The 72089-nt window shown below is 42.2% G+C and overlaps 2 protein-coding genes across 3 annotated transcripts; both read right to left on the bottom strand.

Moving 5' to 3' along the window:
• Positions 1–2348: 2348 nt before the first annotated feature.
• gja3 (gap junction protein alpha 3) lies at positions 2349–26356 on the bottom strand. The gene is given in 3 exon segments (NM_001114249.1): positions 2349–3687; positions 25223–25312; positions 26248–26356. A coding segment is annotated over 1 exon segment (1245 nt). The 5' UTR covers positions 3671–3687; positions 25223–25312; positions 26248–26356; the 3' UTR covers positions 2349–2425.
• A 6671-nt stretch (positions 26357–33027) lies between these two features.
• Positions 33028–46336, bottom strand: gjb2 (gap junction protein beta 2). Of its 2 annotated transcripts, XM_012957013.3 has the most exons (3): positions 46214–46336; positions 44491–44645; positions 33028–35518 (listed from the first exon to the last, which is right to left on the bottom strand). In XM_012957013.3, the coding sequence occupies exon 3, from the start codon at positions 35498–35500 to the stop codon at positions 34754–34756; it is 747 nt and encodes a 248-aa protein (XP_012812467.1). In that variant the 5' UTR covers positions 35501–35518; positions 44491–44645; positions 46214–46336; the 3' UTR covers positions 33028–34753.
• Positions 46337–72089: the final 25753 nt, after the last annotated feature.

Here is a 72089-nt window from a genome sequence, read left to right on the forward strand (position 1 = left end):
ACAGTACCTGTACTTGATCCCAACTAAGATATAATTACCCCTTATTGGGGGCAGAACAGCCCTATTGGGTTTATTTAATGGTTAAATGATTCCCTTTTCTCTGTAATAATAAAACAGTACCTGTACTTGATCCCAACTAAGATATAATTACCCCTTATTGGGGGCAGAACAGCCCTATTGGGTTTATTTAATGGTTAAATGATTCCCTTTTCTCTGTAATAATAAAACAGTACCTGTACTTGATCCCAACTAAGATATAATTACCCCTTATTGGGGGCAGAACAGCCCTATTGGGTTTATTTAATGGTTAAATGATTCCCTTTTCTCTGTAATAATAAAACAGTACCTGTACTTGATCCCAACTAAGATATAATTAATGCTTATTAGAGGCAAAGTCATCCTATTGGGTTTATTAATTATTTGAGTTTATCAATGTTTAAATGATTTTTTTTTAGACAAAGTATGAAGATCCAAATTACAGAAAGATCCCTTATCCTCAAAACCCTTGGTCCTGAGCATTCTGGATAATAGGTCCCATACCTGTAGTTATGGATTGCACTGCTTCTCTCAGACAGCTCTCACTGTACTGTAATTGCATATTTGATTTGGGTGTTTCTACCAACCAATACACATTACACATTATGTAATCCCTTGAGACATTTATATAACACCATTTTGCAGATATGTAACATTATACCTGCACAACTAACATATCTAAATACATGATACAAACCAATTTCTATCTAACAAAACAATGTTTTTTTAATTATTGTTTTTATGATCAACTATTTAAAACAAAACTTGCTCAACATGCAGGTTAGTTACAAACAAATAGCTTATCCGAAGCATTTCAGTATCAAGTAGTGTTCCTATATATCAGGGGTCCCCAACCTTTTTATTTTTTTTTTTACCTGCAAGCCATATTTAAATGTAAAAAGATTTGGGGAGAAACACAAGCATAAAAAAGTTCCTAGGGGTGACACATATGGGCTGTGATTTGCATTCTGATAGCCCCTATGTAGACTGACAGCCTACAGGAGACTCTGTTTGGCAGTACACCTGGTTTTTATGCAACCAAAACTTGCCCCCAAGCCAGAAATTCAAAAATGAGCACCTGCTTTGGGGCCACTGAGCGCAACATCCAAGGGGTTGGGGAGCAACATGTTACTCCTGAACCAATGGTTGAGGATCACTGCTTTATATATGGAGTGCTTGGGAATTCCAGACACATGGTCTGCCTGTTACAGTATAACGTGGGTATTGTCTATAGAGAATTCCAAAAAATGTGTTCAGAAATGAAGAATACTCAAGTTTCTAAAGCTACATGATTAAAACATCTGAAACTTTGAATGCTTTACAAAAGAACTATTTTTGAGAAGCTAAGGGCTTAATGCACACAATGCACCCCAGGCATTATTTCTTTAGTTTCACAGAAACACTGCACTGAGTCCTCTATCAAAAGAAACACAGGATTTCTTGTCTCCTTTTTTGTAAACATGTTCTTGGGTATCTGACTTCCTCTCTCAGAAAAATCCTTCATTACTGGGCCCAGAGTCTGAGCAGCTCTCTCCTCTCCCTTCTCCTGCTCCCCCCTCCCATAAGAATTCATAAAACTCACTCATCCCACCCTGAGGAATGTGTAATCTGAGCTACCAAGGCTAGCGCTGCAGCAGGAAGCTACTGAGACCAAGCTAAAATGGCAGCTGCTATCTTAAACAAACAGAGGGAGCTTTTAGGGCTCTTTACTCAAGTATGGTAATGCTTTCTGCAGAATAAATATAGTGTTCTAGGTGGCACTAATCTGGCAAATCTATTCGCAGTAAAATGCCAAAATGACTTTCCTTCTCCTTTAACGGGTGGTCTAGTTACCCTATTACACTGAGTAAATATTTCTTTTATAACTTGTGTTTTCTGTTTAAGGCCCTGGGTAAGTGGTGAAGAACTGACTTTAGGCTATCAACATTATAGCCCGTGCATACTTGGTGGTGTCCAAAGATGGCTGCCTAAAGACCTGTAAAGTGCTTTGAATCCACTTAGAGAAAAATAACCTGTAGCATATATCAGATACTATGATGATTGTTATTTTAGTATAGCATTTGAAATGCCCAGACATGAAGTTTACACCTGGGAACCCTAAATGACACAACACCCATTACAACTCACAGTATGCATTTAGCAACATGCTTCAATTCTTGTGGGGAAAGAAAACCTTTCCCCTCGGTTTCACTAGTCTGTCTTTCCTAGTCTGCTTTAAATAATACAAACCCCTGACTCATTCTGACCCTTTTAGTGCAAAACATACTTATCGTATGCTCAGTAGCACTTAACGGATGAATCAAGTACACTTGTTTCTCATTTTGCTCTTTATTGTCTAACCAGCAATGTAGGCACTGATAGATTTCCTTGCTGGCTTCACTTTCCTCTGTTAGACAGCTAAGTCATCTGACCTTGCTCTGCTACTGCTGGACCTGCTAGACCTGCTGAGTCTTCTTGCGTCTATCATGACAGGCGGCTGGTGCATTTCCACCCTGGTGGTCACAGGTCTGTCTTCTGCCCTTGCACTGCTTCCACTGGCTTCTGTTGTTAGCATCTCCTCACATCCTCCATCATTTCTCAGACTGTCTAAGGCAGAGGTAGTAGCACTGCAAGAACTGCCACTGCTTGACCTAGACATTCTCTCACGTTCCACTGCTAGATTGGTCCAGTTTTGCTCAGATGCAGCTATGAGATGTTCATGATGGCTCATCAGAGAAGGAGACTCTAGAGCTTCCTCCGGCACAGATGTTATTTTGAAGTCTGGAGCAGAGAACCTGGCATATGCATGATGCAAGACTGGAAGTGCAGCTGCCACATCAGTATAGTATGGTGGAAAGGACATGCTAGATGGGGCAGTTTGAGGGCTTGGAGGTTCTGATTTGTTGCAAGAAGGATCAGGGATGTATCTGTTTGTCATGCCTTGCTTGAGTTTTTTCCACCCCAGATGATATATCTCTAACATATTCAGCAAAAGAGACACACAAGCCACTACAAGCATAAATATGATAAAAATGGTCTTTTCCGTTGGCCGTGAAATAAAACAGTCCACGGTGTTAGGACAAGGCCAACGGCTGCACCTGTATAGGGGTTTTAGCTGAAAACCATATAAGAAATACTGTCCTACAATAAAGCCAATCTCAAACAAAGTCTTGAAGATGATATTAAAGACATAGGTGCGAAGAAGGGCACCTCCTATCCTGATTTTTCCCCTCTCGTCTCTAATAGGTGGCTTTTCCTTCTTTTCACCACCCTTTATTAAATGTTCCTTTTCACTGGCACCTTTAATGCACTTCTTTAGCTCCTCCTCTTTCTCTTTCCTCTTTTCTTCCATTCGCACAATGTGCAGGACATGGCCCAGGTAGATAAGGGTAGGAGTAGACACAAAAATAATCTGGAGGACCCAGAACCTAATGTGAGAAATAGGAAATGCTTTGTCATAGCAGACGTTCTCACAACCTGGTTGCTGCGTATTGCAAGTGAAGTCAGACTGTTCATCCCCCCAAACCTCCTCTGCTGCAGCTCCCAGTACCAGGATCCGGAAGATAAAGAGCACTGTCAACCAAACCTTGCCAATGACTGTTGAGTGTTCTTGAGCATTTTCCAATAGTCTCCCCAGAAAACTCCAGTCGCCCATTGTTTCGGATTCCTAACCTACAAAGCAATCAAAAAGCCATTATTTAAACATGGATTTATTACTTTTATTATCTTCAGTTCTATAATTTATGTACAAACATGTTATACTAAGTAGCTCCACTAATATTAAAAACATTTTCACTTAAAAAAATATTTTTGACGGTGAAGTAAATTAAACGAGAAGGAAAGGTAAAAACTAAGTAAGCTTTATCAGAAAGGTCTATGTAAATACAGCCATAAGCACTCACAGAAACGCTGCACTGACTTCTCTGTCAAAAGATTAGTTGTGTCTGTAATTCCTGTGCCAGAGACACACAGCTTTCTGCTCTCTGCTCTCTCCTGCTCCCCCCACCCTCAAGAATGCTAAGAACTTACTCCCTCCCCCTTAGGAATGTGGATCTGAGCCAATCAGCAGGAAGCTGACTTATAGTCTAACTAACTGAGCATGTTCACTTGGTCTGGGTGTCTGTGCAGGAGCGAGGCATTATGGGAACTTTCTTTACACAGCTCAGCGTTTTTTCTTTCTGTTTGGCTTCAGATCTTCTAAACAGGTGAAATATGGGGAGACTTAAGGGCACTATTGAGACAACTGAAGGTATGCCTGCAGCTTGAGATTAACTCTTTATTAGCCTTTCCTTCTCCTTTAAAGGTATAAATGTACATACTACAATACCCATAATATAAGGTCACATTTTAAAAGTCTTTAATGCTCAAAACTGTATCCCTGCAGGTGGCATCGCCCAGGGCATATGTATACTTTTCTACACGTATAGGATCTGCTATCCAGAAACCAGTTTCCAGTTAACCGGAAAGTCCATTTTCTATAGACTCCATTATAAGCAATATAGCAGCTCCCAGTAGGTATCAGAATAGCACTCAATAGTAAGAAATCCAAGTCCGGCTTGGGACTCCTCCAGTTACATGGGAGTAAGAGAAACAATAGGTTACCTGAAAGCAGTTCTAATGTGTAGCGCTGGCTCCTTCTGAAAGCTCAGACTCAGGCACAATGCACTGAGATGGCGCCTACATACCAATATTACAGCTAAAAATACATTTGTTGGTTCAAGAATAACATTTTAAATGGCAGAGTGAAATATTTGCTATGTAAACAGTGTAATTTAGGAATAAAAAGTACCCCATAAAAACCATGACAGTATCCCTTTTGACCCTTCACGTTCCTAAATTAATTCCCAGATTTAATTTGACATCTAACATTTTTCACCACCACTTTATTCTCTTGTTTATGTGCAATCAATTTTAAAAGTTAATTTACAGTTAATGTAACCTTAAACTTATATATAAAAAAACCCCCAGTTAATAAATATCTGCAGCTATACCATAAATAATCTTCCAAAGAAATACAATTTGTCCTGTATTATAGCTCTATTGCCCAATATTTTAAATGTATTTGATTCTTGCAGTATATAACAGGAGCTGCACTGTTACCTGAACACAACCCTGGAAGCCTGACATTTACACAGGCCTATTAAAAATAATACAAAAATATAAAAAATAAACAAGGTTCCCTGATGGATCTGAACTGAGCTACAAGCTAACACATAGGGATGTGCGGTTTCTATGAGATTTGCAATTTGTCAGAAACATCTCAAAGAAAGGCATATTCTTGAGCAGAAATTTATTCACATAGAGAGCTATTTGTCAAAAAGGTGGTCATTTATTTGTCATAAAGAGGCAAATAAACTTAGCATAAATAATTAACTATTGGAACAACAAAACATCAATAAAGAAAAACTTCCAACGCTATCTTACTGAGGCTTATACAGGTATAGGATCTGTTATCCAGAATGCTCGGGACCAAGGGTTTCCCGGATAAGTGGTCTTTCCATAATTTGGATCTCCATAGCTTAAGTCTAAACATTAATTAAACCCAATAGGACTGTTCTGCCCCCAATAAGGGGTAATTATATCTTAGTTGGGATCCAGTACAGGTACTGTTTTATTATTACAGAGAAAAGGGAATCATTTAACCATTAAATAAACCCAATAGGACTGTTCTGCCCCCAATAACGGGTAATTATATGTTAGTTGGGATCAAGTACAGGTACTGTTTTATTATTACAGAGAAAAGGGAATCATTTAACCATTAAATAAACCCAATAGGGCTGTTCTGCCCCCAATAAGGGGTAATTATATCTTAGTTGGGATCAAGTACAGGTACTGTTTTATTATTACAGAGAAAAGGGAATCATTTAACCATTAAATAAACCCAATAGGGCTGTTCTGCCCCCAATAAGGGGTAATTATATCGTAGTTGGGATCCAGTACAGGTACTGTTTTATTATTACAGAGAAAAGGGAATCATTTAACCATTAAATAAACCCAATAGGATTGTTCTGCCCCCAATAAGGGGTAATTATATCTTAGTTGGGATCAAGTACAGGCACTGTTTTATTATTACAGAGAAAAGGGAATCATTTAACCATTAAATAAACCCAATAGGGCTTTTCTGCCCCCAATAAGGGGTAATTATATCTTAGTGGGGATCAAGTACAGGTACTGTTTTATTATTACAGAGAAAAGGGAATCATTTAACCATGAAATAAACCCAATAGGGCTGTTCTGCCCCCAATAAGGGGTAATTATATCTTAGTTGGGATCAAGTACAGGTACTGTTTTATTATTACAAAGAAAAAGGAAATCAGTTTTAAAATTCTAAATTATTTGGTTAAAATGGAGTCTATGGGAGACGGGCTTTCTATAATTCAGAGGTTTCTGGATAACGGGTTTCCGGATAAGGGATCCCATACCTGTATTTGTAACCCCATGACATATGTACTTATATCAAGAAATAAGACTGTGGATTCGCAGGACATCAGTATATAGAATATAATTAATATAATGATATAAAAAAAATATTAATTATAAAATATACTTTAATTTTAGGACAGGAATTTAATTCTTTTAAAGGGGAACTTCAGCTTCCAAACCAAACCCCACATAACACAGAAGCCCCTAATATAGGTATCACTGCAATCTTCAAAAAGTATAAATAAATAAATACCATTTTTATATGCTGAAATCCAGCTACAAAACAGTTCTTCTCTTTCTGCATCATTTGAAATCCTGGCAGGGGAGGAGGGACTAAAACACTGATGTTACAAATTGTAACAACTTCTCCCCAGCTTACAGACAGCATGCAGGAACTACATAACCCACAATGCATTGTTATTCTTTGCATATAAGAAATTCCATCAGAAACTGCAACCCCAGCAGCCCTACACTGTAGGGATCTTCATGGCAAGGAGAGCCCACTTATGTCTTCTGGTTTCCTGTGGCTCTCTAGGGCTGTGACAGACGGGGAGATTAGTCGCCGCGCGACAAGTCTCCCTTGTCGCAGGCGACTAATCTCCCCGAAATTCCATCCCACCAGCGAGAATGTAAATCGCCGGTGGGATGGCATACGCGGTGCCCTTAATGTTCACTATATTTTGGCAAATGCTATACTAAGAAACTGACTTTTAAATTGATCTCCTGTAGCTGCAAAGTTGTGTTGTTGTTTGGGAAATACCTTATCTCTTGCTACGTTTAGGGCTCTGGCACACGGGGGAGATTAGTCGCCCGCGATAAAACTCCCTGTTCGCGGGCGACTAATCTCCCCGAGTTGCCTACCCCTGCCATCCCACCGGCGAACATGTAAGTCGCCGGCGGGATGGCAGACGCGGCGGGGCGATTTCCGGAAATCGCCGAAAAAGACTCGCAAGTCTTTTTCGGCGATTTGCGCTAAATCGCGCCGCCGCGTCTGCCATCCCGCCGGCGACTTACATGTTCGCCGGTGGGATGGCAGGGGTAGGCAACTCGGGGAGATTAGTTGCCCGCGAACAGGGAGTTAATCGCGGGCGACTAATCTCCCCCGTGTGCCAGAGCCCTTAGTGCAAGTACTGGGACAATTACCTCTCTATCTTCATCTACCTACTGTGTATCGCAGATAGATATTGTAACCTTAGATAGATTACATCTAAAAGAAGATGCCAAAATCAGTTCATTACGTATTGGGATCTGTGTTACAGAGCCGGAATAGCGTAGTTATACAGACTGGTGGTAAGTACATCAGGAGAGCATACAACCAAGTATTACTTATGACTGTGTAAAAAATGAACTGTTGTTGTGTATATAGTATATATATTGCATTGCACCTACTACTAGGTATGTACTTATACTGTAATGTCACCCACTGTGACCTACAGCACTTACATTTGCCCATTTGTGTCTGTTAGTTACCCCTCCCATATAGATTGTAAGCTCTACGGGGCAGGGACCTCCTTTATCTTGTGTTTCTGACTCTTATTGCAACTGTAACTTGTATTTATTTGTATTGGTGTACTTTGTATTTATCCATTATCTTTAACCCCCTGTCTGTATTAATGTATTCTACTGTACAGCGCTGCGTACATAAGTAGCGCTTTATAAATAAAGATATACATACATACATACATTTACTAATCCACGAACGTCCGAAAGCGTCCGAATGCGTTTTTTCCGCAATGATCGGTATTTTAGCGATTTTTTCGTCACTGTCATGATTGTTTCGGATTTTGCGTGACTTTTTCGTCGTCGTTACGACTTTATCGTATATTTTCCGTGACTTTTTTTGTCCCCGTTGCGAAAAATTCAGATTGGTTTTTCCCGCTGTTTACTATAGCACAATACTGAAAAAATCACGACGGCGATGGAATAATCACGCAAAATACGATAAAGTCACGACGTCGCCGGAAAAGTCGCGACACATAAAAAACAATTGTGATGGCGACGAAAAAAAATCGCCAAATTTTCCATTTCCAATCCGTTTTTTCCCCATTCGAGATTTGGATTCGAGGATTAGTAAATGTGCCCCCTAGTGTATCAAGCACAAGGCAAAATATGCATGGCCGTAAGGGTGCCCTTTGATCGCTATACCTGCGTATAACATCGTGTACATTGGAGGAATGATAATGGAACACGCCGGCTCTGCCTGTAGGACTCCCATAATGACACAGATATAATAACACATGACACAGATCCAAAAACTTGGAGCTCCACCTTGGACTATAGCATTGTGACTTTTAAACAGATATTTATGTTCTATATACACTGTATGTGTATCCTTGTTATGAGCTACAGAAGCATTTGGGGTGCAAGCTTTTTTAATACCCTGGGTACCGCTGGCACTATAGCAGGGTGACTGGCACATCAGTGATCAAGCCCCCATTTGTAATAAAAGACACTAAGGGGACGATTTACTAACAGTCAGATTTTTTTTTCTTCTCATTCAGATTTTTTAGCACTAAAAGTTGCAGAAAACAGTCACTACTTTTCCAAAACTTACTATGCGACAAAACTGCCTTAATTCCGAATCTGAAAATACTAAAACTGGTTGAGATCATGTAGTCAATGGGCCCCCTTACAACTGGAGACAAGTTGAAAAAGTTGGTGACTTTTTCCCGCATGTGCCCTAGGGTTTTTGATAATTGTCAGACATTTGTGTAAATGAGTTTATTAGAATTTTTTAAAAAATTAGAAAAATTTGAGTTTTATTAAATCTGCCTCCACGTTTGCCGAGGTGCAATAATCCATAGCAACAATAAGATGTTTGCTTTTAAACAACTGACCTGTATATGCTCCCAGCTGATTGGTTGTACAGGTATCAGACCCCTTATCCGGAAACCCATTATCCAGAAAGCTCCGAATTACGGAAAGCCTGTCTCCCATAGACTCCATTATAATCAAGTAATTCAAAATTGTAAAACTGATTTCCTTTTTCTATGTAGAAATAAAACGGTACCTTGTAATTGATCCCAACTAAGACAATCATATTGGGTTTAATTAATGTTTTATTGATTTTTTAGTAGACTTAAGGTGTTGAGATCCAAATTACGGAAAGACCCCTTATTCGGAATACCCTTGGTCCCGAGCATTCTGGATAATGGGTCCTATACCTGTATAGGTAACAAGACCAGTTTGTTACTGCTCTATTTACTAGGGATGCACCGAACCCAGTTTTTTGGGTTCAGGCGAACCCCTGAATCTATGGTAAGGGATTCGGCCAAATACCAAAGTGAATCCTAATTAGGATATGCTAATTAGGATACAGAAGGGTTAAATGTCGCCGTGCACAACGATAAATTTAACCCTTCCAAATCCTAATTAGCAAATGCTAATTAGGATTTGGATTCGGTTTGACCAGGATTGTGGTTTCGGCCAAATCCAAACCCTGCCGAAAAAGGCCGAATCCTGGCCGAATACCAAACCAAATCCTGGATTCGGTGCATCCCTACTATTTACCTATACAACCAATCAAGCTTTGCTCCTTTTTATTACATTTTCCCTATAACTTATGTTACTTATGTTCAAGCTATGAGCTAAGGGGGCCCAGACTGAAGGCCAATCAGGGTGAGGTTTGTGATGAGTGATGATTTACTGCTCGGGATATTCCTGGAACTACATCTGGGGAATCCAAACATTCTATATATCTGTAACCTTGTTATGAGTTATGTGGCCCAGTATGAGGAGTGCCGGATACCTCTAGAACTATAACGCATTACATGGGGTGTATCAGTATTTGTATGTATTTATCATGAGCTGAGATGGACTGAAAAGGGGCACTTTAGCCCAAACTTTCTGAAAATGCTCTTCTTCCAGTTGTTAAGACATGGCCCAAGGATAGAGAAGTGAAGAATTCACGCAGCCCACACTGGAGGCACCAACTACTACTAAACCAGTTTGTCTCCCGTTCCAAGAAGTTTACCTCACGCCAGCAGCTTCTTGTTTAATTCACCTTGAACATTCTGGGTACTATGCCAAAAAGCTTTGGATTTCACATTAAAACTTAAATTTCTATTTTTTATTAATTGGTGCCCATCATACAGACTGTGAGAACTAAAATCTTAGGAACTATGTGAGCTGCACTGTCAGCCCAAAGCACCGTAACTCCCAAGGACACGCGTTGCCACCTTCTCTGTCGTATCTGACCCACATTGTCAGCGCCTACTATAGCAACCAACAAGTTTTATTTCATGTAGGAGAGCGACAGAAAGGCAAATAACTAAAAACAACTTGCTTATGGGTGCAATTTAAACAATGAAGTTAGGTTGAATAGTAACTTACTAGGGGTCAGAAATGTGAGTAGACTGTGGGCTAAAAGAGTCTCTGCCCTAATTGTTCCAAGAAACACTCGTCAGCAACGCTCTCATGAAGTATAGCTTTGCTTAGTATGTATAAGTTGTAAAGTAACATTCAGTAGAAACAAACAGCCTACACATCTCAAGACCTTCCTGCTCAAGGGCCCTGGACCTTGCAGCCATGCTGCTCTTTACATACCTTTAGCCAGATAATATCTTTAAATCTGACAAACTAAGAGTTACAGGAAGAAAAACAAGTCTAGAGAAAAATTCTCAGCCTTAGAATGTGCCCCTTCTGTCCTTTGTAAAGGATATTTTGCAAGTAGGCAGTTTCCAAACAACAAGGCCATCAGTCACAGAGATGGCAAAATTACTGTGTCATGAAAAAATCTTGAAAAACCATGATGGCATTTATTCACAAGAAACCACTTCTTCTTCCTCCAATCTTAACATAACTTTAACTTCATTAAATGGATATGTATCATAGCAGGTTGTAAACAAGGTCAGTGGAAAATATATAGTAAATAATGTACCCCCTATTGTAGAATATAAGGACAAGCAACAAGGAGTTCTCTGACCGTATAAAGGTACAAGGCCGAGTGCTTTCATGCAAGTCATGGAACTCTGAGGTGACTTCTAATATCTTTATATCTTACATCAGGGGGGATATTTATTATTAGTGATTAGCAAATCTGTTCTGTTATGCTTTGACAAGAAATTCTCTATGGAAAAATTTGCAAAATGCGGGTGCTGCGTGTCTTTTTTTGACATGCAAGATTTTTTTGATGCGACCGCACCTATTTTGACACGACCAAAACAAATTCGCCAGTGGCAAAATACAAACATTGCTGCAAATCCATGCCTGGTGAAACAATCATCATTAATTATTATATATACAAGTTTCAGTGAGTCATGTGACAGAAATGACATCACTAAGCGTCATTTATAAGATTATAATGTACAAGATATTCATGGCTCTTGTGTAATATATATTTATCTAAAACATGAACATTTGAAAAAACGCCCTGGTGTACGGGGACCAGCAACCAAGATGCTTAAATAAAATGAATTTTGTATTAAGTGAACATGTATGCACAGCTGATGTGTCTGTCCCTGCTTGAGACCTTTTTTCAAAAATTAATTTTATAGTTATATTTTTACCAACACTATTTTGTGCTTATTTGTTTTAATACCATGTGACTAAAGACAAAACCAACAAAAGCTAACGGACAAACAACAATACAGTCAGGGTGTGATGTCTGAACTCAGGAAGCCACATGTCTAGATAATGAAGTCACTGGCAGTTGTGCTGAGCACACATCACTATACAACGTCTATGTCAGCCATGAGTAATGTGTGCTACATTAGGCTCAGTTTGAGAGGAATGCTCTTATGGACAAAGTCCAAGTTACACTTTATTAGTGGAAGTTATAGTCAGTGCCATCTCCAGTAAGAAAGCTAAGACAGACCAGGACTAGGGGAAGGCAGGAGAGGTACCTTACTAGCTCCCCCCCCCCACACACACTGTCACGCCCTAGGCAGGTACCTCTTCTGCCTACCCCTGGGAAAACTACACCCCCAGAATGAATACTTAACCAACAGACAGTTTATATCATATTAAGTGACCTATTAAAGAATCTCACCAAACTGGAATATATATATCAGTAAATATTGTCCTTTTACATCCTTTCCCTTGAGCTGCCATTTAGTGATGGGCTGGGTGCTCCCTCAGAGATCAGCTGACAGGAAATAATGCAGCTCTGACTGTAACAGGAAGTAGTGTGGGAGCAAAGGCAGAACTTTGCTTTAATTGGCTGATGGGGCCTAGCATGTATTTCTATTTAGGATTACCCAATAGCACACACACTACTAAAAAAAGTATATGTTTAGGAATGGTTTATTTAGATGAAGCAGGTTTTACGTATGAGCTTGTTTATGCAATCTATTTTTATAGAGACCTACATTGTTTGGGGGTATAGTTTTCCCTTAAATTTTCTAACTTCCAGTTGTTGGTATGTTGGAGAATGTGTGTGCCATATACACACTATAACACAGCCATGCCGTTCCTTTAAATGCATGTTCTGTATGTGGCCACACAATTACCTATAAGCCAGGAGCACCAAGTCACGCACAATTCAAGGGGCCCATTACATAAACACATTGGGCCTGATTCACTAAAGGGCGATAAAACGTGCGCTATTCTTATTGTGCGCTAAAATTTTTACCGCCGCTTAATTTTGGCGATTTTTCGCACGATTCACTATAAGCATACTCGCGCTTTTTTACGCGCGATATTGCAAGCGTTATTTAACTCGCGAAAGACTATTTCAATGCGGTATTTGCCTGTACATGCGCTAAATTACACGAATAATCGCTGAATATGAATGGTAGCATAGAAATAGTGTATAAAAATTGTCGAAGCATATAAATGGTGTATATAAATATTAGCCACATATAAATAGTAGATGCTTATAAATAGTAGCCACTAGTGATGAGCGAATGTGTTCTGGTTTCTTTAGTGAAAAATTAGCAAATCTTTCGAAAGATCCCCGAAACGGCAAAAATGTTGTGCGGGCAAAAAAATTGTTGCCCGTGACTATTATTTTTTGACACTTGTATCAATTTGTGGATGTGCGGTGAATTTTTGCGTGGCGAATTTTTTCATGCGTTTTGCCATTGGCGGATTGTTTTGCGAAACGCATGAAAAAATCCGCAGCGAAAAAATTCAACGCACGTCCAAAAATTCGCTGCGAATCCATGCCTGGCGAAACATTTCATCACTTGTAGCCAAATAGAAATAGTCGCGCAAATGAACGCACGCCATGTTAGCCATACACGCCAATACTTGCGGAAAATTACTGTATTAAAAATGACCATTTCGCTGCAAACTGGCGGCTGCGTCACTCTAGGGGAAACACAAACTTGAATAAATAACACTGTAAGTCCATATTTTATTGCAAAAAATCATTTACTGTACTTTTGTATAATTTTTCGCCTGCCTGTAGTAGGTGTTAATTTTCGTATAGCCGAATGCGATATTTAGCGTGCAAAAGTTATAGTGAATCATGCGATCGTATTCTTTTCAGCGCGGAAATTAACGCAAAACGGTAAAACTAGTGCGAGAAATACCCCATGCGAAAATGGCGATTTTTCACACGCGATAATACTATGGTGAATCGCGCGCAAGTTATTTTGCGTTTTTTAACTCGAAAAAGCGTGCGATAATTTTTATCGCCCTTTAGTGAATCAGGCCCATTGTACTTAACCTGAACCCTTGAGACACCACCAGTTCACACTGGTCCTATTACAAATCAACATCATTTTTCTTATTTTTATAAAAAAAAGGGTCAACATAGGCAGGAAATATTTTCCAACTTCTCTCCACTAATAAACATTACAAAAATGTATAATAATGATAGTGGCCTGGGCATAGGAACACATTTATTTATGTAATAGTTCCATTAAGAGCACTCTAAGCATGTTTATATAGAAGATGTGATAAGTAAAAAGGCTGACATCACGCAGTATTATCAATACATGAAGGGAACCTCTAACTGTAATTGGCCATGTAAAGCTACGCACAATGTTTATGGAGGGCATACGCCTAATCAGTAATTTCACCTCTAAGCCCTAAGGAGAAAAGCTGAGATGATAATATATTTCAGGAAGCTTGTATTTGGCCACAAATGCCAGTTCCTCACATTCAGCACTATGAGGAAAGAATAAAGCTTTTCACAGCTGTTTTCACATCTGATCTCACACTAGGTCAGAGCTGAAGGAGATGTCTGTAGGCTCCTGCTGTAGGAAGGAATATTGTTTGTGGGTTTTGATGCAAATTATTGGGAGAGGTTAGAATGACCACACAGATACCCAGAGAGAGACCATTCAACATCATTTTTATATTTACATGTCTTGCAACCAGGGGCTGGCCAAGCTGACCGGGCGCCCTAGGCAACCCGGTCGGCCACTCCCCCCCCCCAAACGGTGCATGCGCGCCAAAGCACAAGCTAATGAAAAGCGGCGGGGGCAATGACAGAGGAAGAGGACTAGGGGTAGGCAGGAGAGGCAGCCTGGCACCCCCCAATCGTTGTGCCCTAGGCAGCTGCCTTTTCTGCCTACCCCTAGTTCCGGCCCTGCTTGCAACTGACCCTGACTTCCATGCATGGCAGGCGTTACATTGAGTCCCTCAGATCTATACACTCCCTTACATAAACTATAAATACCAACATCAAAACTAACTGAGCCCCTCTTATAGGCATTAACAGAATCTGCCATTACCCCATCACTAGGAAGGGCATTCCCCAACCTCACTGCCCTCACCGTGAGGAACCCCCTACACTGCTTCAAATGGAAGCTCCGTTCCTCTAATCTAAAGGGGGGCCTCTGGTGCGCTGATTGTTTTATGGGTAAAAAAAGAACATCCCCCATCTGCCTATAACCCCCTCTAATGTACAAAGTACTTGTACAGGTAAGGGATCCCTTATCCGGAAACCTGATATCCAGAAAGCTCCAAATTATGGAAAGCCTGTCTCTTGTAGACTCCATTTAAATCAAATAATCCAGATTTTTAAAATTGATTTCCTTTTTCTCTGTAAAAATAAAACAGTACTTTGTATTTGATCCCAACTAAGATATAATTACCCCTTATTGGCGGCAGAACAGCCCTATTGGGGTTATTTAATGGTTAAATGATTCCCTTTTCTCTGTAATAATAAAACAGTACCTGTACTTGATCCCAACTAAGATATAATTACCCCTTATTGGGGCAGAACAGCCCTATTGGGTTTATTTAATGGTTAAATGATTCCCTTTTCTCTGTAATAATAAAACAGTACCTGTATTTGATCCCAACTAAGATATAATTACCCCTTATTGGGGGCAGAACAATCCTATTGGGTTTATTTAATGGTTAAATGATTCCCTTTTCTCTGTAATAATAAAACAGTACCTGTACTTGATCCCAACTAAGATATAATTACCCCTTACTGGATGCAAAACAATCCTATTTGGGTTTAATTAATGTTTTATTGATTTTTTAGTAGACTTAGGGGCCCATTTACTTACTCACGAACGGGCCGAATGCGTCCGATTGCGTTTTTTTCATAATGATCGGTATTTTGCGATTTTTTCGGAAAATGATCGCGACTTTTTCGTTATCAATACGATTTTTGCGGAAAAACGCGAGTTTTTCGTAGCCATTCCGAAAGTTGCGATTTTTTCGTAGCGTTAAAACTTGCGCAAAAAGTTGCGATTTTTTTCGTAGTGTTAAAACTTGCGCAAAACGTCGCGCCTTTTAAGTTTTAACGCTACGAAAAAAACGCAACTTTTCTCGCAAGTCTTAACGCTACGAAAAAATTGCAACTTTCGGAATGGCTACGAAAAACTAGCGTTTTTTCGCGCAAATCGTATTGGTAACGAAAAAGTCACGATAATTTCCGAAAAGTCGTAAAGGTGCCGAAAAAATCGCAAAAAATACGAAAAAGTCGCAAAATGTTTGTTTTCCAATCGGAATTTTTCCAATTCGGATTCGAATTCGTGGGTTAGTAAATCAGCCCCCAAATGTATGAAGATCCAAATTACGGAAAGACCCCTTATCCGGAATACCCTTGGTCCCGAGCATTCTGGATAACAGGTCCTATACCTGTACAGACTAATCATGTCCCCTCGCAAGCACCTTTTTTCACACTACCATTTAGTGCATAACTTGCATTTATATTAATTCTACCAAATTCCATCACTTTGCACTTGTCCACATTGAACCTCATTTTCCAGTTTGCTGCCCAGTTTCTCAGTTTTGTCAAATCGCTCTGCAAAGCGGCAGCATCCTGCATGGAATCCTTTACAAGATAAATATCCTTCTGTTTTTAGCATATCTGTGCAATCTTTTTCTTTTTTCATATTTCATTTTTGGCCATTTATTTAATTTTTACTTTTGCTCCTAAATACACTCCTGACAGCAACCATTATTTTCCATGTCATTATCACCTCCAATCTCTCTCAATATATCCCAATCATCTCATATATCTCTCAGCTTTACATAGTAACATAGGTTCAAAAAAGACACATGTCCTTTGAGTTTTAGCTATTAGTTAATCACGAGGAAGGCAAAAGCACCATCAGCAGCCTCATCAATTAGCCTCAACATGACAATTAGATAAGTCCCTGGATCTATTATTTTCATTAACCCTGTATTTCCTCACTTGCATGATCCAAACCATGATCCAAACCCCAGTTCAACCACTTCAGGTAGAGAATTCAGCAAAACAGATTTTTCCTCTTGGAGGAAACATCACCAACTTAAACATAAATGAACTAATTATTTCTGACCAAAACCTGACACTACTCTCATGATTATTGTTTTGATTGCATATTCATTAACCCATTTTGCCCCAGGGTGGTCTTTGGCTCTTACTTTTGCGGGTGACATCAACGTCACTCTCAAAACCCATCAATGGTTCTGTCAGACAGACTGTTAAAACACTTGAATCCTATCCTCTTTTGAATACTGTAACTTTCTGCTAATTTTAGTAAAAATCCAACTGACAGATTGCTAGAATGTGCTTAATATAAAACCAACCCTAAAAATGTCAATAACCAGCTAAGCGCTTGACTCTGCGGTACCCCACTACGCAACAACTTGAATCCTACCACTTGAAACACCAAGCCTCATAATAAGAAATGTATAGCGCTGTGTACACTTTTAGCATTTATACATTACAAGCAAAAGGCTTATTTAGATTGTAAGCTCTACGGGGCAGGGACCTCCTTCCTACTGTGTCTCATACCACATGGCACTTACTCCATGTGTATTTATACATATTTATTGTATTTATTATAACACTTGTCCTCCCTGTGTGTAATTCTGTATACTGTAAGATTGTACTCTTGCGTACCCTTGTGTCGCTTTATAAATAAAGTTATACATATGTAGGGACCCATAGGGTTAAGCTCCCTATGGTGTTATCCCTTATCTTTATCTAATCTGTATTGTTATAGGGCAGAGCCCTCTGATATCAGGTTACTGTTATTAGGCTACCCCCTATAGGTTTAGCCCAGGTTGACCACTCCCCTTGGCAGACTATATAGTGTCTTGCACAAGGAAGTGGCTTCCTCTTTTGGCTGCATGCTGTGTTCTGGACAGATCCCAACTGAGCCTGGACCAGAACATAGGCCCAGAAGCCATTTGTACCCTAGGGGACCACCTACCCTAGTGATAAGTCGGGGACAGGGCCCCGTGAACGAGGTAAAGCCAGCACAGTCAGTTTTGTTATTAGCACCCTCTAGGAGTGGTGAGTGTAGTCAGTCTATTTAGTAAGGGCAGTAAATAGCCCCATCCAGGAGTTGTAACTAAAGGGTTTAGTCTACCCAGGCTTTGTGTGCCATTTCTGCAGGACTGCGGTTAAGACATAGTATTCAGGCAGTTTCTCACCCTGATCAATAGTCGGCCGGAGGGATCCATTCCAGATAAGGGGCATCCATTCCTGAAATCAGCTAATCCTCTGTGCATTCTCCAAAGGGGTTATTCTGTGCCTAAAGTGTCACATCTGCTGTACTATCTGTGACATCATACACTGCTGTGTCTGTGAGTATAACCCTGCTGCACTATTTAGTTGTGCCTTTCAATAAACTTGTACCATAGTTATTAAGCAAGAATCCTCTGGCGTCCATCTTTTACCACTTGCACACCACACCTCAGCTAGTTGTAGTTCCACTACACCCTCGCTCCATCCTGATTCTCCCATATAGCGGAGGCTCACCCCTTTGTATTAAGTGTCGCAAATGTAACCCATGCTCTCTATTCACTACTAGCCTGGGTTTATACCAAATTGGGTCAGAAAAGCGTTACATTTATGGCGCCCAACGTGGGGCCCGAAGGGTTAAATTCATTTTGAAATTATCGGAGCCATTACCTGAGGGGCTGAGTAAAAGTGTGTGTGCTACTTTAAAAATTTCTGACAGGCACTGCCGGACGCGTTAGGCAAAAGGCGCCGCAGTCCTGATCGTAATTTCTGAGTACTAATTGGCCGTGGGTTCGGGCTTGAGGATTCCCCCCCCGTGTAATCCCATTGGCTGGCGGAGCTATCCATCACCGCCCTTGTAACTTTGGCGCCCTTTCGACGAAATCCCGCGAGAGGCGGGTTGTTTGTGAGATTTGGGCGGCCATTTCCCCGAGATAGTGACATCACGGCGGCCATTTTGGGTTGTACTTTCCCAGAGAGAGGACGCGTGTGCCACTACTCGAGTCTGATCCAGAACTGAAAGTGTTGTGCGGCTGCCGGCACTACAGTATTCTCACCTGCGCTATCAACGTCCAAATACCAACCTTACTCAGCGGCTGCAGAGAAGGATTGATCGGGTATATCACTCCGGGACCAGCGGCTGCGGCCCGGGTGACGACGCAATAGAGCGCTTACCATACAGTGAGTACCCCACGGCTGTGGGCTACCTTCTAAAGCGATATCACTGATCGGATCACGGCTGTGACCGATTGTACAACAGCACCTTTGTACTTTGCCATATATCATCTGTCCGGGAAATCGCGGCTGCGACCGGGCATTTGGGCTGAGACTTGCTGCTAAGTCAGCTGAATCATTGACCCGCAGGCACGCCTGAAGGCTGCCATTAAAGTCTGGGACAGTTTGTGCAAAGGATTAGAACTATATTGCCACCATTGCAGAGTGACCTTTGTGTTACCAGACATGGCGGAAGCTAATGAGCCGCGCCTAACTCCCCCAGAAAGTGTGGAGAAAGACATCCCCATTCATGAGCGCCTAGTGTGGCTAGGAACCTATGGGGAGAGAATGACTGAAGATGGCACTGTAGTGGTGGAACCACAATGTGCGATGTGCCGCCAAGCTATAGTACAAGCTTGGAAGGAGCTGGAGGACTGTTGTCCTTTTTGTCAGACCCGTTGCTGGGCGAGGCCCATGGGAGCCCGGAAAGGAACCATTTCTACCCCAGGTACCTCCAGATCCGCAACACCCTCGTTGACGGCTCTATACCCGTTGCAGCCACCCTCACCACAAAAGGTGGAGGGAGGAGGGGTATCCATCAGGTCAGTTAGCCCAGAGATTGACGCGGATGCCATTTCTGTGGCGGCCTCAGAAGCTATATGGCCCAGTGATAGGGAAGCAGAGTTCCCACCATCCTCCAAAATTTCCTCGGCTGCATCAGAGGTGCAGTCCCAGCTGGCACTGCTGAAATTAGCAGTGGGAAGGGGAAGATCACGCTCTCCCACTCCAGAAGGAGCCAGTGCTGTGTCAACCCCATCCACCGGGAGTGACCTTTTCATAAGCGGTTCATTGGCCAGACAACGCCAAGTTCCCAACTGGATGGCTATGGATTTTGGGCCCCTTCCAAAGAGCGCTTCTGATGAGGAGCATCGCCCATTTGAGCCACCCAGACCAAACGAGAGACCTTCTAGTGACCCGCCAGGCTGGCCTAACATTCCACCTCCTCCACATGCGGTCAGTAAGGAAACATCCTGCTGGGTTGCCCAAGGGAGGGCTGATGCTAGCAAATTTCGGTCTGTGTCACGGGTCCAGAGGCTCATAAATGAGAAGGTGTACCAGCTTTGGGGCTTCTATATGCCCTATGCCCCTGAGTGGGTATACGATGAAGTGGAGAGGCTCCTAGACGAGTGGCTCTACGGAGTTCTCATCCGGCGAGAAGGTCTGACACCTGGAGGCCTCCTGCATCAAAACGCCACAAAGAGGAACCAGGACGCGGAATACCTGGCAAACCTGGCGAGAGAATGGTGGTTCGGACGAACCATTCTGAAACATGGAGTCCGGTCATGCGGTAAATTCCAAAAGGACCGTACTTTTGCCCTGCTGTCTAATCTACCATCAGGGGCAAAGATCGACAAGCCCCATCCGGCCTACTATGTCGCTTTCAAGGTGACCAAGGATAAGTATGACCGCAATCTCCACTGAGAATCCCATGCCGGTCTGGATCTTCATCCCAGATGGGATTTTCCCCCGGGTGGGAGGTGGGTGTATACTTCCTTAAGGTTAAGGGAAAACCATCCACCATTTTGGGCACACCTCTAAAGAGACTGCCGTGTTTTTGCCGCCATAGGGTGTGACCCCTTCTTTCAGTTTGTCCACAGTGATGGACGTGTGTTTTGTTCTTTAAAGTTTGGGACTCTCCAAATCCTATAGTGAGAGACTGTAAAGTTTGTAAAAAGTTGGGTGAACAATCCAAAGACTGCTGCGCCCCATCCCACTACAACTTCTATTTTCATCTACCTCATCTAGGGATAGAAACCATTGCCTAATCCACACCACGAAGTGCATGTCGAGTGATCCATGAACACTGGGTTAGGGTGGAAGGCCTGGACTTAATAAAGTTGATGGGTGGGAGTGTGTCACAGTTTAAATTGTGCCCAATAACAATTTCTTTACAGCCAAGCATTGTGCCTGGGGACCCCTGAGTGAAGGCAGGATCATCCTCATGTGTAAGTGTATCTGTCATGCCCCTGTTGCAGGTTACAGGTGGTATATCTAGGATACCTAAGTGCGTGCCTGAGCACCCCTGTTTAGTGGTCAGGAAGGTGACTCAAGATTTATAAGTATTGTGCCTGTTATACCTCTGTTGCAGAGCCAGAAGGTATCTCAAGGATCTTTATAAGTAAGTGCCTGAGTGATACATAGTGACACTCATGTATTGTATATGGTTTACAGAAACGAAACTAGTAACGAAACAGTTAAAATTTTCTGTGCCTTAAAATTTTTCATTTTCAGCTATCCAATGTACCGGATACTCCTCAGGAGAGGGTATCAGAAACGGATGTATGAATACTGTATTTTTGCACTAAATCAATGCACTACTGTTATTGCTTGAAATGTGTACTTATTTTTATTTACCATTGCCGGGTCGGAATGGATTTTTCCCCCGGGTGAATGTAGGGACCCATAGGGTTAAGCTCCCTATGGTGTTATCCCTTATCTTTATCTAATCTGTATTGTTATAGGGCAGAGCCCTCTGATATCAGGTTACTGTTATTAGGCTGCCCCCTATAGGTTTAGCCCAGGTTGACCACTCCCCTTGGCAGACTATATAGTGTCTTGCACAAGGGAGTGTCTTCCTCTTTTGGCTGCATGCTGTGTTCTGGACAGATCCCAACTGAGCCTGGACCAGAACATAGGCCCAGAAGCCATTTGTACCCTAGGGGACCACCTACCCTAGTGATAAGTCGGGGACAGGGCCCCGTGAACGAGGTAAAGCCAGCACAGTCAGTTTTGTTATTAGCACCCTCTAGGAGTGGTGAGTGTAGTCAGTCTATTTAGTAAGGGCAGTAAATAGCCCCATCCAGGAGTTGTAACTAAAGGGTTTAGTCTACCCAGGCTTTGTGTGCCATTTCTGCAGGACTGCGGTTAAGACATAGTATTCAGGCAGTTTCTCACCCTGATCAATAGTCGGCCGGAGGGATCCATTCCAGATAAGGGGCATCCATTCCTGAAATCAGCTAATCCTCTGTGCATTCTCCAAAGGGGTTATTCTGTGCCTAAAGTGTCACATCTGCTGTACTATCTGTGACATCATACACTGCTGTGTCTGTGAGTATAACCCTGCTGCACTATTTAGTTGTGCCTTTCAATAAACTTGTACCATAGTTATTAAGCAAGAATCCTCTGGCGTCCATCTTTTACCACTTGCACACCACACCTCAGCTAGTTGTAGTTCCACTACACCCTCGCTCCATCCTGATTCTCCCATATAGCGGAGGCTCACCCCTTTGTATTAAGTGTCGCAAATGTAACCCATGCTCTCTATTCACTACTAGCCTGGGTTTATACTAAATTGGGTCAGAAAAGCGTTACACATACATATACATACATTTAAACACAAGCTGGAGGCAAGTACAAACTGCTAAAATGGTAGCAAAATTGTCTGTGCTAAAATGCTTTGCTCCTATACAAACTCCTTACTTGTCGCAATAAAGAAGTAGGGTTCCTTTATCAGGATGCAATAACACATGCAACTAGTGAAGGGAATGCTTTTGCCATTATTGATAATAAGCAGGTCCAGAGTGGCATTTAAAATGGGTCCTGGCCTTAGAGATACACAGAGGCTCAAACAGAGGCAATAAATAGTGACTGTCTATGGCAGGGTCCCCCAATTTTGAATTCACATTCAAATGGAAAAAACATTGGAGAGTAACACAGGCATTCAGAGTTCCTGGGGTACCAATTATAGACTATGAGATAAGAAGACTCTGTTTGGCAGGACTAATGGTTTTTACGCAACTCAAGCTTTACTTGAAGCCAGGAATTCAAAAATAGGCTCCTGCACTGAGGCCCCTGCGAGCAACATCCATGGGGTTGGTGAGTAACATGTTGCTTGCGAGCCACTGATTGGGGATGACTGGTCTATAGCATCTAACAGCAGCCCCCCTGTCATTTTCCAGAATCTGCAAGTTATAAGTTGGGGGCCTGATGTAAAGCGCCAAATACACACACAAAAAATCAACAAAGAAATGTGCCACAATTTTCATGCAATATAAAAGGTAGACACTGGAATTCTGGGGGAAATACAGCATTGTGGGTAAAAAAACAGTTGCATTTACACTCATAAATAAGCCTTGGACTGAAATCTGAGGGGTTTGAAGTACACACAAAATAGAAAAGATGGATAATCAACCTTCCACCAAGGCTATAAAACAACTAAAAACGTTACTAGAATAAAACATAGGGATACAGGAATCTGAAAAATTACTGTTATATACTGTTTTTATTCATGTTTATATAGGTGTTTATTCATCAGAAATGTGAATGTGCTCTAGGTAAAAGTAGCATTAGCATTTGCCATGTTACCGTGTTTCCCTGAAAATAAAACACTGTCTTATATTTTTTTAAGCTCCAAAATTTCCACTAGGTCTTATTTTCAGGGGATGTCTTATTTTTCCATGAAGAAGAATACAGTACACATTTATTCCATCGTTTGGGCGAGATTTATCCTCCAGCCCTAGTTGGGTGTCTTATTTTCGGGGGGTGCCTTATTTTCCGAGGGGGGTGAAAAATCGTGGAGGTGCCTTACTTTCGGAGGATGTCCTATTTTCGGGGAAACAGGGTAGGGGGCACAGTAGCCCTTGGGCCTCACAAGATTTGCAACTGAACATGACAAGTGAGACTGGCTTTGCCTTTTAGCAAATACATGTTCTTACTTGGCCATTCTACTACTGACTGTCATTGCTTGCTAACACTAACAGCCACACATTTGTTAAGAACGCCCTGCAAGAGTGACACACCCTTTATTTATGTTTTTTTTTTTAACAGGTTATACAAATAATTGCAATTCTGTAGATTGCTTAGTTATGAAACAAGGAAAGGAGAGGGTTCAGAGGGTAAGAAAAGATAGGGGAGAGAGGAAAAAGAGGGGGAACAGTAAAAGTAAAAATAACATCCACGTTGCCAAAACATGAGATACCAGGTATCAGATATTTAGGTTTACAAGTAGGTCCGGGGGTCCTTTTCTACTTTGCCTATGGGTGGTCTTTTGGAGAAAGTGTTGGTTGTGAGTGGGTCACTCTCCTTCATTTGTGTCTTTGTGGTCATTTCTCCATTCAGGCTGAGGGGTCTGAGGTACCAGTTTGCCCAGCTAGTGGATACAATAGGTCCCATGGTTGATTGTCATATTTTAAGTCTTAAATTAAGTATATCATCCCTGCTAGGTAGATTTTAATAATTTCTTTGACATCTGACTCAAACCACAAAGGTTATTCCTTAATGGTTGTATAAATATATATATTGTGAGATAAGCTCAGGATTATACCAAAAGTGGAGGTGTAGGGTTGGGGATAGTAGCTTGGTAGATACCAATCAGTTGTACTGTAGCTTTAAGGAGAGCTGCGTCTAGTCATGATTACACGATGTTCCTAATTTTCAGACATTTTTTGACTGACTGACCCTAGAAATATCCATAGTTTTAAATACTAAACCTTTAAATCTTTCATGCCATAACAAGAATAACTACAGATTGTGTAAATATACTATTTATGGAAGGTGTGGTCAGAGCCAGCATTATGGAGGGACAGGCAGTAATCCTGTCAGGGCTTGTTCAAAGAAGGGGTGGGGCTTCCTGCAAAATGGGGTTTGGGAAGATTAAATGTGGGTATTGGGTGGGCTGGGCAGGGTTGGGCAGGGTTGGGCAGGCCAGTATGTGGCCAAGCAGGCATGCCAGGTCTCATGGATCATTACAGCAGCCTTTGGCCTTGTGCTATATACCCACTTTGGTACAATTCACATATGAGCCAATGTGCTTTTAAACAGCCCTTTGAGCCAATCTCCACCTCACTAGGTAGCCAGCCTGATTTCACACGTCTCAATGCTGTTATTGAAACCTTCAATATGTAAACTCCCAGCACTAGTATGATTGCAAATCCCTTGTGCATATAAGTAATGGGATGAGATGAAGGTAGGAGACATGATACTTACTGAGGATGAAGGCTTACAATCTATCAGGGATGTCAGGCCAGCAACCCTCCAGTTACAATTTCCTGCATCCCTTGAAGACTGCTGAGAATGCTGGGAATAGTAGTACAATAACAGATAGTTAGACGGTTATATCCACGATATTGATACGATTGCTTCTATTGCTCTTTATAAAATGTCATGATTTTTATTTCTTCTTTTTTTGCTGTTCTAAGTCACTGTTCCCAAAAGCTGCATTAATGAACCCCAAGCCTTTTTTGAAAATACATAGAAACTGTGCAGTCAGGACCTCTGTAGGGCCAATCTATACTCCTGGGGCCCAAACAGCCACTAGGCCTTGCACACTGGCTGCTGCACAGGCTTACAGAAAAAGTATGAAAAATGATATACACCTCATGGCAATTTCTGAGTTTTTCATACAGATATTGGATCTTCATTCAATTATTAATATTATTAATATCAAAAGTAATTCATTATTTTTCATATGGAAAAAGTAAGTACATTCCTAATTTATTACTAGCCCTAAAATCAGGAGCAAATGATTAGAACTTTGTTAGTGAGGTTCTTGTAGGAACTTGCCTTGTGTACCTCTGAAATTTAGTTTGGTTTGTTCTTTGTTCTTGAAGTGTGTGGTATGACCATGCCTAGACTGAAGGGGTTTCCTGAGGCTTTCAGAAGGCTATCGATGACCATGAGTCTGCAAAGGGCATTATATAGACTGCCAAACAATTGGAAATCAATCATTTTACTTTCCTGGAAAAGGAACTACAAGCAAAGAAGACTTCGATCAGCTGCCAACTTGCCAAGGCTGCCCTAACAAGTTCATGCTGCGAGCAGATGCTGGAAGAAGATCTAGTAATGGGGCGACAGGTAGCTCTTCCCACTAAACATGTCAAAGTGCATGAACCTACCATTAGACTTTACAAATGAGATCTACATAACTAAAGTTTGGCCATTAGCACCTAGGCCTGGAGTTGTTTGGCCACAGTACCAAAGACAACATTTCTAGAGAAGAAACTGATACCAACCATAAAGCATGGTGTAGAAAGTGATATGGTTTTGGGCTACCTTGCTGCATTAGGCACTGGGCAGTTAACTATCACAGAACTCAATTAATTGTACCAGAAGTTGTTGGAGGATAATATGAAGCCATCTGTTAGAAGACTGAAGCTAAACTGAAAGTTGACCTTGCAACATGACAAGGACCCTAAACACTACAGTTAATCTGCCGGCTGAAAATAATAAAAGAATGGTTCTATGTAGTCAAAGCCTGGATATAAATCGAGACACTGTGTGCGAAGGGGTAGTTGAAAAATACAATAAACCCCACAAACATTGTACAACTCAAACAGGGTCAGACTGGGTAGACAGGTCTCCCTAACCCCCTAAGAATGCAACAAGGTGTGACTTGTGCGCGCAGCTCACCTTTATCTTTATATACTGATAGAGTGGAGATCTAATACTCATGTGTCTACATATATTAAGAAAGGAAACTTTAGAAAACAGTTTTACATGAGTAGTACTTACTTGTTCACATGACTAATATTTAACAGAACCAATAACAACCCAACCCAAGACTGGCAGTATGGCTTCTTTCTGTGCCTCTGATTACTTGTCTTATTTTATCTACTCTGAACACTTAGGAAACACAGTGACTGCAAAACCCAAAAGTTTAATATCCCTGTTGGTTTGTAGCTCGATATATAAAATAACAATAAGCCAATAAGTGGTTTTATATGCTGCCCAAGATAAATATATAATTTGCTCTTATTGTAGTGTGACTGGTTTTATTTGTTTTCTTTCATATAAAATACATTTGTTTTGAGAAGATACAGTACTGTATTTATAAAGGACCCATGTATTACACAGAGGTATATACTAGAAGGCAGATACCCACTGGGTAATAGAATGTACATCATACTAATATGGTATATGGGGCCTGAACACAAGTGCTTGCAATCTAGAGAGGAACGCATATTAGTATATTTTACTATAACAAAGTAGGTAATTATTTATTAGGTATATTTCCCTTTGACTCCTTGTGGCCTAGAGTAACTTTATATCCCTGTGTCTAGGGCAGCTTGGGTAGTGGCCTTCCCAGCACCCCACTTGGCAATTTAAGCATTTTTTGAGTGATATCTTATGCATTCTACCTTAGCTCTCAGCAGCAGCATCTCACATCAACAAAAAATGGCGGCAATTTTGAAGTTCTACATCACTTGAATAGCCTCAAAGGATGATTATCTAATGCTAAGTGAATAAAATTCCAATATGCTTTGGCAGATCTATACATATATATATCATTACTATAAAATCTAATGTAACATTCATACAGTCCAGTCTCCAGTTCAGCTCAGTTCAAGCTTTTCACTAATTTCATGAAAGCTCTTCCCATGCCATGTGATGGAATAAACTGGCACCAGTAGCCTGTAGTGTGTTTATAGATTATGTTGCCAGTGTGAGCCATAGACAGCTTAAATATCCATTGCTTTACATTTAAAAGGAATAGACACTAGCATTCATTTTGCCCTAAATTTGTGAATTTGGCTTCAGCCTTTCCTCATATGGAGGGCAAGGGAATTGTGGATGGAGGATTAATGCTGTATAAACACAGCTCATAAAAAAAGCTTCATAGACACATTCCAGGGCATGAAGAAATGCAAGAGGGGAGAATGTGAGAATAGGGTAATATCAGGATTGGTTATATGCTTATAGAAACCAGGGAAAAGCACAGTTACACAGTGCAATAGGCACCAAGTCATTTCCATCCAGTTTCTCTGTGTGTTTAACATTTAAGCTGCATTTATGCCACCATGCCTTCTGTTATACATAGACAACCCATAAATTCAGCCATATGTTCTGGGGGATAATAGTAATAATAATAATAATATAATAGTTGGAATTTGCACTGTATATAATTTATGATGTGCTCTGGGGTATTATACATGGGCTTGGAACTACATTTATCCTTCCATGTGTTCTGGGGTTAAACACATGGAATTGGCACTGGATTTATCCTGCCATGTGTTCTGAGGTATTATACATAAAAAATAGCACTTTATTTATTCTGCCACGTGTTCTGGGGATATTATACATGGAATTAGCACTGGATTTATTCTGCCATGTGTTCTGGGGTATTATACATGGAATTGGCACTGTATTTATTCTGCCATGTGTTCTGGGGTATTATACATGGAATTGGCACTGTATTTATTCTGCCATGTGTTCTGGGGATATTATACATGGAATTAGCACTGGATTTATTCTGCCATGTGTTCTGGGGTATTGTACATAATATTTGCACTGTATTTATTCTGCCATGTGTTCTGGGGATATTATACATGGAATTAGCACTGTATTTATTCTGCCATGTGTTCTGGGGATATTATACATGGAATTAGCACTGTATTTATTCTGCCATGTGTTCTGGGGATATTATACATGGAATTAGCACAGGATTTATTCTGCCATGTGTTCTGGGGTATTGTACATAATATTGGCACTGTATTTATTCTGCCATGTGTTCTGGGGATATTATACATGGAATTAGCACTGGGTTTATTCTGCCATGTGTTCTGGGGTATTGTACATAATATTTGCACTGTATTTATTCTGCCATGTGTTCTGGGGTATTGTACATAATATTTGCACTGTATTTATTCTGCCATGTGTTCTGGGGTATTGTACATAATATTTGCACTGTATTTATTCTGCCATGTGTTCTGGGGATATTATACATGGAATTAGCACTGTATTTATTCTGCCGTGTGTTCTGGGGATATTATACATGGAATTAGCACTGGGTTTATTCTGCCATGTGTTATGGGGTATTATAGATAAAACATAGCACTTTATTTATTCTGCCATGTGTTCTGGGGTATTATACATGGAATTAGCACTGTATTTATTCTGCCATGTGTTCTGGGGATATTATACATGGAATTAGCACTGGGTTTATTCTGCCATGTGTTATGGGGTATTATAGATAAAACATAGCACTTTATTTATTCTGCCATGTGTTCTGGGGTATTATACATAATATTGGCACTGTATTTATTCTGCCACATGTTCTGGGGATATTATACATGGAATTGGTGCTGGATTTATCCTGCCATGTATTCTGGATTTAATCATGAAACTGGAATTTATTTATCCTGCCATGTTTTCTGGGGATATTATGCATGGAATGTATACTGTATTTATTCTGGGGTTTTGTAGAAAAAAAATTGCCACTTTACTTATCCTGCCATGTGTTCTGGAGTATTATAGATTAAATTGGTACTGTATTTATCCTGCTTTATGTCCTGTGACATTGTAAAGAGCATAAAGCTGATATTGCATTTATTTGTACAGAGATATACTTGTTTGGCATTTGTCTAGACACAAATTCACACTAGCCACCCTGCGCCTATGTAAACAGTTCAAATAGCAAATATTCCCCAAAAGGTTCCTTCTACAGAGTAAAATAAAACTAGAATTAGGAACAGGACTTAGGGCTCTGGCACATGGGGAGATTAGTCGCCCGCGACAAATCTCCCTGTTTGCGGACGACTAATCTCCCCGAGTTGCCATCACCTGCCATCCCACCGGCGAAAATGTAAGTCGTCGGTGGGATGGCACACACGGTGGCGCGATTTCGGCAAATCGCCGAAAAAGCCTCACGAACAGGGAGATTTGTCGCAGGCGACTAATCTCCCCGTGTGCCAGAGCCCTTAGGTATACTGAGGCCCACATCAAGACACATGGAGCTACTAAATAGCAGCTACTTGTCATGGCTACTGAATGCCAGAAAATCCCCTGCCATAGACAATACTAAGAATTGCCTCTGCTAAAACACATGTAGAGAGTTATCAGTAAATGATCAGCATTGTCTATTTTAGCAGCCATGACAAGTAGCTGCTACTAGTAGCTCAGTGTGTCCTCACCCTTAGGATAGAGGGAATTATATAAGGCCATGATATCCCTTGTGCAGCCCCCCTGTGGTCGTTAACCTACAATGTCTAGAATACCCTTGCAAGTCTTTGGCTGTTTGTATCCTGGGGGCTGCAGTTTAACAGTGGCCGGCCCATGTATATAATAAAAATATTTAATAAATTTAAGGGGCCATTTTGGGTTCTGTCCAAACCCTCTCTACTCTAATACCATCCTTTCCCACCCCACTTGAACAGGCCATGTACACATATGCAGCTGCATTTACATTAAAGGTATGTTTAAATCTCCTTCCATGTCTGCCAGCTGCCAGCTGCCCCTGCCCGTGCTTATCTCAGCAAGTCTGGAAGTGCTGAAGCAGGGAAAATACCGCCAGATTAACGGATGCAGCAAATTACACATTACTGCACAATTACTCATTAGTACGCTCTTGCTTCTGCCTCACTGCTGGCCAATAGGGGGTACAAATAGGCAAATTAAATATACTAAATGATATGAAACCCTATTAATCTACAAACATGTCTCTATCTACTAGTGCCTATCTTCAAGTAGGTTTCTGTCTATTGGGGTCTATTTGCAAGTATGTCTCTATCTACTAGAGCAGGGGTCCCCAACCTCTTTTTAACCTGTGAGCCACATTCTAATGTAAAAAGAATTGGAGAGCAACACAAGCATGGATGTTTCTGGGGTTACAAGTAGCGGCTCTGATTGGCTATTAGGTAGCCTCTATATGGACGGGCAGCCCACAGGAGGCTCTGTTTGGCAATACACCTGGTTTTATGCAACCATCAGTAAGCATGTCATTTTCAACTAGTGTCTACCTGTGAGCATGTTTCTGTCAGCCAGTATCTATATGCTAGCACATCTCTATGTGTCTCTATGCTAGGGTCTATGAGCAAGCATGTCTCTATTCTCTTATATAATATTGTATGTTTGCTATTGTATCGACCATCCATCTGTAGGCATGCCTTTCAGTTATTTCTTAGCGTATCTATCATTAACTCTATTACTTTGTGTCTGCTATGTACCTGTACCTGTTTGTATTTCCTATTGCTTATTGTATATGTTATAAAATATTGTCCAGTGTACAGTAATCTACTGTATCTACTGTATTCACCCATTAAGTATCATTAAGGATGCCGCTATTAACTGTTGCCCACTTTGCCCTGTATATCTATTGCAAACAGCTATCCTATATTCCCTACAGTATCTGTCATGTATCTGTCAGCTATTGACTATTACTTTTGCATGCCTATTACCCGTGTAAGTTACCAGTAGAGCCACCCTTGCTGACTGGCCCATCATGCACACTCTGGCTGAATCGTTTTGCTATAAGCCTTCTCTTGACCTATCTCCTGCCCCCAGTTGTCTCTCTCTGTTCTGCACATAGAGGTATATGTCGGCTGGCTGAATACACTGAACCAAAGCCAGAAAAGTGTTCACACTCCAGTTTCAATGTGGAACCAACTAGAAATGTACAAACCGTGTTTCAACCTGAACGCGCCGGTGCTGCCTACATCACATGTCTGCAACAACAATAGAAGCACAAATCCTGCAGACATAACACCGGCCCCCTGTGTGTCTCTCTGGAACACCACACACTGTGAGAACAGGGGCTGGCATTGTGACATTATTGCACATTGTGAGATCAGGGTCCATAACACAAATTTCCCATTCCTGGGATAAAACCCCCTAGCAACCAATACAAATCACATGTACAAGGCTTAGAGGACAGGTAGTGCTGGGTGTGCTGAGATGACACATTAGTACCCAACCTATGACTCCCTACCTGTGGCTAAATATCAGCTAGCTGTGATACCCTTAAGGAAGACTTGAGTGCACATAATAACCCCCCACTGTTACCCCAAATCCCAAACTCCCAGGGGCTTACCAAACACGTGTGAGTGGAGCCAGCCTCTATTCATAGGTCTCCTCCTCTGGGCATTTGGGGGGCAGTCACGATGAAGTTAAAAGACCCCGGAAAGTAGCTTATTGTTCAGATTGGGTTTCCATAGTGTCCAGGGTCCCCTCTCCCTCCATCTACACTGTCACATTCTGTGACCATGCATGGCTGAACCCATCAAGTTAGCAGTTGGCTGGGCATTGCCACGCCCTACATGCCCCTTTCACACCAGTGAGGGGGGGGGGGAGAATGAATTCCTGTCCCATGCACTCCCATTGCATCACTTTCAGCAGGTCAGGGTGGGATTTAACCTGTCATCCCTAGGCTGGGCTCATACGGTCTTCTTACTCTGATTAAGCCTGGGATGGCACCTTTGCTCTACTGCACATAATACAAAAGCTTCCATTTTTGGGTTATTTATAGTTGTGGTAAATTTACTAATTTTAATTCTTTTTTAATTTATTTTTGTTTAATATATATATCTATACATTTATATGTGTATAGATATATACTGTATATGTATACCGTATGCAGCTGCCATGGATCTATTCAGCAATGGATGATGGGTATAGTAATTTAAGAACCAGTTTGTTTTAAATAGTTAAGATATCTGATTTGATTGAATTGTCCGCTTATATTGCCCAGCTATTCCTCCTTTCCATTGCCGCTGGGATTTGTAATCCTGTAGCAGCTTAAAATGGCAGTAATTGCTTGTTTACTAACGGCTCATATGAAATGTGAGCCATCTATCTGCTGTTGATCTATAAATCCCAGCATCCCTGACAGCCAAAAGAATCCATAGAAGCTTTTAAAAACGCCTTGCTCTATGTTTAACTTGTAGCCTGCTATCAAAGAACAACCCTTAATAATATAATTATATCCATCTTCCCATCAATGGCTTCTGTGTATATCTTAAAAACAAGTCTTTGCACCTTTGCAATAAAATGTTAGTGAAATAAGTGTAAAGAAACAGATGTATCATAAGGCAATTCTTTATTTAATCTATAAAAGCTAAAATACAAAAAAAAAATTACATTTTATAATTCAAATATCTTGTGCATAGAGATCTCCACCTAGTGGCCTATCCATGTAAGTACAGCTGCCTCAGGTTGCTGCACCTTTGGACTCAATATAGGAGAATAAAGTAACAGAAAGTAAAAAGTGACAGAAGGATACAGATGTTAGTCATGGATCATTTGTTCTTCTAGGGCTCATACACAGAACAGAGAGTGATTTGTATACATTCTTTACAAAAAGACCATATTGCCCTTGAATGTGTATAAAAAATTAGAAAATTCAATGAAGTGTCTAAGGCAGCATATTACAAACTATTCCTGGTGCTACATTCATGTCAGAGTTTCTAGTCTATCAAATAAAAGAATTCCATGAATTATTATGTCATCAATGTAACCTTCTGGGACAAAGGCCCAGAGCAATACATATTATAAAACAAAGAAATGATCTATTTACACATATTAAAGTAAACTCTTATGCAGTGCATGACAACCGAAATGACGGAAAAGATGTTTGGCAGTGTTGGAACTGTCTATGTTGAACAATAATTTCCAACCTGATGCTTTCCAGCGGCTTTGGAATCTTGGGATAATGCCTATTGCTGTTGATAAGCGGCCGGAGAGCCACAGGTTTAGGAGCACTGGCCTAGAAAATACCTGTAATTAGTCTACACAGTTGGGTAACATTAGGGATAATGTAAAAATAGTGAAAAGATTTTGCCCCAGCCCATAGCAACCAATCACTAGGTAGCATTTATCTATATGGTGTTTGAAACAAGACATCTGATTGGTTGCAGTGAGTTGCTACACCTGAAGCAAATGTCTCAACTTTGAATCTATAACCCCCTAATCTTGCCACTGAAAATGAAATGGTTTTATGAAAATTGAGATTTAAGGGAAGCAACCATGACTAATTAATAAGAAGCCTATGGATCATACCACTCATTTGAAGAAATTCCAGTTCCGTCTAATAGCACCGCTGTGCCACATCTGCCAATTTACCATTACAAGCCCATTAAAATGGCAGTGTCTGCAATCGGTTAGAAATCACTGGGGCTACGAGACAGTAGCAATTCCTCCGTAACATAAATAGCAAAAAAATTACATTACAATACTATCGATTGTCAAGTCATGTCCTACAGCATTTTGTCTTCATTATAAGAATCCCTAAGGTGACCATTTTAGAAGTTTTGAAAAGTTCTCCCAATACACACTGGCAGCCCAAAATAATCTCGTGGCTAAGGAATCGGTCTTTCCATCCTTGTAATAAGTCTCCACCTCTCACACGGACTTCCCCAGTCACCACGCTCTATTTCCTACTTCCTGGTGAAAGGACTACATGTTAGTAGGTTGGGCAGGAAGTGATTAGAATGCAGAAAATGGCTTCTCTCTGAGCAAGGAAGCAGATTGCTACGGTTCTACTGCATTCTGTGAATATTCTTTGGCTTAATAGCTAGTTGTAGACAATAGTTGTTTGCCCAGGGGACTAATGGTGCAATACCATGGTTTTATTTCCAACCCACAGTCCAACCCATTGCCACTGGGAAAACCTTAGCATGGATTTGTTATCATCTGTGCTGGTTTGGGATTCATTCTCATGTAGTTAATACTGCAATATGAATCATTGGTGGCTACTCCCATCTAATGGGCAGCTGACCTGCCAAAGTACAATCCAGCCAAAGCACCAGGCTATTGCTCTTTTTGCTCATTCATGATGTTCTGCTTCTCCTCCTTGCCAGACATGTGGTTAGAATGCCTGAGTGAATGTTTTTTTGACCTCCTTAGGGAAGCCTGCACGATTAGGTAACAAAGCTCCATCACATTCAGGACCATGCAGATACCAGACACGATAATCATGAATATAGTGAACACAGTCTTTTCTGTAGGCCTGGAAATGAAACAGTCGACAACGTTGGGGCACGGCCAGTTGCTACACTGGACGAGCCTCTGCATTTGGAAGCCAGAATACAGAAAGTAGAATAGGTACATGAAGGCAGCTTCAAAGAGGACTCTGAATAAGATGCTTGTTGTGTAGGTCCACCATAGGGTTCCCCTGATTCTGACCTTCTTTAGCTTCAACTCTTCCAAGTCCTTTCCCCCAAAGGTTCCCTTCTTCTGCAACTGCCTCTTCTCTTCATGTTTTAGATAGGCCACGTGCATGGCTACCAAAAGGGCAGGGGTGGCAACGAATATAAGCTGCAGGCACCACAACCTGATGTGAGAAACTGGAAAATGATGGTCATAGCAGACATTCTTGCATCCGGGCTGTAAGGTGTTGCAGGTGAAATCCGACTGCTCATCCCCCCACACGCTCTCGGCAGCCACAACAAGGATCATGATGCGGAAGATGAAGAGAACCGAAAGCCAGATCTTGCCAATGCTGGTAGAATGTCTGTTCACTCCGCCAATAACCTCATAGAGCGTTCCCCAATCCATCGTAACAAATGGAGGTCTCTGCAAAACACAATGGAAACAATTTATATGTTTTAAGACGCTTCCACATTAGAACACAAGCTATACATGCCAAGTACCATTGGTAAAAACAAAGAATAATAAAGGGAAAGGATGTATATATATACTGTATTACAAACACATAGTATGTGACAAATAAAATGGACACATCAGTTATTGGGTAAAGCAGCTAGATTGTGATGAGACATAATAACCAATAAAGGGTCATCAAAGTACATCACCTTTGTCAATTATTAATCATTCAGTAACAGGGTGTATGTTATTAACTCTACACTTGTACTTTGCACCCTAGTTATTTTAATGCTTGTAAACACCAGAAGGGAAAGTCGGCGCTGTAATGCTGTGGGCCTTAACAAATTGAATTTGCAGGCTTGGCATGCTCTCCCTACTATACCTGCTACCCCATAGCTACAGTCCCTTCCCAGAGGCTATTATCCCACTGCTACTATAGGCACCATCTCTCCCTACTATACCTGCTATCCCACAGCCACAGTCCCTTCCCAGAGGCTATTATCCCCCCACTGCTACTATAGGCACCATCTCTCCCTACTATACCTGCTATCCCACAGCCCCAGTCCCTTCCCAGAGGCTATTATCCCCCCACTGCTACTATAGGCACCATCTCTCCCTACTATACCTGCTATCCCACAGCCCCAGTCCCTTCCCAGAGGCTATTATCCCCCCACTGCTACTATAGGCACCATCTCTCCCTACTATACCTGCTATCCCACAGCCCCAGTCCCTTCCCAGAGGCTATTATCCCCCCACTGCTACTATAGGCACCATCTCTCCCTACTATACCTGCTATCCCACAGCCACAGTCCCTTCCCAGAGGCTATTATCCCCCCACTGCTACTATAGGCACCATCTCTCCCTACTATACCTGCTATCCCACAGCCCCAGTCCCTTCCCAGAGGCTATTATCCCCCCACTGCTACTATAGGCACCATCTCTCCCTACTATACCTGCTATCCCACAGCCCCAGTCCCTTCCCAGAGGCTATTATCCCCCCCACTGCTACTATAGGCACCATCTCTCCCTACTATACCTGCTATCCCACAGCCCCAGTCCCTTCCCAGAGGCTATTATCCCCCCACTGCTACTATAGGCACCATCTCTCCCTACTATACCTGCTATCCCACAGCCACAGTCCCTTCCCAGAGGCTATTATCCCACTGCTACTATAGGCACCATCTCTCCCTACTATACCTGCTATCCCACAGCCACAGTCCCTTCCCAGAGGCTATTATCCCCCCACTGCTACTATAGGCACCATCTCTCCCTACTATACCTGCTATCCCACAGCCCCAGTCCCTTCCCAGAGGCTATTATCCCCCACTGCTACTATAGGCACCATCTCTCCCTACTATACCTGCTATCCCACAGCCCCAGTCCCTTCCCAGAGGCTATTATCCCCCCACTGCTACTATAGGCACCATCTCTCCCTACTATACCTGCTACCCCATAGCTACAGTCCCTTCCCAGAGGCTATTATCCCACTGCTACTATAGGCACCATCTCTCCCTACTATACCTGCTATCCCACAGCCCCAGTCCCTTCCCAGAGGCTATTATCACCCCACTGCTACTATAGGCACCATCTCTCCCTACTATACCTGCTATCCCACAGCCACAGTCCCTTCCCAGAGGCTATTATCCCCCCACTGTTACTATAGGCACCATCTCTCCCTACTATACCTGCTATCCCACAGCCACAGTCCCTTCCCATGGGCTATTATCTCCCCACTGTTACTATAGGCACCATCTCTCCCTACTATACCTGCTATCCCACAGCCACAGTCCCTTCCCAGGGGCTATTATCCCCCCACTGCTACTATAGGCACCATCTCTCCCTACTATACCTGCTATTCCACAGCCCCAGTCCCTTCCCAGAGGCTATTATCCCCCCACTGTTACTATAGGCACCATCTCTCCCTACTATACCTGCTATCCCACAGCCACAGTCCCTTCACAGAGGCTATTATCCCACTGCTACTATAGGCACCATCTCTCCCTACTATACCTGCTATTCCACAGCCCCAGTCCCTTCCCAGAGGCTATTATCCCCCCACTGCTACTATAGGCACCATCTCTCCCTACTATACCTGCTATCCCACAGCCACAGTCCCTTCACAGAGGCTATTATCCCACTGCTACTATAGGCACCATCTTTCCCTACTATACCTGCTATCCCACAGCCACAGTCCCTTCCCAGAGGCTATTATCCCCCCACTGCTACTATAGGCCCCATCTCTCCCTACTATACCTGCTATCCCACAGCCCCAGTCCCTTCCCAGAGGCTATTATCCCACTGCTACTATAGGCACCATCTCTCCCTACTATACCTGCTATCCCACAGCCCCAGTCCCTTCCCAGAGGCTATTATCCCCCCACTGCTACTATAGGCCCCATCTCTCCCTACTATACCTGCTATCCCACAGCCCCAGTCCCTTCCCAGAGGCTATTATCCCACTGCTACTATAGGCACCATCTCTCCCTACTATACCTGCTATCCCACAGCCACAGTCCCTTCCCAGAGGCTATTATCCCCCCACTGCTACTATAGGCACCATCTCTCCCTACTATACCTGCTATCCCACAGCCCCAGTCCCTTCCCAGAGGCTATTATCCCCCCACTACTACTATAGGCACCATATCTCCCTACTATACCTGCTATCCCACAGTACTTTTCCTAAGACTAGTATTCACATATCTATATAGGTGATATTGCACTGCCTTCACAGAGGTCAATATGGTGCATGTCATTTGAGCCTTCCTGCACTCCTTACCCCTTTACTTGTAAGCCAGGAGCATAGTTAAGTGTGACATTCTGTACAAGATTATTTTCATGTCAGACAAGAATAACAGGTTTTATTGATCCCCTTGTCTGTAGAACCCATCTGAACAACCATCAATGCCACAGCCTCCTCCATATTCCAAATGTTTAGGGTCACAGCCAGCCTGCCCCACACTTATCTTTAGGAAAGCAATGCAAGGGAATCATGGATGCCCAGAGCTGTGGTTATGACCCCTTTCAGTTCATGCCCCAGAATAGCCTTTCTCTCCCTGGCTACTATTGTACAAGAGTGGACAATAAGAGATTTACAAACAAGACAGACAAGCACGGCAATCTTGGAAACTGGTTCTACATATGTAAGACCTGAAAAGGAATTTCCCCAGGAACTCTCAGTAACAAATACGGTGCAATAATAAACAAGCAAGGGATGTGGCCAAAACAGATGCAGAAATGAATAGGACATACATTGTATCTTGGTCAGGTGGAAGTTCACAATTGACAATGGACTTGTGGGTGACATTGAGTTTCAATGATGTTCATAACCAGGAAGGGGCAGTAAATTTGGGGCAGGTGTAGAAAAAGCCAGGGGGGGGGGGGGGTGGAAGGTAAGAGTGCATGGGCAGAATGAGACAAACCATGGTTAGTACTTTCATTTTATGGCAGAATTGTGCTTACAAACACAAAATGAATGCGTGCAAGATGGTAGCTTGCTGGACATTTTAATGGATACTTCAGTTTCCTCTCACAGCCCAAAACATACTGGTAGGTTAATTGGTTCTACTGGAACTGCCCCTAGTGAGTATATAGGTAAGTGCCTGCGGCAGGGAAATGCTTCTCTGTGCTGCACTGGGAAAGGGACTGATGTATAATGAACTTTCTTTCTTTGTGCAAACCCTGTGCATCCCTCTGCAACCCTGTGCATCTCTGTGCAACCCTGTGTATCCCTGTGCATCTATGTGAAACCCTGTGTATCCCTGCGCATCCCTGTGTATCTCTGTGCAACCCTGTGTATCCCTGTGCATCTATGTGAAACCCTGTGTATCCCTGTGTATCCCTGTGTATCTCTGTGCAACCCTGTGCATCTTTGTGAAACCCTGTGGATCCCTGTGCATCTATGTGAAACCCTGTGGATCCCTGTGCATCTATGTGAAACCCTGTGGATCCCTGTGCATCTATGTGAAACCCTGTGGATCCCTGTGCATCTATGTGAAACCCTGTGGATCCCTGTGCATCTATGTGAAACCCTGTGGATCCCTGTGCATCTATGTGAAGCCCTGTGGATTCCTGTGTATGTCTGTGCATCCCTGTGCAGACCCTGTGCCACACATCAGACATAAAGGCTCATAATAACAATACTTGAATGAAATCAGCATGGGGCAGGCAGTGGCATTATGCAGTGTGGGCAAGAGCCTTATGTGTTAATTTTCAGATGCACAAGCTCATGGGGTTTTAGCCGCTTGCTCCTTCGTGCATCTGTGTGTGTTTCCTAAAGTGGTCACTAGGCGGTGCTATAGCTCAATTGACGCTCATTTTATACTAATGTAAGTCACACCTATTCCCCCCATCTATGCTTAGTCTGCTTGATCCTTCATCTACTCCTTGCTTATGTGAATGCCTCATTTACGCCCCCTGATGATATAATCTCATTTCCCATGTTATACAGTGTATGTATGTAGCTTTAATGCCTTTAATCTACTCTGTGCCCAGAGTGCCAGGGACATGCTTGTACTACAATAAACCTTTAATCTAATTAAACAGGTGCCAATATGTGAATCTGATGCTGCAGTGTCTGGATGCAGCCAGTTCTAGAGCAGACGTGACTGTGCCCAGCTATAAATAAGTAACTTGGAGATGGGGGTGCCCTAATCGCTGGATAACAACATAGATAGAGGGCGTTGTACTGGGAAGGGAATGCGCCACCTTGTAGCTGCCGTGGAACCGGTATCACAGCAGTAAAGATGATCATCATGAATAACCTTACACAGGCGTATGAATAACCATACACAGGTGTATGAATTAAGTTATCTGGTTGCTAGGGTCCAAATTACCTTAGTAAACAGGGAATGGTTTGAGAGAGTGACTGATATATGAATAGTAGAATGGCTGAATAAAAAGATAAATAATAAAAAGTAACAACAATAATAAAACTGGAGCCTCACAGAGCAATAGTTTTTGGCTGCTGGGGTCAGTGACCCCCATTTGAAAGCTGGGAAGAGGCAGAAGAAGAAGGGAAATAATTTAAAAACATGATATAAGCAAGATAAAAATTATGGACCAATTGAAAATTTGCTTAGCATTGGCCATTTTATAACATTATAAAAGCTAACTTAAAGGTGAACCACCCCTTTAAGTAAGCAAAAGTAAGAATAACAATAACATTGTAGCCTCACGGTGTAATTGTTACTTCATCGCTGGGGTCGGTGACCCCCATTTGAAAAAGGAAATATTCAGAAGAGGAAGACAAATTACTATAAAAACTAAATAAACTAATAAAGATCAAGATTATAAACTAATAAAGATCAGTTGCAAAGCTGCTAGTAATAGGACATCCTATAACGTACTAAACATAAAGGTGAATCACCCCTTTAAAGAATTGTGATTACCGTGTGTGGGAATACATCACATTTGCCGACCTGTTTACAACTCCCAGCATTCAATGGCAGCCAGTCAGTGATACTAGCCACTGGGCAGAACCCTTTTAGTGAGCCTTAGCATCAACTGTACCATTCGTGTAGTTACACCATTATAGTTAGTGAGCTCCAGTATCATCGGCTGAACTGTACAATGCGGTTGTACCCTTTAATTAGAGCCCTGGTACCAACTGCGTAACCCCGCTATACATCATCGTGAGTTCCACTATCAGCAATGAGACATCCCATTTAGATAACGCGGACAGGCCCATATAAAGTATACCGTCTGGTTAATAAGTAGCCTGACATATGTGTGTGGGGGGCAGATCCCAGTGGTACCAGGCTCTTGGGATGGGCATTTCCTGGTGACTCAACAAGCTCCTATTTCCAAATTAACTCTGCAACCCCAAGGTCCATACTAAGCACACCCTATAGGCACTGCAATGATCCTGCCCTGGCACAAATGAACATACCCTGCCTACTGAATGAATGCCAAAGCTGCTCATGTTTCAGTAATCAGCATGTTAATCCAGTAAAGCAGCTGCTATAATTGCTGCTCAGTTATCAGGTTTGATATGGAATTATACAGTAATTCTAATGAGCGGCACAGTATTCATTTACTAATAGTCGGGGTTAATGAGTACAACCAGTGCTCTGCATTTTCCCCAAGTGCCAGGGCACAAAGGGGTGTGGGTAGTGACCACCTCTTTATTGTGACAGATAGGTACTGCCTTAGCAAAACTGTCAGCCAACCCCATGTCACCACAAGGATAATGAGCCACTCCAGATCTTTTACAGATGAATCGGGGGTATCAATAAGGAATGCAAGAGCTAGAGGATAGCCATTAGCCTTAGTAGGTATGTATATCATATTTACTAGCAGGGTTAACTCTATATTTGGGGCTATATACTAGCACCCTGTATCTACCCTCTTGTATTTATATGAGAGCAGGAAGCTCCTCCGAAGTCTCTCATGGCCAAATTAATCATAGAATATAGTGAAACACTCCCTTTGTTTTATCAAGCAATAACTTGGGGTGTCCCTAGCGAAGAAGCAGCACTTTGTCCAACAGACTGGACAATGAAGAGGAAACATAAATATATAAATATAAAATAACAACAACTATGGTTCCCAGGGGCCATAACCCTTACATATAGCACTCTGATCAGGTTGCAGTGAGACAGAATAAATGAGAAAATGTGAGGACCTTCTTAGAATCAGAGTGCAGTACTTACAGTCTCATTACCTGCATAGGAATCAGAGTGCAGTACTTACAGTCTCATTACCTGCATAGAAATCAGAGCGCTGTACTTACAGTTCATTACCTGCATAGGAATCAGAGTGCAGTACTTACAGTCTCATTACCTGCATAGAAATCAGAGCGCTGTACTTACAGTCCCATTACCTGCATATGAATCAGAGTGCTGTACTTACAGTCCCATTACCTGCATAGAAATCAGAGTGCTGTACTTACAGTCCCATTACCTGCATAGGAATCAGAGTGCTGTACTTACAGTCCCATTACCTGCATAGGAATCAGAGTGCTGTACTTACAGTCTCATTACCTGCATAGGAGTCAGAGTGCTGTACTTACAGTCTCATTACCTGCATAGGAATCAGAGCGCTGTACTTACAGTCTCATTACCTGCATAGGAATCAGAGTGCTGTACTTACAGTCCCATTACCTGCATAGGAATCAGAGTGCTGTACTTACAGTCTCATTACCTGTATAGGAATCAGAGTGCTGTACTTACAGTCTCATTACCTGCATAGGAATCAGAGTGCTGTACTTACAGTCCCATTACCTGCATAGGAATCAGAGTGCTGTACTTACAGTCCCATTACCTGCATAGGAATCAGAGTGCTGTACTTACAGTCTCATTACCTGCATAGGAATCAGAGTGCTGTACTTACAGTCTCATTACCTGCATTGGAATCAGAGCACTGTACTTACAGTCCCATTACCTGCATAGGAATCAGAGTGCTGTACTTACAGTCCCATTACCTGCATAGGAATCAGAGCGCTGTACTTACAGTCCCATTACCTGCATAGGAATCAGAGCACTGTACTTACAGTCCCATTACCTGCATAGGAATCAGAGTGCTGTACTTACAGTCCCATTACCTGCATAGGAATCAGAGTGCTGTACTTACAGTCCCATTACCTGCATAGGAATCAGAGTGCTGTACTTACAGTCTCATTACCTGCATAGGAGTCAGAGTGCTGTACTTACAGTCTCATTACCTGCATAGGAATCAGAGCGCTGTACTTACAGTCTCATTACCTGCATAGGAATCAGAGTGCTGTACTTACAGTCCCATTACCTGCATAGGAATCAGAGTGCTGTACTTACAGTCTCATTACCTGTATAGGAATCAGAGTGCTGTACTTACAGTCTCATTACCTGCATAGGAATCAGAGTGCTGTACTTACAGTCCCATTACCTGCATAGGAATCAGAGTGCTGTACTTACAGTCTCATTACCTGCATAGGAGTCAGAGTGCTGTACTTACAGTCTCATTACCTGCATAGGAGTCAGAGTGCTGTACTTACAGTCTCATTACCTGCATAGGAGTCAGAGTGCTGTACTTACAGTCTCATTACCTGCATAGGAGTCAGAGTGCTGTACTTACAGTCTCATTACCTGCATAGGAATCAGAGCGCTGTACTTACAGTCTCATTACCTGCATAGGAATCAGAGCGCTGTACTTACAGTCTCATTACCTGCATAGGAATCAGAGTGCTGTACTTACAGTCCCATTACCTGCATAGGAATCAGAGCGCTGTACTTACAGTCTCATTACCTGTATAGGAATCAGAGTGCTGTACTTACAGTCTCATTACCTGCATAGGAATCAGAGTGCTGTACTTACAGTCCCATTACCTGCATAGGAATCAGAGTGCTGTACTTACAGTCCCATTACCTGCATAGGAATCAGAGTGTCCCTGCTACAGTAAATAAGTGCCCGGAATCAGGAGCTGTACATACTCAGCCACATCCTTTAGCAGGAATCCCAGTACCGGACACAGAGATTCATTATGGGGAACTAATTGCAGCGCTGCCAGACACACAATCACACACTGCTCTCCCTATAATAATAAGCGCATACTGGCCTGACTGGTCACTACTGACGTAACTCCAACTCCATTAGTGGGAAGCCATGAAGCAGATTCAACACATTAGTGTGTACATGGTACAATCCTATGACAATGTGTATATACACTATATAGTAGCACATTGATTATGCAGAAACCCAGTTAGATCTGTGGGTTACTCTCTCAGGAATGTGCCCCAGTCTATGGCAATGCCAGCTGGAACCCAAACAGTACCCCCTGTGGTGCCTCTGTAGGTACAAGCCAGACTTGGGCTAAAGGTGAGATCCTAAAGGGAGAGGGGAATGTAGTTCAGAAGCAGCCGGAGGGATCCCAGGGTAGAAGCAGCAGCAAATCAGGGCAAAGAAGGGGCACAAGGGACTTAGGGACACACAAATCCCCCCAGAGTTGGCAGGTAATGGTATAATCCTACCTGGGTGCTGCTTTCTGTCGCTGCGACTGCCGGGGGTCTCACCAGCACCGGTCTCTCAGGGAAAACACCAGCTATGGGATCCTTCCCTCTCTCTCTCTCTCGCTTCTGTCACTGTGCGACTCTCACCTTTCCTCATTCACCCAGGAATATTTAAACTGGAATGGGCGGAGTTGGGGGCGGGGTATGAAATCAGCTGTACAGCCACACAGGCATCCTAATTATATTACTATTCCTATAACTATTGTTATTAATGATAAACATCAAAGCAGTCTCCAGGGAAGCCGTTCAGATCTATAAATATATACAGAATACTGATGGAAGTACTGCTACGCTAATGGTTAAATGCCTGGGTGCTCATAACCAGAAATGTAAATGTACAGAAGTAGAAAGTAGGGGAGGAGGGCAACACACCAAAAGGCAACCCCCCCCCCCAAACCCACCAGGAGAGTGGGATCTTTAACCCTAACTTACAAACTCTCACTAAAGGGGAACAGATGATACCAAATAATGGACTCAGTTTCATACCCACTAATCATTCCAATCATTTAATATGGTCAAATATATTTTACTTTACAGGGACCTCAATACTTACAGTCCCATTACCTGCACAGGAATCAGAGTGCTGTACTTACAGTCCCATTACCTGCATAGGAATCAGAGTGCTGTACTTACAGTCTCATTACCTGCATAGGAATCAGAGTGCTGTACTTACAGTCTCATTACCTGCATTGGAATCAGAGCACTGTACTTACAGTCCCATTACCTGCATAGGAATCAGAGTGCTGTACTTACAGTCCCATTACCTGCATAGGAATCAGAGCGCTGTACTTACAGTCCCATTACCTGCATAGGAATCAGAGCACTGTACTTACAGTCCCATTACCTGCATAGGAATCAGAGTGCTGTACTTACAGTCCCATTACCTGCATAGGAATCAGAGTGCTGTACTTACAGTCTCATTACCTGCATAGGAATCAGAGCGCTGTACTTACAGTCTCATCCCTTTTATACCAGAGACTCTGTAATTGTTGCCGCAATCAGTAGCTGATTCATGTCGCTGCTACAGTAAATTAGTGCCGGGAATTAGTAGCTGTACATATTTGGCCGGGATATTTAGCAGGAATCCCAGAACCAGTCACAGAGATTCATTATGGGGAACAGAAGCAGCGGCAGCCAGACACCTCAGCGCACACTGCTCTCCATATAATCACTGCTCTCCATATAATCACTGCTCTCCATATAATCACTGCTCTCCATATAATGGGCTGACACTGAGCTGGTTCCTTCCCTGGCTGACTCCAGCCCCATTAATGGGGAGCCATGAAGCAGATTCAGTACATTAGTATGTATATGACACAATACTATGAGTATGTACATGGAAGAATCCTATGAGTATATATAGACATATATATAGCAGCACATTGATTATACACAAGCCCAACCGGATCCCTGGGTTACTCTCACACTCACATGGAAGGAATGTGCCCCAGTCTATGGCAATGCCAGCTGGAACCCAAACAGTACCCCCTGTGGTGCCTCTGTAGGTACAAGCCAGACTTGGGCTAAAGGTGAGATCCTAAAGGGAGAGGGGAATGTAGTTCAGAAGCAGCCGGAGGGATCCCAGGGTAGGAGCAGCAGCAGCAAATCAGGGCAAAGAAGGGGCACAAGGGACTTGGGGACACACAAACCCCCCCAGAGTTGGCAGGTAATGGTATAATCTTACCTGGGTGCTGTTTTCTGTCGCTGCGACTGCCGGGGGTCTCACCACACCGGTCTCTCAGGGAAAACACCAGCTATGGGATCCTTCCCTCTCTCTCTCTCGCTTCTGTCACTGTGCGACTCTCACCTTCCCTCAGTCACCCTGGCATATATAGAGCGGAGGGCGGGGCTGGGGGCGGGGTATTAGGAGAATCCCAACACAGGCATCATAATAATCTTACTATTTTTCTATTTTTATTCCAATTGTTATTAATGCAGCCACCAGGAGATCAGTTTAGATCTATAAATATATATGTTTCTGAACTACATACATATTTTTTTAATAGATCTAAACTGATTTCCTGGTGGCTGCTTAATAACAATTGTAATATATATATATATATAATGTGTATTTACTTATTTTTAAATAGGTCTAAAGTGATTTTCTTGGGGCCTGCTGCCTGCTGGGATAGTAACCCTTGGTGTAATAGCTGCAAGGCAATGACTTACTATACACAAACACCTTTCCCAAGACAACCTTACCTTACTATACACACTAACCCATAGTTACTGCCTCATTCCCCTAATGCCATGTTCAGTACCACAAACAATGCCCCACATTGACTTGTTGACTTTGAGGCTTGCCTTACTGCCCCACATTCAGGTCCAAAATGAGGGTGTGTGACTTGACTGTTATCTGGCTAGAACTTGGCCAGTCAGACTGAATCAGTTGCTGATGTTGCTCTCTCCCAATGGGGCTCTGTAGGGTTTTACATACCCCATGTTATGATCCAATTGTTAGCCAGAGAGCCAAGCATCAGATCAGCCCAATATAGCCCACTGCAGGGCCAGAACTAGTTGCATAGTCAGCATAGTTGCAGGGGGAGCAAATGAAGAGTCTCAAAAGGAGCAATTAATGAAGGATCCATGGAGACTGGGTGGCTGTGGGATTGGGCCAAGGGTTCGGGGTGGGGGCGACAGGCCATAGTATTGCCGTGGGTGCCAATATTACTTGACCAGGCTCTGGCAACCACAGTAGTGGCTTACAAATATGATTTTACTACCAGCTAACGGGTACTGGTTGCTTGCTTATTATACCCATGGTAGCCCTCAGCTCATGTGGCCATGTACCATCTAGTCAGTTTTACCCCAGTCCAACAATGGATATATCTGATCTGTGCAGACAGAGGGTTTCAAACTATCCGGAATGGTAATAGTATAATGACAGAGAGCTAACAGTCCTGGCATCATGGGCTCGGCTACTCTGTGCCCTCAGAGGCTGCTGAAAGTTACAGTTCCAAAAAACGAGAGTCTGCAAATGTAATGCACTCGACTTTTAAAAGTAAAGCTGATGGGCAGGGGGCAGTGCTGCGCAGCTCCAGGTTTGGGCGAGGATGGCACACACCTTCCCCGGTAGCTTATTATTGAGTGGCAGTACTATTGAGCCCAGTTGGATGAAACTAATGCTGATTGCTGTCCCTAGAGCTAGCACTCAGCGTATGGGACACTGGAAAGATTTATGTGAAATATGTAAAGCAGCTGACAAAAATGTAAAATCCCTGGCCTACGATTGTATATTGTGTTACACAGAAAGATTTACTCTCGCTCTCTCTCCTTTATCAAGTCATGACATATAATAATTACCTGTTACAATTTGCTTAAAATGGATAAGAAGGGACTGTTATAGGCAAAATGTGCTTCTGTCTACTAACCCACAACAGCCAATCAACAGTTACTGTAGCATTTATTGGTCTAGTTGAGCTAGAATTATGAAAACATGCATGTGATTGGTTGATATGGGGTAATGGATTAAAGCCTTAAAGGAGAATGCAAGTCAAAATGTAAAAAGCATACTGCCCAATATGGCTCACCTAATCACATATTTACTCAGTCACACTTACTTCACATTTTCTAGAACAGGCAGCCATCTCTAAAAAGGTATTCTCCTTCCTTTCCCTCCTTGCTTCATACTGCACATGTGTTTCATTCCCTCCCCACCTCCCCTCTGCCAGATCCGCTTCTGATTGGCTGGTGGGCATGTGTAGCTCAGAACAGGAGACAGGATCAAGTTACACACATGCTCAGAGAATAGGAAGGCTGCCGCTGGCACCTACAGGAAGGGGAGAGAGATTTCAGTGATGTCACTGTAGGCTTCACACTGCTGTAGGCCGCCAGCACCATATCTCAGAGAAGCAAGCAGGGATCTGGGAATTTAGATGTGCAGTAAGTACTTAAAAAGAATGCCTTTAGACTTACTTTTAATTTATATTAACCTTTCATTGTCCTTTAAGGTCCCCATACACGGGCCGATTGTAGCTGTTGATAGCGGTCCCTTGGACCAATTCGGCAGCTTATCGGCCCGTGTAGGGGCAGAACCGAGAGGCCTGGCCGACCAATATCTGGCCTGAAATTGGCCAGATATCAATCGGCCAGGTTAGAAAATCCAGTTGGATCCAGTCGTTGATGCGGTCCCCGAACCGACTGCTCCATTGCCGCGTGTAGAATTCGATCGTTTGGCCCCAGGGCCAAACGATCGAATTCGCGTACATGCCTCTGCCCGTAGGTGGGGATATCGGGTGAAGATCCGCTTGCTTGGCGACATCGCCATCTGCCCGTGGATGGCCAGCTTTACTTTCTATGTCTGTATAACTGCCTCAATTACATATATATATAGGTAGGTATATAACCCCTAATCTGCCAATCAGACATTCACAGACCTTGGCACCAGATGGACTTGTTCTCTTTAGGGAATAATAGAAGACACGAGGTCTGAGTTTCTGGTGATAGTTGCTCACCCATTGGCTGTGACTAGCTGAGTGGACTGATACAGTATGAACAGCGGTACATGTGTATGGCAACCTTCCTTTTGCTCTGTTTTGTGGCACCTGTTCTCTTTACAGACATGCAGCCATCTGCACAGGTATGCCATGCACAGGTATGCCATCACAGGTATGCCATGCACAGGTATGCCATCACAGGTATGCCATCACAGGTATGCCATGCACAGGTATGCCATCACAGGTATGCCATCACAGGTATGCCATGCACAGGTATGCCATCACAGGTATGCCATCACAGGTATGCCATGCACAGGTATGCTATGCACAGGTATGCCATCACAGGTATGCCATGCACAGGTATGCCATCACAGGTATGCCATCACAGGTATGCCATGCACAGGTATGCCAGGCCTATGGGCTGTTTCAACTAATAGTCCTAATAGATAGTATATGATCAGCCATGCATCACCAAATGTAATCTGCTGATGCATCATGTTGGCACTAGCCAAGTCAAAAACAGCCAAATTGTCTGCCCAAATCTAGACATGTATGGCCAACTCTGTTAGTTGTCCTAAAAGTGGCTCAGATAATGTAGGTTCTATTTATTGAAAGTGAGTCCCCACTGGGGTTCCTACACCGTCACTCTGAGTGTCCCCTGCCCAGATCCCAAAAGCTGTAACAGGAAGAGACTTAACTCTTGGTGTTCCATGGGTCTCTTTGTTCTTGGAACACACTGGCTAATAAGCACCCCATGGGCTATTGGCCTAAAGGTTGGAAATAACCCTCGGTGCTTTTAAAAAATTTGGTTGTGTGTAATCAGGGGCTGTTACGTAACAGGAAATTTTACAGAACAAATTAAGACGGTGTGAAAAATAAATACATTGCCTTATTAAATAGGTAAATGGTATGCTGACATCCTCTGAGTCATTTCCATGCTGTAAGGGTTAAGTGTGAGGCTTATATCTCACAAGGAAGTATGATATACATGGTGATGGAGTATTCATCCATTCTCATTGGTCCTTATATGACTGCCTGTCTCTCAAATTAAAATTATTCAGCAACATTGGTCTCAGTACAGTAACCAATAGCAGGTGTACAGTAACCAGTCAGTCAGGAAGGAAGTTAGTTTTAATTGCTGTAGTGCAGTTCATTTACTGTATTCATTCATATTGGCCTTTAATCAGTACTTACTGGGCATGGGGCTCAGGGGTCCCTGTGTATAAGTGGCCTTGGGTAAAGGCTTCATTTGTTTGTGTGTTTTATAGGCTTTAACATGCCTTGTGGTTTTTATATATTATTATTTTGAGGCAAATGGACTCTAATGCAAAAAACTGTAGCACTACTGCTTTAAGCTGGCCATACACGTGGCGATCTGACAATGTTTCGTACGACCATCGGTTGCACGAAACATCGTCAGATCCGCCACACACCATTCAGGGCTGAATCGGCAGGTAAGGAGGTAGAAACAATAGGATTTCTACCTCCTTCTGCCGATTCAGATCTGAAGGGAGAATTTTGGTCAGGCGCCTTCTATGGCGCCCGATCAAAATTTTTAAACTGGTCCGATCGGCGAGTCGGCCGATATCAGCAGCTTCATGCGATATCGGTCGACTCGCCGACATACCATACACGCACTGATTATCGTACGAAACGAGGTTTCGTACGATAATATCGGTGCGTGTATGGCCACCTTTAGTGCCATGTCTATGTCTCTAATGAACATAATTTGCCAGTCCAACACTTCTAGCTTCCCATATACCTCCTGTGCTAAAAGACAATTGTTTTCCCTTGGTCAAAAATGTAATGTATGAAGGGAAAGGGAAAGGCTGGAGTGAACAGAAGTCTAACATAATAGCCAGAACACTACTCACTTTAAAGCTCTCTAAGCTGTTAGCAGCCAGTAGCAAATCAGTGGCTAACTAACTATATGAGAAACATTTTTTATTTTGCGCAGTCTATCCATTTTACCCAATTTTATTTTTACACTGAACTGTACCTTTAAAGGCCCATGGGCTGATTTTGCAACTCTGTGCAAAAGAGAATTTACCCATCAGACAACATTTTCATATACAGAGTTGGCCAAATATAGCAGACCCATTCAGGACTTGATCCCCAGAGAGTGGTTGCAGCTACACGGCCAAACTAACCAGTCATGTATCCATTCTGCTGTGTTACTAGTGAGTAGTGCTTGTACCTGCTTGTACTCCTTGATAAAATGGAGAAATTATATAGTGGGCGACTTTTTGTGACTAAAGAGGCACAAAAGAGAAGAGACAAAAGTCCATGCCACAGACCCTACTTTGTCTTTACAGTGTAGAATATAAAAAAGACCTATTTCTATTTTGTGATCACATAAATAGTGTTGCGTAACATTGTTTATTATGGAACTTAGTATGTGCTCTTACTATTTGCCTTGGTGGGATATTCCATATACAAAGAGGCCTTGTCAAATGCCATCATGGGAGCTTTGTCCTTGTTTGCTCTGCTTTTGTCTCATCATCTTATCTCCACTCTTGTGCTTGGCTTAAATCTCTTTACAATGTTGTTGGGACAATGGAGGCCGTTGACTTATTAGAGGAGCTCCACCATGAAACCCAAACACACTTATCTGTTCTGATGGTATACCCTTCCATACCTGTATATATCTCTATATATTTTTAGGGTAACAGTACACAGGGCGAATCTGAGTGCTTTGTCACTTTGTGCTTATAAATTGGCTCATAAATAAATTGTCTGTGGATCGGTAAGGTGCCAGTTCTCCAACCTATAGTTGCATCATTTCCCTACCTAGGCCTGTAAGCCTATCATCCCTATTGTTTATTTTTTGTTCCTGTTTGTAACTGTGATTCATATAATACTTAATTATCTCCTGTACTTCCAAAAGTGTCCAAACCCAGATTGGGACATGTATTATTATGTAACCATTAAGGAGAAACCTCCCTGTTATTTAAATGTTGCTTTCTCTGCATAAATCTATTTTTCATGGGTAAAGTATCCTGGGCAGAAGCCATCACATGTCAGACTGACTTCCAAAATACAGCGCTCACTTTCTTCCTTCATTCCCTCACTTCCTCTCTGATTACATTCATTTGCATGTTCCTCTTCCCTGTCTTTTCCATGCAGACTTGTCTCTTGAGACATTTATTGGCTACAATGATCACCAATTTCAAATCAATCTAAAGGAGAGGTTCCCAAATTGTAGGCACCTCCAGGGAGGTTCAAATTGGTTGGTGGGGGGTTCAGGCTGAAAAGTGTTGAGAAATGGGAAGAATTCCTGTTTGGTCTTCAAGATTATTATTGAAGCCCAGTTTAAATGTCTGACTGATCACTTATTTGCTGTGCTATATGCAGTATTATTGGATATTATCAACTGAGACTGATAAATCATTATTCATAGACTGTTGCCTTTTTATTAGCTGAGGGACCTGACCAAATTCATTTTTTGTTAGGCCAGAAGGGCGTTCTTTCAGTGTCCCAAGTGCAAGAGCTCAACATTGTGCACAAAAGTTCGTCAAAAACAAATGACCTTAAAGAAAGGAAGGTTTCTGTACTTCACAACCTCTTGGCCATTAAACTTGCAACAATGGTCAGCCAAAATGACTGCAGGGTCTTTTTACATTGTGGCTATGGAGGGTCCCTTTTACCTTTGTGGCCAACTTCCCCAGGGCTGCAACAAAGAAATGGGGAAGGAGCCTAATGGCTACACATCAGGTGCACCCCCCCCCCCAAAAAAAAACCACCCAGAGACATGCAAGTTATGAGAGAAAAAGTGCTATCAGTGTGGGCAATCAAACCACAGTGACTCAGGCTGCTCCAGGCCCTGACCAAAGTCAGATCTCAAAAGGGGGGTTCCGCTGAAAAAAGTCCAAAGACCACAGTGGCTTTAAGGAGTGACTATAAAATGAACCTCTCTGTGCCTTTTTCTTATACACACAGAGATTTGGGGAAACAAACTACAAGGGGAAAGTAAATCAACTTAGAACCTTATGGCATGTTTCAGGTTGCCCAAATTATGAAGGAACTTTATATAGTGTATCAACCTTCTACAGACAAGTATTAAAACTCACTTTATTGGGTTTCTCCAGCAATTAAATATGGCATTTATTCATGTTAATTAATACTTGTTCACATGTGCCTGCAACTCACGTTTGTATCAGTGCCTCCAACCCCATAATCTAAACTGTCTGTGTGCACGTGTCCTCCTGTGTGATGCACACACTGTAACTGCCACTCCTAGCTGCCAGCACACTGAGCCGCACTCACATCAGCCAAACTGGCCCTAAACTGCTGCCCTGGTGCTATCACTAAAAGCAGTCTCATGGGAAAGGGCTTTTGTTTTCAATAAAGAACAACAACCGCAACAAGTTTAAAGGCTCTCTTTTGAGGTTTGGAGGATTGGGTGCAACCTGGAAGCCATAGTCATGTAAGTCTGACATAAGTATTGAGGAGAGAATTCTGAGAGCTTGTGTTTATTTGGGTTTATGAGGACTTTGGGGTATATGTTGTCTGCTTAGATTGTGCCAGTTCATACAGCGTGCAGTCAGGTCTTTGCATTTTAATAAACCAAGCAGCTTAACCTGTGGTGCTGCACACCCATGCCAGTGGGGACTTGCATTCATTATTTTATTTATTTACTTTTTTTTTAGAAAATATTCAATTCTTGCTCTTATAAATATGATATGATACAGGGTCGGACTGGGGGTGCAGGGCCCACCGGGGCTGCTGCCCCAGGGCCCCATTCCCCCAAGGTGCCCCACCACATCCCCCAAGTGCCCCTGTTACCCAGCCAGCATCCTCCCCTGACCGAGCGGCACCAGCGGCTAGGGGAGTGCCGATGGAGATCGGGTCTGGGCCACCAGATTTTTTTTCCAGTGCCCCTGCAGCCCAGTCCGAGCCTGATATCATATTGATAGAAATGCAGACAACCTCATCTGTATTCAAGCAGCACAAGTTGTTCAATCCCTTCAGTGTTCCATAGGCCTAAATGTGGCCATACACCTTCAGATTTTAGTCTTCTTCTGCCAAACGATCGAATATGGTTCGTACATTTAAATTCAACAATCTGAAACTAAAGCTGGCCATACACGGGCAGATCCGCTCGCTTGGCGATGTCGCCAAGCGAGCAGATCTTCACCCGATATCCCCACCTATGGGTGGCGATATCGGGGAGGCATGTAGGCGAATTCGATCATTTGGCCCTAGGGCCAAACGATCGAATTCTGCACGCGGCAATGGGGCAGTCGGTACGGGGACCGCATCGGCTCGTTGATGCGGTCCCCGATCCGACTGGATTTTCTAACCTGGCCGATCGATATCTGCCCAATTTCAGGCCAGATATCGGTCAGCTGGTCCCCTTGGTTCTGCCCCTACACGGGCCAATAAGCTGCTGAATCAGTCCAAGGGACCGATATCGGCAGCTATAATTGGCCCGTGTATGGGGACCTTAGTCAGACTGAAATTGTAGGATAAAGCCCATGAAATACAAATCGGAGGATGTTCTGAACATGAAATATTTGGCAGACACCAACTGTACAAAAGTGACTTCCATTGTAGGGCCCCCAAGTATATTGCCAGATACACAATACATGTGCTGGTTTTATCGTTATCTGACCAAAATCCTATCGCCATAGTGCAAAAATGATCAAGACAATAATTATGAGCCCACACACAATCTGAAAATTGTACAAAACTAGGTTTCCTACAATTTTATCGGTACATGGCCAAGAGGTGTTCTCGTTTACATTATAGAGTTTGCTCTGGTTGCACTTGGACCTACAGTCTGTAGCCTGTGTGAGGGCAGATTGGTGCAGTAGCACTCACATCTATTAACTTCTACCCAAGCGAGATACAAGCCCTGAATTTTTTAATAAAGGCACCATTGTTTTTACTATATACCTCCAGTGCTTGTTTTTGGAAGGGTTCTTTGTTAAAGGACTGGTCCACTGAGCTTACAATCTATTGACTCTGTTCCGAAGCTGATTAAGTCCAATTACATGCCTCATTGATAAAATGTTGTCTGGGTTTCACTCTCTGAAAAATGCAAATCCACCCATTTTTATAGTTTAAAGTGGGCCTATAAAAATGGCTTGGCCTCAATCAGTCGTGTAAATAAGGTCCCTGCAAGCCCCATGCCGCAAGTGGGGTCCGAGGTCTTGAAGGGGCCCAGTCAGCTTGCTGGATCACCTGGCAGTCTGAACCATAAGGCCAAGGAAAGGCCCAGGCTGCTCTAGATCTGCTACTGTATGTCTTGTTTTTTTGGGGGTAGGGGGCACCAAAGTTCTTCTACAGGGGGCCCCAAAACTCATGTTATGCCACAAGCCTCAGTGAACCCACACGTGCTGTTTCAATGGCAGCACTAACCAGATATAAAAAAAAATTACCTACATTCACGTGTTTTCCAGTATGAGTAGCAGAGCCACACCTAGGTTTCAGCACACGACACACCTCCAATTATCCCTAAGCCAGCTAAAATTAAATGAAAGCCACGGCTAACCAGAACTTTCTGCAAAGGGAAGTAGGGCTACTAGAACAAGTCAGGCAACCCATGCAAGTGGGAGGGAAAATAAACCCCTTGCAAATAATGCACTGGATAAGATCAAACCTAGGCCCCCACACTGCAAGGCATCAGGAGTAACTGCAATTTAACTTGTTTTCTTTCTGTAGTAAAAAACAAATACACTCAGTAACCCAGCCGCTGTTTGGCTACTTCAATGCAGATCAGTCAAGTACAGGGGTCCCCAAACTTTTTTACCACATTCAAAGGTAAAAAGACTCAGGGAGCAAATCAAGCATGAAACATTTATCTGGGGTTCCAAAAAAGGACTTGGTAACCCCTATGTGGACTGGTAGCCTACAGAAGGCTCTCTTTATGCAACCAAAACTTGCCCCCAAGCCAGAAATTCAAAAATAAGCACCTGCTTTAAGGCCACTGGGAGCAACACCCAAGGGGTTGGGGAGCAACATGTTGCCCCCGAGCCACTGGTTGGGGATCACTGGTCTATTATACAGAGCAAATGTGTCCAACGTACTGAGCTTTCATATTTATCTGAACTATGCCCAGGGTTGGCCAGAGATCACTGTAAGGAGGGCTGCACACTGAAACATGTGTGATTCACGCATTGCTCACAGATTTTTGGAAATACATTGTGCAACATATATCTGTATTTATTTATCTATTCTAAAGTTATTCTCAGTGCAAAAAGAATATAGGCATTTGTGATGGTGCCAGAGTTTCAGATGGCCCTCAGTCAGCCACCAACCAAGGGGGAGGGACAGCCGAGCAAAAATTTTAGAAGCCCTTTCTTATATCTGTAGAGAATTAAGCCCTATTTTCTAGGCACAGATATCAACATAAAATTGCACCAGTCAAAAGAATTGGGCACAAAACGCCAGCTACATAACACTCTGGTGCAAGCCCTGTATGTAGTAGCTACCATAGGAAGTTCTATATTGTGAACAAGATGAAATTATTTGCATTCAGTAGAAGAAGAGCAAAGAGTTACCTCTATGGGCACAACCCACAGTGCAAAATGCCAATTGGATGTTGCCTGGGAGATCAGGCTGGGTTTTTATGCACTTTGCATGTTGCCCCTGGCTTTATAAGTGAGCACTTCTATCTCTCGTTTAATATGCTACAAACTGACCTGGCCAAAAGTGCCCTGAATAAATCCTTAGAATGAATGTATGATTAACCAGTGTATTAACCAGGGTGTTGTAAAGAAGCTAATGTGTAGCCAAAGAAGAAAACCTGCACATCAGCACAATCCCTGCTCTACTGGCACAATCACACTTCTTCCTTCACTGGTTCCCCCAACACTTGGGTCCTTACAAAGTCCACAAATAATGAGTGACAGTTCCGCCCCACACAGAGCCACTGAAATACTTTCTCACTTCTTTGGAACACAAGTGTGTTGCCCTTGAAATCATACTTGAGCTAAAATTAATTGTGTGACTGAGATCTCTAGGGTTTATTCCTTCTTGGCAAATCGTGGCAAAAGTCATGGCAAATTTTACGATCGGTATCAAAATACTTAATTCTTTTTATATATAGGCAATGTTTTATTGTATTAATAGGCATATACTATTTCCAATATGGTGAGATTAATAAGAGGTAGGCTATAATTTACCAATGTTATCTAGTTTTGTACAATAGGAAGCTTGGGGCCCATTCACACCGTTGCAGTCATTATGCTGGAATAGTACAACAGTGTTCTATAGCTAATGCTTGGTTCATAGAGGTCAATCTATCTAGCACTCCCAGTATAAACATCTGGGGTATAACACATAATTTTTCTGCGAGAAGGGCTATGACCTCTGACCAGAATTGATCCATCTCTGGACATCTCTGGGAGCTCTGCCCCTCCCATACCACATCTATGGTATATTGCCTCTGGATTGTGTCCTACAGACCTCAGTCATAAGGATGTGAGGTAGAACTGATGTTATTATTGAAACATTGAAATATATTAAAGTTTATCCCTTATGGAAAATAAATAGTGGTAATCTCTGTGTGACCTCCTCCCATTCCTCCTCTATGAGATCTGGGACACTGCGTAGCCATTTGTTATAGGCTGTTTGGAAAGGCAGGGAAGTGGTTTGCAACACACGTCTATAAATTGTAGGTGTTGGTTTAAGTAGGGATGGGGACCACAGTGCAATTTCAAATTGGGTTTGAGTGAGCTTTATATTTACAGTACCACATTGTGCATTGAAGACCTGCCTCGTTTGGAAATACCACAAATGGCAGAGGGTAGAATCTGTGAGTTTTTTTTTATTAAAGATTTGGAGCTACCAAAAGGGGAGTAGTCATGGACATGCTAGAGTCAATCAATCTTCTTTGGGGCCAATATAAGGAGTCAGTGTACTTGCAGACGTAGGGAAAGAACACTTTAATAGGAAAATGATGCCAAATGTTTAGTTAATAAAATTGTTGTTGATAAAAACTATTTATATATTCATGATCTAAATGGCTACTCAGTGTCCGGAAATCACAATTTGGAAGACTGACACATGTTAAAGGTATATTCTAATCACGTATTTTTGTCCATAGACAGAGAATGGTTTGGGTGATTGGGGAGGCTAATTAAAGACATTTTCTACAGATTCCTTCATAAAATTCCATGGCCAGATCTGTACATAGTACTGCAGAACACATGGCAAGATTAAAGTGTTTTAAAGTAACTAAAATATAATGTGCTGTTGCTCTGGTGTTTTTGCTACAGAAAAGCTACTATATAAATAAGCTGCTGTGTAGCCCCGGGGGCAGCCATTCAAGCTGGAAAAAAGGAGAAAAGGCACAGGTTACATAGCAGATAACTAGTAAATAAGCCCCATATAATGGGGGTTTATCTGTTATCTGCTAAGTAACCTGTGCCTTTTCTCCTTTGAATGGCTGCCCCCATGGCTACACAGCAGCTTACTTATATAAACTATAGTAGCCTTTCTGAGGCAAACACACCAGTTGTAGCAATGCAGGGCAACAGTACATTATATTTTAGTTACTTTTATACACTTTAATTTTTTGGTGTTACTGTTCCTTTAATGCTGTTAGTTTCATGTAAAACACCCCAAAACAAATGTCAAGATAAATACAGCGCCAATTACATCCCAGAACCCTTTCCATTGTGTTGTTTTTCTTGTTGGTTTTCTTCTCTTGTGCCATCAAATCATTAGGGTGCAGGGATGTGAGATACGGATAAAGGCAGGGTAAAAGGCATCATTTCTAGCTCACCTTTTTTAAAAGTAGGACTGAGCTGACTGGGAGAAAGCAGGCAGCCCATGTGTACCAACATGTCGGCTTTTAGCCAAGAGGTGCCAAGAGGTGCTTCTGTGCCCAAAAGATTTCAGGCAGGCACTGTATGCTATGCCCACCATAAGGGTGATGGTACACAGGAGTTTTGTCTCCTGCTGTAAAACCTGGGCTACCACAGGTGATAAATCTTCTCTAAATAATTTCCCACCAGTTGTATCCGCAGATACTGAATAATTTGTGCCCTTGTTTTCCATAGTGATAATCGAGCCAACACAGACACAAATACAATCAAGGCAAGAGCCGAAGAATTCACTTTGCGCAGAATTCTGGACCAAACTTTGTACAGCAATTTTGCAGACGAGACGATACATACATGAATGCCACACAGACACAAAACACAGTCATGTTTTGAACTGAGATCTCATATCTCCTGTTTGCTTTTCCCCCCTATGCACCCCTCTTTCCTTCTGTACCCCCCTATCTCCTACTGAAAATCAATAAACAAAGATTTAAAAAAAAAAAAAAAATTTTGCAGACAGATGGGGCTAATGAAATAAAAAGTCTCAGGAGAGAAGCAGGTATTAGAGGAAGAAGTATAACCAGAATGCGGTGAGCAGGGTGAGGAGAAATAGTTCAAAAGAAAGTGTTGGCTATGTATGGTGGCTCCGTGGCTGCATGGAGGATGTGGCTGTTGGAATGTAGGTTAATAAATAAGGTTGACAGACCTGATGCACAAGCACTGGGTCAGGAGTGAACCCTGAAGAAAAGTCACTTGGCTGAGTCAATGTTACTGACGACACTGCTTGTTATTTTCTTCTGCTTCTTCTCAGCAACTGTGTGAAAACGAGTTATCTAATCAGAATTTCCTGCTAAATGAAACTCAGTATAATGGGCCCAAGCTCAGACACAGGCAGCAATGACGGGAAGGAAGCACCTCATTATCTCTCACTACTGTTATAAGGTGGGTGGTGGGAGTAAGGTACAAGCAAGACCAAGATTCATTTGTTCATTTTAATATTAAAAATACAACAAGAAATATTTTGTGAACACTCACATTCAATGCAATACTAATTTGGCTTACACTAAACAGAGATGTATATTGCACAGTGTCTCTCAACCTGGTCTTCAATATGTGGGAAAACAAACTAGAAATAGCTGTCCAGAATAGAGGCCCCTAAGGCTAAAGAAGAGAGGTAAACTGGCCTGAACCAGACGGCAAAGTAGGCAGAACAATGGACAGACTTGACCACGTGAATTAGGAAAAAAAGAGGAGACTTTGCACCTTTAGGGCAGATTTAGGTACTTCTTACAGACACGGGCTGCTTTAGTGCGGCACTGGTATATTGTCTGCTGCTAGAGAAACAGCCCTGTATGACATGAGCCATTCATAGGGTTAAACAGGGATTGACTCAGAAGTGAAAGCCTAGTTAGATATGTATGTACAGGTATAGGACCCGTTATCTAGAATGATCGGGACCAAGGGCATTCCGGATAAAAAATCAATAAAACAATAATTAAACCCAATAGGATTGTTTTACATCCAATAAGGATTAATGATATCTTAATTGGAAACAATTACAAGGTACGGCTTTATTATTACAGAGAAAAAAGGAAATCAGTTTTAAAATTCTGAATTATTTGATTAAAATGGAGTCTATGGGAGACAGGTTTTTCATAATTTGGAGCTTTCTGGATAATGGGTTTCCGGATAAGGGATCCCATACCTGTATTATTTATATAGCACCACAATTGTACACAAAACGCTTTGCAAGGTGTAGGGTGAATGTGTAAGTAAAGGGAACAACTCCATAGTAGTACAGGTATGGGACCTGTTATCCAGAATGCTCGGGACCTGGGGTTTTCCATATAAGGGATCTTTCCGTAATTTGGATTTCCTTACCATAAGTCTGCTAAAAATCATTTAAATATTGAATAAACCCAATAGGCTTGTTTTACCTCCAATAAGGATTAATTATATCTTAGTTGGGATCAAGTACAGGTACTGTTTTATTATTACAGAGAAAAGGGAATCATTTAACCATGAAATAAACCCAATAGGGCTGTTCTGCCCCCAATAAGGGGTAATTATATCTTAGTTGGGATCAAGTACAGGTACTGTTTTATTATTACAGAGAAAAGGGAATCATTTAACCATTAAATAAATCCAATAGGGCTGTTCTGCCCCCAATAAGGGGTAATTATATCTTAGTTGGGATCAAGTACAGGTACTGTTTTATTATTACAGAGAAAAGGGAATCATTTAACCATGAAATAAACCCAATAGGGCTGTTCTGCCCCCAATAAGGGGTAATTATATCTTAGTTGGGATCAAGTACAGGTACTGTTTTATTATTACAGAGAAAAGGGAATCATTTAACCATTAAATAAACCCAATAGGGCTGTTCTGCCCCCAATAAGGGGTAATTATATCTTAGTTGGGATCAAGTACAGGTACTGTTTTATTATTACAGAGAAAAGGGAATCATTTAACCATTAAATAAATCCAATAGGGCTGTTCTGCCCCCAATAAGGGGTAATTATATCTTATTTTTAAAAATTAGAATTATTTGCTTATAATGGAGTCTATGGGAGATGGGCTTTCCATAATTCTGAACTTTCTGGATAACGGGTTTCCGGATAAGGGATCCTAAAATGTTCTCCTAAAATTATGTATTTTAATACAGGTATAGACCTGTATTAAAATACATAATTTTAGAAGAAAATTTGTATGAAATCATGAAACACGGGCAGATTATAATGAGGGGTTGGGAGGATAAGCCACCCTCTAACACCAATGAATTTGCTTTGCTCACAGACCAAAGGGATTATACAAGGTATTGCCACTTTATTAAACCTGCCATTTGTTTTTAGAAGGTATTATACATAAAACTGGCAATATATTTATTCTACCATGTGTTCCGGTAGAAATTATTCCTGTATTTATCTTTCATATGTTCTAAGATGCATTATGTATCTTATCATGTGTTTTGGGGCATTAAATGTATCTTTCCATACTGAATGTTGTGGGGCATTATACATGGATTTGGCACTGTATTTATAATGCAATGTGTTCTAAATGCAATAGTGTCTATTTTGCAAGGTGTTCAGGGGTATTGGACAGACAGCAGTTATCCTGCCATTTGTTCTGGGGACTTATACATGGAATTGGCAAAATATTTTTCATGCAATATGTTCTAAATTAGTGTTTACTTAGCAAGGTGTTCTGGGGTCAGACTAATTCAAAAAGGAGTCAGTGGTCTGAAATCTCTTTATTTTCTTTAACAAATAACCTTCAGCGTAATGATTTGGTGACACAAGAAAAGTGGAGGAGAAGAGAATACAGAATTATTTGGAATGCACTGAACCTGGCAATTTCTGGATAGGGGATCATTCTCTAATGCAGAGCACTTAAGGGTAATAATAATAAAAAAAGGGAAAACATACTAATAGGATTGTTCTGCCACAAATATGAAAGTAAGCAGCTCAGTTCCAATCATGAACAAAGTACTGTCTAATTATTAATATCCAGTCATGCAGAAAGCAAATGAGTAACAAAAAATGACTTTAAAAAGAACTTTGCGGGAAATGGAATTCCCATATTTTGGAACTTTCTGCATAACGGGTTTACTAGATACCGTAAGTCTAGTAGAATGAGATATATTTCTATGAAATTGGTTCTATGAAACTAGAAAGACAGATCACTGCATTAACAATGTTCCCCCCTACAGATACTCAGGGCTCTGTCTGCGTGTTCTCCCCCTGCTTCTGTGGGTTTCTGCCACTTCAAAAGCATACAAGCTGCTTAATTGGCAACTGACAAAATGAACTATAATTCATGTGTGTGTTTGGTAGGGACCTTAGATTGTAAGATCCACTGGGGCAGGGACTGAGCTTTGAGACTGGCACACTATAGTCTATGGGAATGGGAATGGGATAGGGACATAAATTGTAAGCTCACTGGGGCTGATGGGAATGTGATAGGGACCTTAGACTGTAAGCTCACTGGGGCAGGGACTGATGGGAATGTGATAGGGACCTTAGATTGTAAGCTCCACTGGGGCAGGAACTGATGGGAATGTGATAGGGACCTTAGATTGTAAGCTCCACTGGGGCAGGGACTGATGGGAATGGGATAGGGACCTTAGATTGTAAGCTCACTGGGGCTGATGGGAATGTGATAGGGACCTTAGACTGTAAGCTCACTGGGGCAGGGACTGATGGGAATGTAATAGGGACCTTAGACTGTAAGCTCCACTGAGGCAGTTATTTCAGGAACAAGGTGTTTTCAGGACTATAAAATAAATATAACCTGCCATTTGTCATTCGCTGCAAAGGAAGCTCTCAATAACCTATCCCCAAACAGGATGATCACATATCTTGTTCCTGTGCTTGCAGCTTATTATTCGGGAGCCAAAATCTGTGATGGGGTCAGCATTACCCGCTTGAACAATTTCGGCAGCGCATTGCACAAAGACAGCAGTGTTCCTTTGGTTCTCTCTTAGTCTGAGAGCCAAGCTCCCTTCATGAGAAAGGGGGTATTGATTTGCTTGTAGGTATTCATCTCAGGGCAGCATTGTTGGTGGAAAAGCAACTGAGCTTTGAGACTGGCACACTATAGTCTATGCTTAAGCTTAAAGTGTACCTGCACCCTTATTGGGCATCATGCACCCTGGCCATGACTGTGTCACGTAAATCACAGAAGAAGATGTGTGTCATCATGGTGCCCTTTGTTGGGGGACATATAGACTAATAAAGGCAGTGCTGTGTGTTTTCAATGTATAATTAATATGTCCATAAAATTAGCTTCTAGGACTGACAAAATTCCACGAGCTCAGGGCCAAATAGGTATAGACAAAAATGTATCTTATTGGCAGGTACTATAAGATAATTTAGGGTAGCACTGAATTGCAAAAATGACATATTTAGTAATTAGAACTAAATATAATAAAGCTGCTCTTACTGCCGCCAAGCACCGTGATGGTATAAAGTAAAATAAGTAGCCATAGAATATAGAATACAATAGAGGAATGAATTCCAAATTTCCCAATATGATCTAGCCCTTAGCCTCAGTGAGTAGCCACATTCCCAAACCTTCTATTCACATGTGGACAATGGCTGTTAGTTTCAGCCTGGTGTACTTTTGACACCCACTTGTTTTTAGCATAACACAAATTTACCAAAGGGCATAAGTCAAGAACAAGCAAGGCTCTTGTACCATTATTAGCCTTTCACTTGTGATTATCCCCTGAAGATAAAGTTACAAAGCTGGGACTACCTATGGCACCAACCATTAAACCATTAATGCTTCTGCTTGTAAAATAGGACCTGAGCCTATTTGGCCGCCCACATGCTGGGCCAGATTGGTCTGATCCGATTGTTGGCTATAGGGCGAACAATTGGATCATCCATCAGCCTCCAGAGACCTATCGCGATAGGCATGCATCAACGCGCTAATGTGCTCCTCCTCCAATGGGATTTTCAAACCTGGTGATTTTTGGGCAGATGAGTCAGACAAGTCTTATACACTAAGGGGGCTGAGTTGGCCACTAAAATCTTCCTGTGTATGGTCACCTTTAGTGTGCCATAGCCTTAAAGTATCCTTAAAGCAAGGAGGCCTACAATCATGTGTATTCAACCACTTTGTTTTTGCTGCTCCAAACCAGTTTTGCTTTCCACAGAAACAGGGACAGTTTATTTCTATGTATCATCATTTTTTAGAATTCTTCACTTCTGCACATAAAAAAAAAAATTGAATCATATGCAGTTTGGTCTGTGTCTTGACCTACTACTCAACCAACGCTGGGTCAGTAATCCTCTTGTGGTTAAGATATAAGTCACAGAGTGGGGTGTGTGTCATGAGTTTATCTGGCTGTACCGCTGCCTGTGCTACATCTCCAGGAACTTGGTTTTGAGACTGTTTGGGTTCAAGCCCACCTTTGTGGTCCAGCATTTGGTCAGGGTCCCCACTAACTTCATACCCGGTTTATAGATACTGTATATACATAAGTATTAATTTAGTCATTCACTTCTAGCTCCAGTAATATGTAGGACATCAAAACCTGAAAGGAGAAGAAAAGGTAAAATCACTGGGGGTGTCAAAAGTTAGGAACCCCCCAGTTATTGTATTCACTTGCCTGATATTGAGGTGCTCCGGTTAGCAGAAAATTGCCCTGGCCTGGGTTCTACCAGCAAGCACCACAGAGCGACCCTCTTCTTCAGCTCTCTCCTCACTACCCTGGGACATGGCAGTAAAGTGAAGAAGTTTGCTTTTTTGCCACCCCCCAGTGATTTCACCTTTCCTTCTTATTTAAGTCTCAGACTTAAGCTGGCCATACACGCACCGAAAATATTGTACAAAACCTCGTTTCATACGATATTCGGTGCGTGTATGGCAAGTCGGTGAGTTGACCGGTATCGCAGGAAGCTGCTGATATCGGTCGACTCGCCGATCGGGTGAGTTAAAAGATTTTGATCGGGCGCCATAGAAGGTGCCTGAGCAAAATCTGCCTTCAGGGCTCAATCGACAGAAGGAGGTAGAAATCCTATTGTTTCTACCTCCTTATCTGCCGTTTCAGCCCTGAATGTTAGTGGCGGATTGAACGAAATCAAGAACCACCACGTGTGGCCACCTTTACTGGTCCCAAGACTATTTGAACTTCAATCTGGGCTATTATTCACTGAGCCAGACCCACAACTTCAGCACCTCTGCTTTAATGCAACTTGGAACTTTCACCATGTCTCATATTTCCATCAGTCACAGGTAGGAGACTCAAGGTGAAGACACACAGGGCTACTAGTAGCAGCTACTTGTCACTGCTACTAAAATAGACAATGCTGATCATTTACCAATAATTGCGTCTACTTGTGTTTTAGCAGAGGCAATTCTCAGTATTGTCTGTGGCAGGGGATTTTCTGGCATTTAGTAGCTCTGTGTGTCTTCACCCTTTAGCTAAAAGCTAGATAGTGGGTACTAACATCACCACACGCCATGACAGGGAAGCATTGTGGGTCATGATCGAATCATTTACATTTCTCACTAGCTCATGTTTATTGAAAACACACTGTAACCTCTACTATTATCCAAATACAAGTACCCAAAATATTATGGTCTGTTTAGTGGTGTTTAAATTATTATTTACATTAAAACAGGTTCTTTCATGCCAAAGCAATAGGATTAACTGCAGTGCCAACGGCAACCGTGGGCATTAATGTAAAGCGACTGCCAAATCTGTTTCACACCCAATAAATATACAAAGTATAAAACTGTGCTGTGCTTTGTGTGCCAGTTGTTTATATTCATGCCTAAGGAGTTAATAATCACTTGCACAGAGGGAGAATAGATACAGGTGATTCCAGCTGATCTGTGTCACGTGTGGCAGAGGGTTTAGGTTTATTACTGGAGAATGGGAAATGAAATGAACAATCACATTAACAACACTCTCACAGGGAAACAGGCACTTGAGAACCAATTTGATATATTTAAAAAGAAATTATACAAATATACAAATATGAGGGCTAAGTAGAAACAAGGCTGGATTTGTCTGGCACCAGTTATTCATGGAAACCAGTCAGCACATAGCTTTTATTGGTCTAATGCAGAATAGTTACAGAAATCATCTGCCTTGTTGTTATAGGTTTCTGCATTTCTTCTCAAGCTGCTTACTAAAGGTGGCCATACACGGGCAGTTTCTAGCTGGCAATTTGTCTCCTTCAGTCTGTACCTTATCTGCCTATGTATGGGGCCCTCCGGCAGGCCACTCTGTCTAGTATTTAGCCAAAAATTGACCAGATGTTGATCAGACAGGCTTGATTTTCCAGTCGGATCTAGGACCGCATCGGCTCATTGGTCTTGGCAACCTCTCCCCTATAAAGGCTAATGGCATTGGGAAGGATCAAGTCCTGTGATACCAGTGCCTTGGCCAGGATACACTTTTCCCAGAAATGCTGCTACACTGGGAGGTGCCAACCTTGAAAAATATGACTAGAGGTAAATAGTTAGGACCACCATATGGGGTTTACTTTGGCCTGGTATGGTGGCTTGTCAACTTTATGATCATTCTATAACTAAAAAGCTCTGGTTTTGAAAATACATGCAATAGCATAGATATGAAATTACTAGTGAAACAGGTGACCAGGGAATGCGCATTGATCAATCCCCTTTCTATTGTATGCTTGTAGGTAACTTGGCAGATGAGTTGCACTTTGTATTCGTATATTTTACTTAGCCTTGAAGTATTTCCACAACCCTCCCTTTTTGGTAGATAATTGTTCAACATAAATAACCTATGTCAGAATCTATCTGCCGCAGCCTGGCCTTCTGTTTGTACAGACTATGTTATAATTCATTTTCTTATAACCTGCACAGAGAACTAAGGCAAGACTATCCCATCATAGCTACTCCCATTGACTAAGCAGGGATATTTTAGGGTAAGGTGTCTCTATAGGTAACTTTCCTTTTTTACACCTGAAAGATAAATGCTAAACTCACAAGGACTGACCTTTGCATGAATATATTGACGCATGAGTGCTCGGCTTTAGGAAGAATTTCATGCTTTTTACTGCAGCTTGTTTATAAAGCATAGAACTGTACAATACACGGGGAGAAAATAGAAACAATGACACAACAAAAAAAAAAAAAAACAAGGCATAAAATGAGAGGTGCAGCCTGAGAGAGCTAACTTGTCCAACATTGACATTAGTCTCTGCCAGGCTGGATTTCTAAGCTAAAAGCCCCTAGGCCAGTTGAATCCCACATTGCCTGCTAGCAACCCAATGGGACTGGCCACGTGGGAGATTTAAACAACTGTCAAAATCTGCTCCACGCCCAGTGCTCCAGGGGCCGATGCAACTAGGTGTCACGCAGCTCCTAACTTTGTGCCACCCTAGGCCTTCCCACAAATCTAGGCCTGATCCCTGGTCCCTGTACCATTAACTCACACATTATGGTCAGTTTCACCAGTTTCAGGAGGAAACCCATGCAAGCATGTGATGAACATATTAACTCTTTGCAGTCAGCAGCACGACTAGCCACTGCACCACCCCCCCTTTATACCAATTAAATATCTGAAACACCACTACTAAGCCAACAATCTACTTTTTTACAAAACTGGGATTTTGTTTAGTTATTTCTTATGGATTAAGTATTTGTGTTTGGTTGGTTTTTCTTACCTTCCTAAATGTACAGTAGCTCTACAGTATATGACCATGTCTGTGACTCAGGCTACCAGAAAGCACAACCACTTTGAGGTAAGATTACATCTTTTTCCGGCCAGACATGTTACTAGGGGCAGGCAACAGAGGCACCTGCCTAGGGCAACAATCATGTTGGAACAGGGGCAATTAGAGAAAATAAGTTTATTGTGATTTATTGTCCATATCTATGTCTGTGAAGGTTCTCATTCATTCAGGCCATGGTATATCTGTAGTAATCACACCAGTAATTTCACCAGTCATCCCACTGGCTTTCTTAATTCTAAATTGTGACAGCCAGTCAGATGAAAGGTGAACTGTCTTCAAGAAAAACACAGCAAGTCCAGAGGATTTGACTTATTACTACATATATCCCTATCGTATAGTTATAATAAGCTGTAACATGTACTAGAACATGACCTTGAAAATGGCGTGTTTTGCTGCTTGCTGGAAACCTCACTCCCTGCTTAAAAAATGGCTGTTTAATTGCATGACACAGGAATCGTCCAAAACACTTGAAACACATAAATGCAATGCCTTAATCAGTATTTTTGTGTGATTATGGGGAACTTTGTCGTCCACTGGGAGTGAGGATTTTCTATGGAAAAAATACCCAGATTTCATTGCCATAATGATGTTGTGGGACCATGGGGGGGGGAGGTGATTGTTGCGCATTTCTTAAGTCGGCCATATATTAAAATGATTCAATTGCTTGTTTTGCTACGTTGCCTAATAAACAGATCTTTCCCCAATATGGCTACCTTGAGGTGGGGAAAATCAAACCTGCCTAATCAACATCTGGGCAATTTTTTGCCAGATATCGGTTTGGTAGGCCCGTCAGAGGTCCCCATACATGGGCCAATAAGCTGCTGACACGGTCCATCTGCAGCATTCATCAGCCCATGCCCAGCCCCACCTTTAGCTTGACATTTATACCACTACCTGGTTGCTATGGACAATTACTAAGAAATGTAAAAACTAAAATCAGGACCAAATGAAAATTGTTTCATAATATCATTGTCTACATCCAGTTTGAATTCTGGGACACCAGGAGATAAAGAGACTCTACCTCTATTGCAAAGAGATGGTCCATAGGTTTGAATCATGGAAACCTCACCACCATCACAGGTGGCATCTTAACACCACGATTTTAGACATTGATCAATTCCTCCTAAAAACCCATTTACTAAATCGAGAACTTCCAGTCTAACTGCAAAGCCAACCGCATTTTTTATTATGGGACCTTTTTAAAACTCAGGCTATGTCTGGTGGAACGCCATTTTGTGAAATATTCACCTGTAGCAATTTAGTTTGTGGGTAATATTGACTCTCTGGCCAATAACATAGCCACTCTGTGTAATGTAAAAGTACACACTTCTGTAGGACAAAACCATTTTATTAGGTCTGGTTTATTTTAAGGAGCCTGCTAGGATATAAAGCTGCTCACTTGTATTGTTCTTTGAACAAGGACACAGGGGAAACCAGCCATTTGGAAAGAGATTTGTTATCACGTAACAAACAATTTGATTATCTCTTTGTTCTCACAATGGCACTAAACAAGCCTACATACTGAAGCAAATGGAGCTAGAGTGGCTCATGTTGACAGAGTGATTTTGTATGTGTGTTTCTAGAGGGGCCACTGATTGCCCAGAGAAGATATTAAAAGCAATCCCACAAGGCAGAATAAACCGATTACCAGAACATACACAAGGCAATGATTTGCGTATTTAGAAAGCGTTGATAAAAGACAATAGAAACAAACAAACCCAAAAGAGCGTTGGGCAACCCTACCAAGTGCAAATACAGTGCAGAACGGCTAAGGAAATGCTTGTGTTGTGGTGGCTTGAAGTGTTGCATTTATTAATTGTTACTTAATTAGAACATAACGATGAGAGGGACAAAGGTGTGAACCTATCTCCCATGCTTTATCAGTCATTAGATTCACTTCTGGTCCATATATATCTCAGCTGCAAATGTATTAACATAAAATGTCTAATCCACCATTCCACTGGAAAGGAAACCCCCATTTGGGCCTAACTAACATGCAGGGGTCTGAGTGCCACATAATGTTTCCTGCAGAAAACAATCACTGAGGGGGTTCCTAAAGGTCCCCATACACGGGCACATTGTAGCTGCCGATATCGGTCCCTTGGACCGATTCGGCAGCTTATCTGCCCGTATAGGGGCAGAAACGAGCGGACTGGCTGACCCATATCTGGCCTGAAATTGGCCAGCTATCGGTCGGCCAGGTTAGAAAATCCAGTCGGATCGGGGAACGCATTGGCTCGTTGATGCGGTCCCCGAACGACTGCCCCATTGCCGCCAACATAATCCGGATTATTTTTTTTTAACTTCAAGCTCCCTGATATCGCCCACCCATAGGTAGGGATATCGGGGGAAGATCCACTCGCTTGGCGATCTCACCAAGCGAGCGGATCTTACCCTGTATGGGGACCTTAAGGTTTGGTACCTCCCAGTGATTTCAACATTTTCTTCTTCTTTCAACTCAAAATTTTCTATTGATCCATGGATAAAACCACATGCATTGGTGCTTTATATTTTACAAAGATCTGTGACCCTGCAGAAACATTTTATCAAAACCTTTCCCTCACATAACATTTGTTAACAAAATCAGTATGGCACAGTGAGGACCAGGCCGGACTGGCAATCTATGATTGTCCCCCCCTTTGGACAATCTCCACATCTACAGTAACACTCGGTGGTAAGAGAAGAGTTCACTGATCTGCGTGGAAATATCACTAATAAATGTACAGAATTAATCAAAACATCTCAAAATGTTTGTGATGCTTCCTATACTTTGTAGATCTGTAGGCAGTCTAGCAGTTATTAATGGAATATAATGACCATTATTTAATGGCCATATTTTGGCCATCCCGTGATGGCTTTACTGCAAGAACTATATAAATACACCCAGCCCAATTAGAATAATCATAGCATGCACATATATTTGAACCCTACTCGTCCTCCCCATCGCGTAAGAATAAGAGTTTTTTTTTTTTTTTTTTGCTGACCTTGCAAAAAACTGTCTGGCCGTCATTCTTGAAATTCCTATGACTTTATAGGGGTTATGGGGGCAGACCCCCCCTTTTTGGCAATGGGATAAACATATATACAAAAAATAATACCCGGCACATCCATTTAAACTCGCATATGGAGCAGTGGGGAGAGGAGCAGTGGTGAGAGGTCCCCATTGCTCCGTATGTGAGCAAAATTTCAGCGCGGCTAAATTTGTGCCACCCTAGGCCTTTGTGTCCTTGCCACAAATTCGGGTCTGTTTAGCACAGTGGCAACACAAAACAGTAATAACTTACCAACAGTCATGCACACTTGTGCCCCATAATCTGCAAAAGGCGGCCAACAGTGATTGGTCAGGGTACAGGATCAGCTCCTTTAGCTCACCACATTTGTGGCTTTTGCATTGGTTCAAGCGCTCTATAGTCCTGCCCTAATGCCACTTTCAAGCTGGCCTAGCAACATACTGTATAGGACATTCATGACACTGATAGTAACAGTTCGACTAAGCACATATGAAGGGTCATATATTTTACAGAACCGTCCATGTTCCTTTTTTTTTTCTGCATGTGTTTCACTTTCCCTGCCTGTTCTAACACAAGGGATCACAAACCCAGGATGCCAGATCATAAACAACACAAAGGTCAAGATCAATTCTCTGAGGGTAGGGAATAGGACACAGCTTTACCAGTGGACAGAGTGAATAGCCATCAATAAATGAGTGTTAAAATAGGTAAAAGCTTACCTTTTGGGCCCACTTTGCACACAGTTATGGCCAGCCATGTCACCAGGATTGCTTTTTTGCAAAATGTAGAAGTTGAAAAAGGCACAATTCCACAACATATTTATTTAGTCAAAGTCCCTCCTTTACCCCAGTAGACACAGTGCTGGGGAGTGGATGTTAGGGAGCCTGAGTGTTACATTGCCATAATACAGTATATCCAACCATAATCACTGCATTTTAGGCAATCTCAAAAGATATGCATATAGGTACCTTGACCTAGATTGCATTTGGGGCATATATCAGAGTAGTCAGGGTAGGTCTGGGCCAGTTTCTGAGGTGAGAAACTTGTGTGTATGTACCTGTCCCTGCAGGAAATATTAATTTTAGGTATTTAATTTATAAATTCCTTTCATGCCTTTTCATC

The sequence above is a fragment of the Xenopus tropicalis genome, chromosome 2 (genome assembly GCF_000004195.4).
Source record: "Xenopus tropicalis strain Nigerian chromosome 2, UCB_Xtro_10.0, whole genome shotgun sequence".
NCBI classification, from domain to species: domain Eukaryota; kingdom Metazoa; phylum Chordata; class Amphibia; order Anura; family Pipidae; genus Xenopus; species Xenopus tropicalis.

Bases quoted from the DNA above. Each gene is read 5' to 3' on its own strand.
- gjb2 (XM_012957013.3), bottom strand. From the start codon at position 35,500: ATGGATTGGGGAACGCTCTATGAGGTTATTGGCGGAGTGAACAGACAT.